Source organism: Oncorhynchus tshawytscha, linkage group LG23 (genome assembly GCF_018296145.1).
Source record: "Oncorhynchus tshawytscha isolate Ot180627B linkage group LG23, Otsh_v2.0, whole genome shotgun sequence".
Classification (NCBI taxonomy): Eukaryota; Metazoa; Chordata; class Actinopteri; order Salmoniformes; family Salmonidae; genus Oncorhynchus; species Oncorhynchus tshawytscha.
In genome coordinates, this window is record NC_056451.1 from 13846859 (window position 1) to 13917395 (window position 70537).

Sequence of the window (70537 nt, forward strand, 5' to 3'; positions counted from 1 at the left end):
CTTTACTGGATTGCTTCCAGTGAATGATACCAACTTAATTTTATCAGTAGTCCATTGACTGCATCAAGATTTCCATGGTAGGATGAAACATCAATATAACGAATTGGCCACAGGGATTTGCATAAATGAGAAACAGCCTTAAGGGGACAGAAGTAGCACAGAGGGTTGCTTGGGAACATAGAACCCAATGAATCCCTGGAATGCAACAGCTCTCTGCATCATTGAGACCAGCCAGAAAAAAGTGATGGGAGGACTTTCCCTTCTGTTAAGGGCAGAAGGGCTAGGGTAGCCTAGTCTGAAGAGGTCGTCATCAGGGTCTGGAACACACTGACTGTAATGATTCACAACAGGGAGAAAAATACATAATTTATCATAAATAAAACTACCCTGGGTGAACGACCTGGCCCTCTCTGTGACATTCTTTAAGGTGAAGCCTTACCTTCCTGCTTTTGAGGAATAAAACTTAAACGTATATAAACTGTTCAAAATGGCCCTTTTCTTTTCAACTCCACAACCTGGCATCTGGTCCAGATCAAAACAATCAACTGGAGGCAGAAATTCTCTGGTAAACTAAGCACTATGCTAATTACACACTTGCATCCTACTTTGGCTATAAATGGTTGTCAGGAGCAACAGTAACATATAATTTTGTGCTGGTAAAAAGCTATGTTGTGAATGTATACAGCCTGTTCCACAAATGACAGTGATAATTACATGTAAGTCATGTAAAAAGCTCTAGATTTTATTTAAATGTCATCATAATTCACAATGACATACACTACTGTTATTATGGTTGTGACATCTTTATTTAAGCTTTAAAAAGGAGAAAACACAGACCAACATGGCTACATGATTTATTACTGAAAATACTCAATATATCAGGGCATCAGTTCAGTCTCCAGTACTGTAGTTATTGCTTTACAATAATCTGTCTGTGGTCCTCAGCTGTCTAGTCTGCAACAGGGAATAACACAGGTGAACTGGTTTAGATGGCAGAGGCATGTTTTAGATCAGAATCCTTTTCTGGGGACTGCTGACGTCATAGATGGAAGAGTCTCTTGAAATCCACTGTTGTAGATAGGTCTACTTAGAAACCAACATACGAGAGCGGGACTTTGGAAAACCGGATGTTTAAACCTGGTATAAATTACAATAGGGCAAACGATAAGGTCCCACCATACAGGTCAATAGGTCTTCTTCCAGGAGCGAATATAAAGCTGGATGGGGATCAGTGGGTTTCTTTTCTGTAGGCTGGGATGGAACACATCAAAGTCTACCCGCCGCACCCTTTGAAGGTAGTCCTCCAGCACCACCTAGAACAGCAGCCAGAAAGAGGGAAACAGCATCAACACACTGTGTGTGTGTGTGTGTGTGTCAGTCCTTATTCTCTACATGTGGTAGCTAGCGTGAGCATTATCTGAGCTCAGGAAAGTGCTTCCTCTTTGCCCTAGACGCATTGTGACCATCCACCCTTCAAAACATAAAACACACGATGCGGGGCATTTGTCTACCTCAAATTCTTCACCTTGGCGTCATTCTCAAGGCTCTGGTTAATATGCTCTGCCCTTCCTTTATTGCCCTCTTTCATGCCCCTTCTCTGTGGGAATCAGACTGCTTTTGAGAGTGCCAGTGGTAAGAGCCCATAATGCAGTCCTTGGTGGTCTGTCTGGTGTGATTAAATTGGAGCATTAAAAAAGGTCTGTCTGGCAAACTGATGGGGAGCTTGCTGTGATGGGAGGGAGGGATAGGCTAGACAGCCATGTCAGGATATTGGGAGGTGGTTGAGGAGGAGAAAGGATCGTTCAACAGATGCTGCTCCTCCTTACCTAGGTTCAGATGAACCTGATTGGAGGATTAATGAAAAAAATAATAATCATCAAATGATAAGAGAACGAAGTGAAACTAACACACAGACCTGGTCTCTTCCCTGGTGCCAAGACTAAAGAAGCCCCATAGATCAGTTCACGAGTCTTGTCTTTGGTCAACGCTTTACAAAATGACCCTTTCCATGATGTTACGTCAGTCACAGTGACCACAACCTAACCCAATAAATGCTAATCATTCTTATAATAATAACAACCCACCGTTTGGAGGAAGGCAGGGAAAGCAGAAACTGGTATGTTCTTGCTGAATGATCTGGCCTGTGGAGACAAAAAGGTTCAAACTGAGTAAAATGACCAACACAGGCTAATAAAGCTATAATCTGTTTTATAACAGATTAAGGTCTGTAGACATGCAAAATCAATGACGCGCATATAAAACACCAGTAGCTACTTAATTTCGGACTGCTTCTCTTTTCAATCCCTTTTTTGTACAAACTCAAAAAAAAAAAAAAAAAACAAAGCTCACAATAAAACAAAGTTACAAGTGTCACCAACGTTAATTGATTAAGTACACTACCGTTCAAAAGTTTGGGGTCACTCAGAAATGTCCTTGTTTTCATGGAAAACAGACTTGAAATTAGTTGCAAAATGAATAGGAAATAGTCAAGACGTTGAGGTTATAAAGGTTGAGGATATAAAAAGGTATAAATAATGATTTTTAAATTTAAATAATAAATTGTGTCCTTCAAACTTTGCTTTCAACAAAGAATTCTCGATTGCAGCAATTACAGCTTTGCAGACCTTTGGCATACACAGCGTTGTACGAGATCTTCAGGTTCTTGGCAATTTCTCCCATGGAATAGCCTTCATTTCTCAGAACAAGAATAGACTGACTAGTTTCAGAAGAAAGTCCTTTGTTTCTGGCCATTTTGAGCCTGTAATTGAACCCACAAACGCTGATGATCCAGATACTCAACTAGTCTAAAGAAGGCCAGTTTTATTGCTTCTGTAATCAGAACAACAGTTTTCAGCTGTGCTAACAATTGCAAAAGGGTTTTCTAATGATCAATTAGCCTTTTAAAATGATAAACTTAGATTAGCTAACACAACGTGCCATTGGAACACAGGAGTGATGGTTGCTGATCATGGGCCTCTGTACACCTATGTAGATAGCCTATTAACAATGTCTACACTGTATTTCTGATCAATTTGATGTTCTTTCAAAATGGACCAAAAAATTAGCTTTTCTTCTAAAAACAAGGACATTTCTAAGTGACCCCAAACTTTTGAACGGTAGTGTGTGTGTCGTATGGGTAAAAAAAAAAAAACGTATTGTAGTAACCATTAGAGAAAACGACTGATCCCACATGAGAACACACTGTCAGAGCCCTCCATTTTTTTTTTTTTACCAGGACTGGATGAAAAATGTAATTCAATCAAATCTTATTGAAGACTGGGGTTTTTAAAGCAGTAAATCTGTTAAGCAAGAACAGCCCATCAAATAACATTGGAGGAACACTGTCCTAATTTCATAAGGGTACGTACGTGTTCTAGGTGTACATGGGCTTGGCTGGCAATGTCATAAACCACGTCTCTCACATTCTGTTCCCGGCTTCCTCGGATGAAGTCCTCCTGGGAGGCTCTGTGCTGGTGGTGACACACACCTTTGTTCACACCACTTATTCACACAGGAGAGATTTGTTCCTTCAAACCACTAATCTAGCCAAGCGAACCGATTGCTCATGCTGAGAGCATATGGCCTCTAAATGGGGCGAATAAAGTGAAGCTCCCGATAATGATCTTCATTATTCACGGCATGTATAGCGATTGTCAGATCTCAGTTCTTTCTCCTTTAAACTGTTGGCCTCAGGTCAGCCCCCTGATAGACAGAAGTTGTTTAGAAACTGAGTAGAAGTCGGATAATTTGACAGCAAAAAAAAAAATATATATATATAAAACGGGTAATCTGAATCTTATTACACAAATAAGGAGTTTAGTTTGATATAGTTTAACAATAATATGAGGACAAGGAGATTTGTATTGCCCAAAAACACAAGGCAGTCGGTGTCTGTAGACATGCTGCTACACATGTTAGCTTGACAAACTAAACAATCAAGTCAGGGAACTTCAATACAATGAAGCTTGGTATTGCAAGTTATTAGCTCGGCTAGAAGCTGTTGTCAAGCAATGGGAGCAACAACAAAACACAAACATACAGAGGGTCCAATGCCAAAGCCTGTATAAAATGTAACATCACCACAGACAGAGGCTGCAGTAGTTAAACCCCTGGACACCAACAGTCCCTTCTGCTTCTGACCAGAGCAATTAACTTATGACCGGATGAAAATAATTGGGAAATTTCAAAGCACTCACTGTCCCTTAATGACACAGAAAGTGGAGGAAACCCACCAGGCTTTAATGTGGGGGGGGTGAATCATAGATGGACTGTAGGGGGAAACTCTAGGGAGCTTCAATTGTGCTCAGACCTTTATGATGTTACAATAGCGCCCCCAGGTGCCAAAACAATAGTGATAGGCAAATGACCTGGAGGCCTCCACAAACCTGACGAGGTCACTAATGTCACACACACTGGACTAGTAGGGGTAAAAACATCTCCTGATGTCACATCATAAACCAGCTGCACACAGTCCCCTGTCACTCCAGCTGTGGCTCAGAGGCCTTGTTGACAGATGGATCAGACAAAGCTGTGAATTTGACTTGTAACTACAGCCAGTGCATTTGTCATGGGGTTTCATTATAACTGTGCCTCTGGCATACTTCATTTGGAGTAGTGACACACTCCCTCACTGTGTTGATAATGCCAAACCGGTCTAGCAGGAATATCATGTGACATAAAGGCCTGAGATAGATCAGGAATGGCATCCATCTGTACCAAACGTCATTAGCAGGAAAGTCATCATTTTGATACCTCTGCTGCAGATATGGTCACTCACCAGCATGCAGATGTCCATAGGTAGGTAGACTTTGCGTCTGCTGCTGTTGTAGGGCGTGGCTCTTAGGCACATCACGATCCCCTGGGCCTTACCAATATGGCTGGCAGCATGATCAGCATGGACATCTTTCACACCTGGACAAAAAACACCACACACAAAGGGAATCAGAGAAGACAGAAAATAACTAAAGTTAAAACATTGCACCCCTTTTTAAAACAAAAAAAAAAAAACTATTGTATTAAATACACTTTGTCTAGGTACAAGAAGAATTTGTCTTCTAGTTTACCTCAGAAACATAGTTACTGTTTTTGATTGACTAGGGCCATGCTAAAACCTTAAGCAGACACTGTTCTCTTGTATACATCATTTATCACAACAATGAAGTGCACACACTTTGATATTAATAACTGGGAAATGCTTTCATGCTGAATGCCCAGTACTTGAAACAGGTTGAGGCTTTGAGTCAGATGTCTCTTCTAGTCAATTAAACTGGAACAAGTGTGACAGGTTCCTTTGCAGAGGGGGACAAAATAATGACATTCCACAAAAGAACATGCAAATGATTGACAGAAACGCAGGTACTTGCGATGCAGAAATGCCACTTAATTAATCGCGCAAGTGAATACAGCTGGACCTGCTTCTAAGTCTCCCTCTCAAGTCATAAAACAATCTGCATAAGTAATCATTATTTTGTATTCAAGGCATTCAGGAAAGTATACAGACCCCTTGATTTGCCACATTTTGTTACGTTACAGCCTTATTCTAAAATTGATTAAATTGTTGTTTTTTCCTCAATCTACACACAATACCCCATACTGATAAAGCAAATAAAGGTTTTCAGAAATGTTTGATGTAAATGTAATATTTCATAAGTATTCAGACCCTTTACGTAGTACTTTGTTGAAGAACCTTTGGCAGCGATTACAGCCTCGAGTCTATTTGGGTATGACACTACAAGCTTGGCACACCTGTATTTGGGAAGTTTCTCCCATTCCTCTCTGCAGATCCTCTCAAGCTATGTCAGGTTGGATAGGGAGCATCGCTGCACAGCTCTTTTCAGGTCTCTCCAGAGATGTTCAATCGGGTTCAAGTCCAGGCTCTGGCCGAGCCACAAGGACATTCGGAGCCTTGTCCCGAAGCCACTCCTGCGTTGTCTTGGCTGTGTGCTTGGGGTCATTGTCCTGTTGGAAGGTGAACCGTCACCCCAGTCTAAGGTGCTGAGTACTCTGGAGCAGGTCTTCATCAAGGATCTCTGCACTTTGCTCCATTCATCTTCCCCTCGATCCTGACTAGTCTCCCAGTCCTTGACACAGAAAACCTCCCCGTAGGGATTTTGTCCAGGTTTCCTCCAGACGTGACGCTTGGCATTCATACCAAAGAGTTCAATCTTAGTTTCATCAGAACAGAGAATCTTGTTTATCATGGTCTGAGAGTCTTTAGGTGCCTTCTGGCAAACTCCAAGCGAGCTGTCATGTGCCTTCTGATGAGCGGCTTCCGTCTGGCCACTCTACCATAAAGGCCCGATTGGTGGAGTGCTGTAGAGATGGTTGTCCTTCTGAAAGGTTCTCCCATCTCCACAGATGAACTCTGGAGCTCTGTCAGAGTGACCATCGGGTTCTTGGTCACCTCCCTGACCAAGGCCCTTTTCCCTGATTGCTCAGTTTGGCCGGGCGGCCAGCTCTAGGAAGAGCCTTGGTGGTTCCAAACTTCTTCCATTTAAGAATGATGGAGGCCACTGTGTTCTTAGGGACTTTCAATGCTGCAGAAATGTTTGGTACCGTTCCCCATATCTGTGCCATGTCACAATCACGTGTCGGAGCTCTACGGACAATTTTGCTCTGACATGCATTGTCAACTGTGGGACCTTATATAGACAGGTGTCTGCCTTTCCAAATCATGTCCAATCAATTGAATTTACCGCAGGTGGACTCTAATCAAGTTGGAGAAACATCTCAAGGATGATCAATGGAAACAGGATGACCCTGAGCTCAATTTCATGTCTCATAGCAAAGAGTCTGAATACTTAGCTAAATAAGGTATTTCTGTTTATTTGTTTTTATAAATATGGACGTTTTCACTGTCATTATGTGTGTAGATCAAGGAGGAACATTTTTATTTAATGCATTTTAAAATAAGGCTGTAAAGTAACATGTGGAAAAGGTTAAGGGGTCTGAAAACTTTCCGAATGCACTGTACATCCACAATATAATGTGACTGTTCCTGTCAGGATTCTTCCAAATAGGGAAGGAGCAGAGTCGTAATGGGGCGGCAGGATAGCCTAGTGGTTAGAGTGTTGGACTAGTAACCGAAAGGCTGCAAGTTCAAATCCTCGAGCTGACAAGGTACAAATCTGTCGTTCTGCCCCTGAACAGGCAGTTACCCACTGTTCCTAGACCAGTTAACCCATTGTTCCTAGGCCGTCATTGAAAATAAGAATTTGTTCTTAACTGACTTGCCTAGTTAATAAAAGGTTTAAAACATTTTTTTAAATTAAAAATAATCAGTCATTCATTTCATGTAGAGGGGAAATTATGGGTAGTTTCTGTTGTCCAGCCTTTCAACAAATCTAATGGAGTTCAGTGGCTATATTGACACATTCTGATGGCATTTTCAAAGTGCAATTATGCATAGAGCGCTCTGTAACACCATGGCGGACATGGTATCATTAAACAAGGCACAATTAAAAGTTCCCGGCAATGTTCCAGTCGGTGGCTGCAATTCTCATCTTTCTCATTTTAGTCAATGTGCTGCATTGGCAAGCACGATCCTCATCATTTCTAAAAGAGGTACTTGAACACTGGGAAGTTAATTGTGAATATAAATTCGATGTCCCCCCGGGAACAGAACAATGCACATGCTGTACACTCGTCAGTCAGTGGAGTCAAGCACAAAACACACATACACCTGCTCACCTAAACTCTCCAGAAGAAGGTACAGTAGTGAGGACTGGGTATTGTCTGAATAGGCCTCCAACTCCTGGAGGTTTCTATAAGCTCTGTCTTCCATGTCCTTCTCCTGTTGGCAACAGTAGAGACAAATATCAAATAAATTAAACGGAACTAGAATTGAATCCACACAAATCCATGACCTAAAATGCAACATTTGCTTACTCTCTCAGAGATTATCCTAAGCATCCACCTCTTTGTCAGGTAGTGTTTCTTCACCGCCTGCAAAAGGAGATATTTGAAGATGTTTAAAACAGTACACATCAAATGCACTGGAAAAGCTATGTTTAATGCTATGCATCAAATACAATTTATTTATAAAGCCCTTCTTACATCAGCTGATATCTCAAAGTGCTCTACAGAAACCCAGCCTAAAACCCCAAACAGCAAGCAATGCAGGTGTAGAAGCACGGTGGCTAGGAAAAACTCCCTAGAAAGGCCAGAACCTAGGAAGAAACCAGGCTATATGCAAAGTCCAAACGATATACAGGCGACTGTAATAGCCGCAGTTGAAAATACAGCACTGAAAATTAAAACAGAAGATGTCTACTCCAGACAGACCCTCCATAGTTCTGCACTGACAGGCTGCACTGGGGGGTCATCCCTGTAGATCTCCTCCACTGTAGTCTTCCAGAACTGCATCCGCATCAGACCTATAGTCTTCTGGGAAACAGAGTCCTTCACCTTCGAGAGAAACAAAAAACGAGGGTTCTCAATCCCTTTCAGAAGACTTCATTGAATAAGTTTAAACTGTTAGGCATATAGAGTTGCACAAAAAATGTATTGCTCTACTAGACCCTTTCCTCACTGTTATCCATGTTCATATCTAGGTCTATAGGTTGATGTGTTATTCTTGCCATAACAGCATTATCTTCAATAGCAGGATGCCTGAACATCAACACGTAGCTCTGGACAAGTATTGGACATACAGTGGGGCAAAAAAGTATTTAGTCAGCCACCAATTGTGCAAGTTCTCCCACTTAAAAAGACGAGAGAGGCCTGTAATTTTCATCATAGGTACACTTCAACTATGACAGACAAAATGAGAAGAAAAAAAAATCCAGAAATTCACATTGTAGGATTTTTAATGAATTTATTTGCAAATTATGGTGGAAAATAAGTATTTGGTCAATAACAAAAGTTTGTTACATACCCTTTGTTGGCAATGACAGAGGTCAAACGTTTTTCTGTAAGTCTTCACAAGGTTTTCACACACTGTTGCTGGTATTTTGGCCCATTCCTCCATGCAGATCTCCTCTAGAGCAGTGATGTTTTGGGGCTGTTGCTGGGCAACACGGACTTTCAACTCCCTTCAAAGATTTTCTATGGGGTTGAGATCTGGAGACTGGCTAGGCCACTCCAGGACCTTGAAATGCTTCTTACAAAGCCACTCCTTCGTTGCCCGGGCGGTGTGTTTGGGATCATTGTCATGCTGAAAGACCCAGCCACGTTTCATCTTCAATGCCCTTGCTGATGGAAGGAGGTTTTCACTCAAAATCTCACGATACATGGCCTCATTTATTCTTTCCTTTACACGGATCAGTCGTCCTGGTCCCTTTGCAGAAAAACAGCCCCAAAGCATGATGTTTCCACCCCCATGCTTCACAGTAGGTATGGTGTTTTTTGGTTGCAACTCAGCACTCTTTGTCCTCCAAACACGACGAGTTGAGTCTATTTTTGTTTCATCGGACCATATGACATTCTACCAATCTTCTTCTGGATCATCCAAATGCTCTTTAGCAAACTTCAGACGGGCCTGGACATGTACTGGCTTAAGCAGGATTTGAGTCCCTGGCGGCGTAGTGTGTTACTGATGGTAGGCTTTGTTAATTTGGTCCCAGCTCTCTGCAGGTCATTCACTAGGTCCCCCCGTGTGGTTCTGGGATTTTTGCTCACCGTTCTTGTGATCATTTTGACCCCACGGGGTGAGATCTTGTGTGGAGCCCCAGATCGAGGGAGATTATCAGTGGTCTTGTATGTCTTCCATTTCCTAATAATTGCTCCCACAGTTGATTTCTTCAAACCAAGCTGCTTACCTACTGCAGATTCAGTCTTCCCAGCCTGGTGCAGGTCTACAATTTTGTTTCTGGTGTCCTTTGACAGCTCTTTGGTCTTGGCCATAGTGGACTGTGACTGTTTGAGGTTGTGGACAGGTGTCTTTTATACTGATAACAAGTTCAAACAGGTGCCATTAATACAGGTAACGAGTGGAGGACAGAGGAGCCTCTTAAAGAAGAAGTTACAGGTCTGTGAGAGCCAGAAATCTTGCTTGTTTGTAGGTGACCAAATTCTTATTTTCCACCATAATTTGCAAATAAATTCATAAAAAATCCAACAATGTGATTTTCTGGATTCTTTTTCTCATTTTGTCTGTCATAGTTGAAGTGTACCTATGATGAAAATTACAGGCCTCTCTCATCTTTTTAAGTGGGAGAACTTGCACAATTGGTGGCTGACTAAATACTTTTTTGCCCCACTGTAAGACCACCCCATTGAGGATTATAGTATCATCATTTCCAATATATGCATATACAGTGGGGAGAACAAGTATTTTATACACTGCTGATTTAGCAGGTTTTCCTACTTACAAAGCATGCAGAGGTCTGTCATTTTTATCATCGGTACACTTCAACTGTGAGAGACGGAATCTAAAACAAAATCCAGAAAATCACATTTGTTTGATTTTTAAGTAATTAATTTGCATTTTATTGCATGACACAAGTATTTGATCACCTACCAACCAGTAAGAATTCCGGCTCTCACAGACCTGTTAGTTTTTCTTTAAGAAGCCCTCCTGTTCTCCACTCATTACCTGTATTAACTGCACCTGTTTGAACTCGTTACCTGTATAAAAGACACCTGTCCACACACTCAATCAAACAGACTCCAACTTCTCCACAATGGCCAAGACCAGAGAGCTATGTAAGGACATCAGGGATACAATTGTAGACCTGCACAAGGCTGGGATGGGCTACAGGACAATAGGCAAGCAGTTTGGTGAGAAGGCAACAACTGTTGGCGCAATTATTAGAAAATGGAAGAAGTTCAAGATGACGGTCAATCATCCTCGGTCTGGGGCTCCATGCAAGATCTCACCTCGTGGGGCATCAATGATCACGAGGAAGGTGAGGGATCAGCCCAGAACTACACGGCAGGACCTGGTCAATGACCTGAAGAGAGCTGGGACCACAGTCTCAAAGAAAACCATTAGTAACACACTACACCGTCATGGATTAAAATCCTGCAGTTCACGCAAGGTCCCCCTGCTCAAGCCAGCGCATGTCCAGCCCCGTCTGAAGTTTGCCAATGACCATCTGGATGATCCAGAGGAGGAATGGGAGAAGGTCATGTGGTCTGATGAGACAAAAATAGAGCTTTTTGGTCTAAACTCCACTCGCTGTGTTTGGAGGAAGAAGAAGGATGAGTACAACCCCAAGAACACCATCCAACCGTGAAGCATGGAGGTGGAAACAATTCTTTGGGGATGCTTTTCTGCAAAGGGGACAGGACGACTGCACCGTATTGAGGGGAGGATGGATGGGGCCATGTATCCCGATATCTTGGCCAACAACCTCCTTCCTTCAGTAAGAGCATTGAAGATGGGTCGTGGCTGGGTCTTCCAGCATGACAACAACCCGAAACACACAGCCAGGGCAACTAAGGATTGGCTCCATAAGAAGCATTTCAAGGTCCTGGAGTGGCCTCGCCAGTCTCCAGACCTGAACCAAATAGAAAATCTTTGGAGGGAGCTGAAAGTCCGTATTGCCCAGCGACAGCCCCGAAACCTGAAGGATCTGGAGAAGGTCTGTATGGAGGAGTGGGCCAAAATCCCTGCTGCAGTGTGTGCAAACCTGGTCATGAACTACAGGAAACGTATGATCTCTGTAATTGCAAACAAAGGTTTCTGTAACAAATATTAAGTTCTGCTTTTCTGATGTATCAAATACTTATGTCATGCAATAAAATGCAAATTAATTACTTAAAAATCATACAAATGTGATTTTCTGGATTTTTGTTTTAGATTCCGTCTCTCACAGTTGAAGTGTACTACCTATGCTAAAAAATGCTTTGTAAGTAGGAAACACTGCTGATTTTGCAGGTTATCAAATACTTGTTCGCCCCACTGTATATTCATACAGCGCCTTCAGAAAGTATTCACACCCCTCAACTCTTTACATATTTTGTTACAGCTTGAATTTAAAATGGATTAAATTGAGATTTTTTGGGTCACTGGCCTACACACAATACCCCATAATGTCAAAGTGGAATTGTTTTTTCTAAATGTTTACAAAATAAAAACCTGAAATATATTGAGTCAATAAGCATTCAAGCCAAAATAAGTTCAGGGTTAAAAATGTATTAAACAAGTCACAAGTTGCATGGACTCACTGTGTGCCATAAGTGTTTCACATGATTTTTGAATGACTACCTCATCTCTGTACCACACACACATACAGATAATTGTAAGGTTCCTTAGTCAAGCAGTGAATTTCAAACACAGATTCAACCACAAAGACCGGGGAGGTTTCACAATGCCTCGCAAAGAAGGGCACCTATTGGTAGATGGCTAAAATTTAAAAAAAGCAGACATTGAAAATCCTTTTGAGCATGGTGAAGTTATTAATTACACTTTGGATGGTGTATCAATACACCCAGTCACTAGAAAGATACAGGTGTCCTTCCTAACTCAGTTGCCGGAGAGGACGTAAACCGCTCAGGGATTTCACCATGAGGCCAATGGTGACTAAAACCATTAGAGTTTAATGGCTGTGATAGGAGAAAATGGAGGATGGCTCAACAACATTGTAGTTACTCCACAATACTAACCTAATTGACAAGAGTGAAACAAAGGAAGCCTGTACAGAATAAATATATTCCAAAACAGGCATCCTGTTTGCAATAAGGCACTAAAGTAAAACTGCAAAAAATGTGGCAAAGAAATTACCCTTATGTCCTGAATAAAAAGTTATATTTGGGGCATATTTAACAACACGTCACAGAGATCCACTCTTCATATTTGCAAGCATGGTGGTGGCTGCGTCCAGGTGTCCAAAGCTCTTAGAGACTTACCCAGAAAGACTGGGTTGTAATCGCTGCCAAAGGTGCTTCTACAAAGTATTGACTCAGGGGTGTGAATACTTATGTAAACAAGATATTTCTGTATTTAATTTTAAATGCATTTGAAAAAATCTTTTCACTTTGTCATTATGAAGTATTGTGTTAAGATGAGTGATATTTAAATATTTAAAAAATATTCTCTGTGGGCTGGAAGCCTGCTAATATTCAATTTTGAATTCAGGCTGTAACACAAAATGTGGAACAAGTCAAGGGTACTCAGTACTGAGCTTGCTGGAATACCTGCCTGAGCCAGCTCGACATTGAAGGCCCTCAGGGCCAGTGAGGAGCGTCGGGCATCCTCCGGGAGAAGCAGGGAGGACACAAAACCGTCATAGTCCCGAGACCTGGGGAAACAAGGCAGTGAACACAGGCAAGTTAATCAAAACAAGTCAAGTGTAATGCTAGTGGTGGACTAACTTCTTCACAATGAAAACATTGGATGCAGTAACACACGTAACAAAAACAAACAACTAGCCACGGTTGGGGTCAATTCCATTTCAATTCAGTATATACACTGAAAGTCCAATTCTCTTCAAAGCATTTCATTGAGGAACATTTGGACAATGTAGCCAGTCACAGAGGGCCCATGCAATTTGTGCATAGAAGGATGCTTGCAAGTCATACCATTTAGAGCCATATTTAACTAACTAGCAAGTTGGCTTGCTTACCTCACAATATCGATACAGTATTTTTCGTTGTGCTGCGACTCTATAGTCGAGTTTGTTGAAGCTCGTAGACATTTCACTTCTGTAGGTCGTTGAATGCAAATAGCGTGTGGCAATATCTTTCTTTGTAGTGAGTGAAACACCGAACATTTTGTGGTTAATAATCCATGCTTTGCACTAATGCCAGATGCCATGTTGACAACATACCCTTCAACTTTCACCCTTACCTTGTGTCGCAACAAAAGTCTTCCTCCCTATTTAATTTGTGTTCCGCTTTCTGTTGTATTTTTAAATACAGAACACTCGTTTTAGGTAAAGTATTTGTCTCAAGTTAGTTAATTATTGGTTAACTTTGCTAATTTAGCGAACAATATGTAACAGCTACAACTGTGCATTTCAGTGTCATTTATATTGGACGTTTTCAGCAGGCAAAGTAAACAGAACATCATGTGCTCTTCTTGTCTTGGACAAGTCATATGACTTCCCTCGCGTTGATTATGGTAGCTAAAAAGTAGAGTGAGGCAGGCGCACACTTTCAATGTCTATGCTATCATATGGCAACACTTTCAGTGAATGGTCATTTTGCGTTGCTTCTGATATGGATTGGTATTTGGCTTTCGGAGTGCAACAATATTGGGTAAGGGCCGTCGTTTCTAGCTCGCTAGCAAAACTTTCACAATCAGACTCAGAAGTTAACAAGCGCTAGCCTGCTCGCTCGCTAGCTAGCTAGGTTGGTTGTGCTTGTGCTGCTGTCTAAAAGAGGCAGACAATAATCCTGTTAGGACAGCCTGTGAGGAGCACTTATCTGACTTCGTAGTCCCGTGTAGTTAAGTTAGTAGAGCATGGCTCATGCAGTTCCAGATTTGTGGGTTCTATTCCCAAGGAAAATGTATGGACTAAAATGTTAAATGTATGAGGGTAAATTAGTATTCCCTACCTATGTTCTGGGATTATAAACTAACCAACTAATGCATTCATAATTTGGTCAGTTATAGCCAGCCAGTTGCTTGATTATAATGTTTATCTATTGCAGTGGCAGCAGTAAAGTGCAAAGTCATTCTTGTCTCTGACAGTAGAGATAACGGTATGCTGTCCATTTGTGAATATAGTCAAGTGACGAAGTCTTTGGCACACACACTTTGCTTCACTGCAAGCTGAGGACCCATCTGAAATACACTGTGTGTGTTTATTATAACTGACCAAATTATGAATGCATTAGTTGGTTAGTTTATAATCCCAGAACATAGGTAGGGAATACTAATTTACCCTCATACATTTGACATTTTAGTCCATACATTTTCATATTCGTATTTTTTTGTACGTTGCTAATGTTAAATATGAGCTTTTTTTTAATGCATGAAATAACTCCTCCCCTATTCTTGACAAAATTATATTGTTATTTAAAGTACAAATCTGAAGTCCACGTTAAAGTACACGTCATTGCATTGAGGCAGAGATGTTTCTTTGGTCACCACCCATCTTGAAGTTTCCGGGTAGTTTGATATAATCAACGCTAGAGAGCAGTATTGTATAGTGCTGTGCTTGTATCTCAAATTATATAAATCAATTCCTAGTAATCAATTCTCAAGTTTGTCTGTTTTTTACAGACCCTGTCTTTACTTTGTTACAACAACCTCTCCAGCATTTCTCTCATCCTATCAACTAGCATAAGCTGTCATATGTTGTCTAATGTCATAGAATACCCATTTGAAGGTCTCAAGTTAAAGCTGCAAAAATGCAACTTTTTGGGCGACCCCACAAAATTCACATAGAAATGGGAGTTATAGAGCTCATTGAAAGCATGTCTATGAAGCGGGAGATCTGTTATGTGCCCTATTTCTATGCTTTCTGTTTTAAAGTTACATTTTTGCGTCTTTTACTATTGTTTTTGTACGACCAGCTTCAAACTGCTAAAAATACTATATTTTTGGTTATGGAATATATATTTCACAGTGGTTTAGATGGTACAATGATTCTCTACACTATATTTGCCTGTTTTGTTACTTTAACTGAAATCAGGTGTGATTTCTGCATATTGTATCTTGCATAGTGCATCTTTATTAACCCTTACCGTAGCCATTTCAACTTCAATTTGGTGACATAAGCATTGAGACGTACTAAGGATCCCGGATAGCAAAGAACTTGGTCTGAAGTGGGCCAAGGCTTTTTCTTCTGGAAAACATTTAGTCACATGACCAACACTCTTTTGACACATTGACGCACTGATAATAAGTCAATTGTTTGAGAGTGTTTTTGGACTCAACTCAATAAATGTGTCACAAGTACTTTTACTTTAAAGAAAACATTTATAAACATTTTCACTGCTGATCTTGATTTCTTTGAATGCAGTTTGTCTATTTTGCATCAGGTTTAATGCAATATGGACTCAGGAGAAGTGTATCATCATGAGTAAATAAAGTTGAAACAACTGGATATTTGTTCTCCACAGTCCCTCATTGGACGATGACCTCCTATCGCCGTACCCCTACGGCCATAGCCATGGACCCTCGCACTCCCACCGTCATGTCCGAGACTGCCAGTCCGTTGTCCATGGCAACGTCACCCACCAGACCTGGCCTGCCAGCAACCACACTGGGGTGCCCGTGGCTGAGTCGAAAGTCTTCATCTCTGACGTCCCTGGCACAACCCGATGGGTCACAGGTCAGTGGAGGAAATGTTATTTTGAAAATACCCCTAAAAATCATTATGGCTAAATGTTATTTTCTTTGTTTCCATAGCTATTCAGCAGTTTAAAAACCACACCCTTACAATATTAGGCTTTTGCCAAGTGAGATTCTTTTCCAATTTTTTGTTGTTGTGTATATAAACTCTAAAATTAAGAAATTATTTCCTCCCTGCCACAGGTCACATTACAGTGGTCCACGACCCCCTGAGGACGGTGTCTGTGCTGGAGCCTGGAGGGCCGGGAGGGTGTGGGATGAACCAGAGGGAGGCGGTGGAGGAAACTGCTAGAGCCGGCAGGTGTCTCTATGCCCAGAATGGAGGTTTCTTTGATACTAGGACCGGGGAGTGTTTGGGGAATCTAGTGAGTGATGGGGTGCAAGTGAGGGACAGCAAAGGGTTGCAGAATGCCCAGTTTGGCATCCGGAGGGACGGGACGCTGGTGTTTGGGTAAGAGCTGCCGGTCTCGTTGAATTTCCTTCTCAATATCTCTCTGTACCTCAACTTGAGCTCCATTTGTGGTTGTAATGTGTATAATTTCTAACAGAAACTTGGACTTCATAACTTTTTCTAGACATGCTGTCAAGGCTTGTAGTTGAGATTGTGGAACACTGATCCTGTTATCATAAAATACAAAGATCTTATGTTTATTTGCTCAAACACAAAGGCCTTTATTACATGCTACGATTATTACTCATTCTAAATTAGCGCAAGTCTTATCTCATCTCCCTAACAGCAATTATTATTATTGTTTCTCCATATGAAACTTTAATGAACTTCCGCTAGCCAAACCTCCATGCCCAAATTAAGCCACCCAACGAAAACACACGCACATGCCACAATAACCCTATCGCGTAAATGACGTCTACTTTGGAACATAACCAGTTAGATTAGGACGGTACTCCCTGTTCCCTGGTGAAGTGTGTTGTGTTGACCGGTCAGTCATTCCGTGTAGAGTATTGGCTCTACCTTGGAATTTTCCTGTTTCCCAGATAATGGTGTTTACGTTCAGGTACGTTTGATGGGGAAAAATAAGAGCAGTGAAAAAAGCAGTGGTACCTAAACCGATAAAACCAGCCGCTTGGTTCTTGTGTAGTGGCTGATGTAATATTGTAATGGCAGAATCACCAAACCATTCACTGTGTCCAATGTGCCCCCCACATCTCATTCCCCCCATAGATTTCTCGTAGGTTAGAGTCCAAGGGCTTTGAACACTAAGCTATTTAACTGAAGTACAAACATTTTATTGTGGGGCCAACAAAGCTAGCCAGGTGAAAACACTGTGTACAGAGATTCAGGATGCACTTGAGCTTTTTGGCTGACTAAGCCAACATGTTTTATCTCACTAGATTGCTGAATGTACCCTTTTTAACATGAGTATCAAAGCATGTGATCTCATGAGTACCTTGTTCCACAGTTGGTTATTCCTTTCTTGAGATATGACTGACTGGTGTTATTTGATGCTGTTTGGGGGTAACTTGACTTTTTCCTAATCTTTGTCCCTGATTTACCCTCTCTACATCCTGTTTCTCTACTTCTTTTTGTCTCAAGTTATCTCTCTGAGGAGGACGTTCAGGATGAAGCCAACCCCTTTGTGCAGTTGGTCAGTGGGGTGGTGTGGCTGCTCCGAAACAGCCAGGTCTACATTAACCAGAGCATAGAGGCTGAGTGTGACACGACACAGGAGACAGGTAGCTACTGCAGGATACTGAGGATGTCTTCAACTTAGGCATACTTACTTAAAATGCTAGAGATATATGTAGTTAGTATTGACATATTTTAATATTACTTTAGGTAAAAGTCTACATTAAATGCAGGTCTAGCATCGGCTTACTCAAATCTGTTTTTGGCTTCACGTCACTCATATAACATGGCCATTTAAAACATCAGGGAGTTGTCAAAATACATCATAAAAAATACATTTAGAAATATGAAGAGAAATTGCATTGGGCACAATTGACAAATGCATATGGTGAAACCCTGTTTGCCCATTCTGATTATGTAGAATACATCATTGTTGTTTTTATCAAATTCAGCCAGTATGCTTCAATTCAATTTTCATGCATTTGATTCCGCAGGGAATTTCCGCCATTTTGTGGACGTAGTGTCAGCCAGGACAGCGGTTGGTCACGATCAGGAGGGGAAACTAATCCTGTTCCACATAGATGGACAGACTGACCGCAGAGGGTAAGAATGGACAAGAGATGAGGAGTTGAGAAAAGGGAGGGAGAAGAGGGTAAGGAGATAGAAAGGGTGGAAAATAATACAGGTGTAATTGGATGAGGGTGAAAAAGTGGAGAGTATTGTGGGAGTCAGGAGAGGGAATACAGTGGGGGGGGGGGAGAAATTGGTTGGTCAAAGTGATGGAGAGTGAAAGGAATGTGAGACAATGCAGGTTTGATTGGAGGCAGAAGTGGGGCCATTTAGGCATATGAAGGGAGATGGGGCTAAGTAAAAAGGCTCTAATCAATTCTATTGATCTGGCTTTCTCTGCACCAGTGCAATGAACAAATTACCTCGTTAACCTAGAGTTTCATGAGTTTAAGACATTGCTTTGGAAAGACCACAAGGGGACATGTCTGTTCATGTCCATGGCCTCTCCACTCTATCAGGCCATATAAAGTCAATAAATCTTATCTAGTAAGCGCAGTCTCTCGGTGCAAATCAGACCAACCATTGACCTTCTCCAATGAATTGACCTTATTTGTCACACAATTAACATTGCTTCAGACGTCCTTATGGATTTGTTTTGCTTTAAATGCAAGCACCTTCCTCCTATATGGCCCTATGGTACAGTACTGTACTAGTGGTTTTGTACCAATTGTTCTCTCCTCTCTCTAGTATGAATCTTTGGGAGGTGGCAGATTTTCTGAAAGGTCAGGGGGTCATCAATGCCATCAACCTGGATGGGGGTGGTTCCTCCACTTATGTGGCAAACGGCTCATTGGCCAGCTACCCCTCGGACCACTGGTAAGCCAATCAGAAAGCTCACGTCACATATTCATTGCAATGACATTACAAGGTTTATTCATTTATTATTATTTTAGTCATATGTTGTTGCTGTTTGACACACTGTAAATTATAATATTCATGATATTCATTCTCTCACCTGCTCTTTGTCTCCATGCTCCTCTATTCCTTCCTTCAGTCTCTCAAACCCCATGTGGCGCTGCCCTCGGCGGGTCTCCACCATCCTGTGCGTCCACCAGCCCCAGTGTCAGCCTGAGGACTGCAGCGGGCACGGGACGTGTATCAATGGGCACTGCCAATGCCAGGAGGGTTGGAGTGGGACTGGCTGTGACACCCTGGTGTGCCAACCTCCCGCCTGTGGTGCCCACGGTGTCTGTACACAGGGTGAGTGAGGAATGGGTACAGTTTTTCTCTCCTCTCGAGGTCTGAACCAGCTCTCTGAGGTTACAATGAAATGCCTCTCCTATTTCTCTATTCTCTTTCTCTCATCTCATCCCTCTCTCCTGGTGCAGATGGCTGTGCGTGTGACGCTGGATGGAGAGGAAAGAACTGCAGCCAAGGTAATCAGCCTCTCTCTGTCTCTCTCTCTGGCTTGGTTTGTTTACACAACAAGTCTGTCATTTCTCCTGGTGTGAAACATGTTGCTTGTCCCCAGGACCCTATGATTTGTGAAGAATGTGCTCTGTCGAGCTTTGGCAATTACGGTTGGTAGTTATAACTTTCACATTCCAGGGCAGTACTTTAACACCTCCTAGACCTCACATTTTCTTTCACTCACTGCACCTTCTCCCAACCCAATGGCCCTATAATACACTCTTTACCTTCCTGACCAAACCTGTGTCCTACATAACTGTATACAATGACATATTGTCCTCATGTCTTGTAATACTCCCTCCAAAATCTACAGTATCTGACCGTCTACCTATCACAGCTTACTAGTGTATTTTAACTTATTTTCTCTGTCTCGCTCAGTGTGTGATTTGGGTTTCTATGGAGACAGCTGCAACCAGACATGCAACTGCACTAACGGGGGCTTATGTGACACTGTTCACGGTGACTGCAGCTGCCCCATTGGTTTCCGTGGCGACTCCTGTGAACAAGGTGTGTTGCTAGTAGTGCAGCAGGATAAGTGTGTAACCCTGATTGATTGGTGTACACCTAAAACAACCTTTACAACCCTCCAAAGCAAATTCGTAATCCCCTATCAATTCCTAATTTCTCTTTCACATTCCCAGACTTTCCCTCACCTGTTTTAGCTATATCACCTTGGAGTGCTTCCAATGTTATGCCTTATTCCCAGTCTCACAGGGATAACGGTGAGCAACAAAAGCTTTCCCAGTGGTCTGGCTAGAACATTCTCCCCCTCTGTACGACTTCTGCCAATAGTCTTGCTCCAAATCTCTGAATGAGAACTGCTGGAACACATTAGCCCTAATATGCTAAGCCTTCGTTATATCACTTCCTTGGCACTCTGATGCCCAAATCCTGGACTGAATACCTGTGGCGTTGGAGATTAAATTAAGCTATTGTTGATGTCTTATTGTCTTGTCAGAGCTGTTAAACTCTTCATGTTCATCAATGCTGTAGTTCCCATGTATTATGGAATAGCTTATGTGTGACAATTACATATTGTGAACATTATCTTAAAATCCCTAAGAAGGTCTAGGAAACTAAAACATTGGTACGAACCCCGGATGTTGCAAGCTAAAGCAGTAGTTTTCAGCAGGGAAGTTTCTTTACATTAAAGCTTTATTGTATTTTCCAGTGACATCTCACCCTGTTTCCCTGGTGTCTCGCATCACTTCCTGTGTTCCCCTCAGAGTGTCCTCTGGGTTTGTACGGGCTGGACTGTGGGCAGGAGTGCCAGTGCCAGGACATGTGCCCATGTGACCCGGTCACAGGAAGCTGCAATGCCCTGTTCCAGGGAGAGAAGAACCAGAGCATACACAGAGGTATGGAACCACCTGTTACTCCCCCACCTACTCAGAGCACTAGTAGTTGCAGTAACTAAATGGATCACAACATACTGCATAAAGAGGTTACAAGCCTCTATTCATGATTTCTGCACCTCAGTCTCTAAAAAGTACTAATAGTTTCATAGTTGTCGTCCTGTAAAGTGTCTTGTACAGTATGTGGACCACTTCATTCTAAGCCTGCTAGCATAGGTTTTCTCCCAAACATGACTTGTCTGTTTTTATTGGTTACCCATCATTACATGGTACAGACATTCAGGATTTGTTTCAGTTGGCTGTATGTAGTCTAGGGCTGTCCCCAACTAAAAAGATCTTGGTCGACTGAAGTCTGTTCTTTCGCCAAATCGATTGGTTGACATTTTTAAATGTGTATTTCTCCATATAGACACATCCTATGTAGTTTGTTAAAATCAACTATATGCATTGAGCTTGTCTGATGCTTTTAGCTCACTGTTTGAAATAAGACACATGACTCAAGAGGGAGCCAGAGATCTAGATAACCAGAAGAAAAATCTTAACCTGACCCAACCATCCTCTTCCCTCTCCTGATGGCTTTTGCAGATTCTGCCATTACTCTCCCGAAGTTGCTGGTAATTGGCTACACGAGGAGTCGGCAACCTTTTTTCATGTGGCATGCCAATTTATCTTACCATTTCTACCGATCTGTGTGCCAGTTATGGTTTTCATATGCACATTTATAAAAAAAGTCTTCATATCTCAATCATTGTCATGTGGTTACTCAAAATTATATCTAAATTAAAATGATACAAACCTAAAAAGTAACTTCTATTGCTGTTGGCCAACTAAAAATAGCCTACATAAAGCCAACAAATAAAAACATTGCAGCCTGCTGATATAAAATATCCTATAAATCACACTGGTTATGCATGGCCTGTCTGCAATGAACTTGAAACATTTCTATCAACTATTAACTTGAGTCTGGTCTGAAGCTTGCTCTAGCAAACTTGCAGCATTGTATAAAATATTCTGGGCCCTCAGGTTCCTGCTCCAGTGAGCATGGGACAGACACCGCTGTAGGCTATTTGCGCAAGTGATAAGAAGCCGTGCTTGACTTGGGCAGGAGCACACCGGTGCGGAGTACCGACACCTCAAATGTCCTACTGCTTGAGCTCCTGTACCTCTTATAGAATATTAGCTAAAAACTATTGTGGAGCTCATGCACCTAAATATAAACAGTACCAGCACCCAAAATGGGGCCGGGGCCTATTTCAGTCTAAGTCAACCACTGATGAGAAGTGATCAGGCAGGCCTATTTAGTGACATTTCCACTGGATCAGAGCATGACATTTTTCCATTCACACTGAGTGGTCTTTGAAAGGGAGAGCGCTGGAAAGATTTTTCAAATACATTTAAGGTACTACTGTCATTCTCAATGGATGTTAAAACAGACTTTTTTTGCTTGCTGTTTGAGGTGAAGAAAACAACTTTGAGAAGCTCCACAGCTCATTAGTCGTGATGCGTTAAGACAATCAGAAATACTATCAGATCCCCAAATGGGCACATTTTATATGCTTACATTTGTGAGCAGGCCAGGTAGCCTATAGGCCTACTTCTAAGTTGATAGTATTTCTGATAGTAATCAGAAATACTATCAACATTGTCTTTTGTCTGGAGCACTCCTGTCAATGACTAAATTGAATTGGCAAAATTCAAAATGAGAACGGTAAAAGGAATAATATATTGAATGCATTAACAGAAATGACCATAGCTGAACAAACATTGTAGATTAAGAATTAACTGTAAATGTACTACTGGTGATATCTTTAATGAACTGATAGACGCTAACAATCAAACGCAAAAAAATCACACAATGAAGTTCTGAAACAATGAATGTGCACAAATTGGTGGGAGAAAGTGCATTCTGGAGAGAAGTGCATTGTGCATCTGGGCGAGTCATGGTCAATCCGACGTCTGCATTGGCCATACAGCATTTATGGTGAATCGGCCTCTGCAGAAGTCATGGCATTCACGCTTCGCAGCGCAGTGCAGAGCTGTTGTAAAGGAAGTAGTACAGCTCCCATCTACCGTCAACCAATAATGTCAATGCGGAGCTATACAGGGCCCTCCGCATTGGTTCATTTGGGAGGTGCATGGCTGCTGCATGCCTCTGGAGGCACCGTAATTGTGTTACACCCTCCATACGGCGCCTCCGACCACATCTCGGATCTAGCATAAATTGGCTTTTTGTCTAGGCCTTCGCAATAGATTAGTTCACTGAGATGGCCGTGTGTGATACACGCATGCTACTGGTCGACAAAAAAAAAAATCTTGGTTTACCAACAGCCTGTCAACTAATTGGGGGGGCACCCTAATGTAGTCGCCCCGTGTGTCTAGTGTTCTCATTGTAGTACAAATCAGGAAGGTTTATCTCTGAGATGATCTCAGCTGTCCCAGCACACCCAGACTCATTTCCCTTCCATGTATTACCTCATTTTCTCTTCCCCTCTCTTTTGTTCCTGTCTGTCATTTTACATCCCTCCTTGTTCGTTACTTGTTGGCTATATGCAGTGTTGTAACGAAGTCCAAAAGGGGAAATAATCATTTAAAATGGTGTTTGTTCTTCACTGGTTGCCATTTTCTTGTGGCAACAGGTCATAAATCTTGCTGCTGTGATGGCACACGGTGGTATTTCACCCAATATATTTGAGTTTAATTTGAGTTTTCTAGTTCTTTGCTGGTCTGTAATCTGAGGGAAATATGTGTCTCTATTGTCATACATTTGGCAGGAGGTTAGGAAGTGCAGCTCAGTTTCCACTTAATTTTGTGGGCAGTGTGCACATAGCGTGTGTTCTCTTGAGAGCCTGGTCTGCCAAGGCGGCCTTTCTCAGTAGCAAGGCTATGTTCACATAGTCAAAGCTTTCCTTCATTTTGGGTCAGTCAGTGGTCCGGTATTCTGCCGCTCTGTATTCTGTTTAGACACATTGGAAATAATTATTTTAGTTCTCATGATTTGGTTGGGTCTAATTGTGTTGGACCAGCTGGCTTAGGGGACTCTTCTCCATGTTAATGTCTGTGTAGGGGATAACTTTGTTATGGAAGGTTTGGTAATCACTCGCTCTCTGTCTGCATCTCCCCCTCCCTTATTCTGCTGGTTGTGTCCATATGTAGGGCATAGGAGGGATGTGTTCCTGAGCTCTCCTAAACTATGACAGGCCCGTGCAGACTCTAATCTCACCACTTTGTTTTACTTTAGTTATCTCTGTGGGATCCACCACCTCTATTTACTCTAGTTCTATGTTGGTGGCGTTTTTATGTGTGGGGGTTGTAACATCAACGCCACACTACACTGACTCGTTCCCTCTCATTCTAGTGTGTTCTCACTCACCCCCTCCCGCAGTCCTTCATCCCATGTCCTCCAAGGTTGATCGCCCTCTCTGAGCATAGCCCAGGACAGTGCTCTTTATCAGGATGATGGGCTGACTGGCCCTCACCACAGTCTACTGACTGCCTACTGGCTGCCACTTACAACACACGTGTAGGAGTTTAAAATATGAATACCCTTGTAAAAGAGAGGAGGGTTAAGGGGGGCTTAATCAAGCTGTGTTGGGATGTATGTCACAAACTAGAGTAACCCTAATAAATCCCCAGTCCTTTACATATGTACAGTTGAAGTCGGAAGTTTACATACACTTAGGTTGGAGTCATTAAAATTTGTTTTTCAACCACTCCACAAATTTCTTGTTAACAAACTATAGTTTTGGCTAGTCGGTTTGGACATCTACTTTGTACATGACACAAGTCATTTTTCCAACAATTGTTTACAGACAGATTATTTCACTTAAAGTTCACGATCACAATTCCTGTGGGTCAGACGTTTACCTACACTAAGTTGACTGTGCCTTTTTAAACAGCTTGGAAAATTCCAGAAAATAATGTCATGGCTTTAGAAGCTTCTGATAGGCTAATTGACATAATTTGAATCAATTGGAGGTGTACCTGTGGATGTATTTCAAGGCCTACCTTCAAACTCAGTGCCTCATTGCTTGACATTATGGGGAAAACAAAAGAAATCAGCCAAGACCTCAGAAAAAAGATTGTAGACCTCCACAAATCTGGTTCATCCTTGGGCACAATTTCCAATAGCCTGAAGGTACCAGGTTCATCTGTAAAAACAATAGTACGCAAGTATAAACACCATGGGACCATGCAGCCGTCATTCCGCTCAGGAAGGAGACTCGTTCTGTCCCCTAGAGATGAACGCATTTTGGTGCGACAAATGCAAATCAATCCCAGAACAGCAGCAAAGGACCCTGTGAAAATGCTGAAGGAAACAGGTACAAAAGTATCTATGGCCACAGTAAAACAAGTCCTATATCGACATAACCTGAAAGGCAGCTCAGCAAGGAAGAAGCCACTGCTCCAAAAGTAATTTAAAAAGCCAGACTACAGTTTGCAACTGCACATGGGGACAAAGATTCTACTTTTTGAAGAAATGTCCTCTAGTGTGATGAAACAAAAATGGAACTGCTTGGCCATAATGACCATCGTTGTGTTTGGAGGAAAAAGGGGGATGTTCGCAAGCCGACGAACACCATCGCAGCCGTGAAGCACGGGGGTGGCAGCATCATGTTGTGGGGGTGCTTTGCTGCAGGAGGGTCTGGTGCACTTCACAAAATAGATGGCATCATGAGGTAGGAAAATGATGTGGGTATATTGAAGCAACATCAAGACATCAGTCAGGAAGTTAAAACTTTGTCGCAAATGGGTCTTCCAAATGGACAATGAATCCAAACATACTTCCAAATTTGTGGCAAAATGGCTTAAGGACCAAGTCGAGGTATTGGAGTGGCCACCACAAAGCCCTGACCTCAATCCCATTGTAAATTTGTGGGCAGAACTGAAAAGGTGTGTGTGAGCAAGGAGGCCTACAAACCTGGCTCAGTTACACCAGCTCTGTCAGGAGGAATGGGCCAAAATTCACCCAAGTTTATTGTGGGAAGCTTGTGGAAGGCTACCCACAATGTTTGACCCAAGTTACACAATTTAAAGGCAATGCTACCAAATACTAATTGAGTGTATGTAGACTTCTGACCCACTGGGAATGTGATGAAAGAAATAAAAGCTGAAATAAATAATTCTCTCTCTTATTATTCTGACATTTCACATTCTTAAAATAGTGGTGATCCTAACTGACCTAAAACAGGGAATTATTACTAGGATTAAACGTCACAAACTGAAACTGAGTTTCAATGTATTTAGCTAAGGTGTATGTATACTTCCGACTTCAACTGCACATATCAAGTTTCATTTCTTAATAGCTTGTTTGGAATGTTCCTTGTGTTTACGCTAGTATGTAAATGTAGAGTGCCTTCAGGAGGTTTTCATACCCCTTGACTTATTCCACATTTTGTTACAGCCTGAATTTAAACCGGCTTGATACTTTTTTTTTTTGTCAAACATCTACACACAATATCCCATAATGGCAAAGTGAAAACCATATTTTTTTGACATTTCTGGAAATGTACTGACAATTAAATACAGAAATCTAATTTACATAAGTATTCACACCCCTGAGTCAATACTTTGTAGACACATATTTGGCAGTGATTACAGCTGTGAGACTAACCCAGACCCAGGGCTTTCCACACGTGGGTTGTGCAGTATTTGCCCATTTATTCTTTTCAGAAGTCTTCAAGCGCTGCCAAATTTGTTGTAGGTCATTGCCAGACAATTTTCAGGTATTGCCTTTTATATTTAATTGAAAAACTGTAACTCGGCCACTTAGGAACATTCACTGTCTTCTTGGTAAGCAACTCCAGTGCTTTAGGTCCTGCTGAAAGGGAAATTAATCTACCAGTGTCTGGTGGAAAGCAGACTGAACCAGAGTTTCCTCTAGGATTTTGCCTGTTCTAAGCTCATTCCGTTTATTTTTTTATCCTGAGAAGGTCCCCCAGTCCTTAACTATTACAAGTATACTCATAAGCTGATGCAGCCATGACTGTTTGAAAATGGAGAGTGGTACTCAGTAATGTATTGGATTTGCCCCAAACATAACACTTTGTGTTCAATACAAAAAGTTAATTGCTTTGCCACATTCTTTGCAGTATTACTTTAGTGCCTTGTTGCTAAAAGGATGCATGTTTTGGAATATTTTTTTCTTTACAGGCTTCCTTTTCACTCTGTTAATTAGGTTAATATTGTGGAGAATCTACAATGGTGAACACTGAGGATGGATCAACAACAATCACAGCCATTAAACTCCAACTGTTTTGTTGGCCTCATGGTGAAATCCCTGAGCCGTTTCCTTCCTCTCTGGTAACTTAGTTAGGATGGATACCTGTGTATTTGTAGTGACTGTGTGTATTGATACACCATCCAAAGTGTAATTAATAACTTCACCATGCTCAAAGGGATATTCAATCTGTACCTTATATAAACGTAGCAAAAAAAAGTCAAGTCCCTTTTTCAGGACCCTGTCTTAAAAAGAGAATTTGTAAAAATCAAAATAACTTCACAGATCTTCATTGTAAAGGGTTTAAATGCTGTTTCCCATGCTTGTTCAATGAACCATAAACAAACAATTAATAAACATGCACCTGTGGAATGGTCATTAAGACATGAACACCTTACAGACGGGAGGCATGAGGACTACAAATGTGGCCAGGGCAATACATTGCAATGTCTGTACTGTGAGATGCCTAAGACATCACTACAGGGAGACAGGACAGACCGCTGATCGTCCTCGCAGTGGCAGACCACGTGTAACACCTGCACAGGATCAATACATCCGAACATCACTCCTGCGGGACAGGTACAGGATGGCAACTACAACAGCCGAGTTACACCAGGAACGCACAATCCCTCCATCAGTGCTCAGACTGTCAGCAATAGGCTGAGAGAGGCTGGACTGAGGGCTTGTAAGCCTGTTGTAATGCAGGTCCTCACCAGACATAACTGGCAACAACCCCGCCTATGGGCACAAACCCACCGTCGCTGGACCAGACAGGACTGGCAAAAAGTGCTCTTCACTGACGAGTCGCGGTTTTGTCTCACCAGGGGTGATGGTCGGATTCGTGTTTATCGTCGCAGGAATGAGCGTCACACCGAGGCCTGTACTCTGGAGCGGGATTGATTTTGGAGGTGGAGGGTCCGTCATGGTCTGGGGCGGTGTGTCACAGCATCATCGGACTGAGCTTGTTGTCATTGCAGGCGATCTCAACACTGTTACAGGGAAGACATCCTCCTCCCTCATGTGGTACCCTTCCTGCAGGCTCATCCTGATATGACCCTCCAGCATGGCAATGCCACCAGCTATACTGCTCATTCTGTGCGTGATTTCCTGCAAGACAGGAATGTCAGTTCTGTTGCCTAATCTGTTGCCCATGAGGTGATGCGCTGCAGTACTTAATGCAGCTGGTGGCCACACCAGATACTGACTGTTACTTTTGACCCCCCCTCCTTTGTTCAGACACATTATTCCATTTATGTTAGTCACGTCTGTGGAACTTGTTAAGTTTATGTCTGTTGTTGAATCTTATGTTCATACAAATATTTACACATGTTAAGTTTGCTGAAAATAAACACAGTTGACAGTGAGAGGATTTCTTTTTTTTGCTGAGTTTGTGTTTTGCCATCTCCCAATAGTTGCCCTTTGTGAGGCATTGGATAACCTCCCTAGTCTTTGTGGGGGAATCTGTTTTTAAAATTCACTGCTCAACTGAGACCTTACAATTATATGTATGTGTGGTGTACAGAGATGAAGTAGACATTAAAAAATCTTGTGAAACACTATTTCATACAGTGAGTCCATGTATCTTATGTGAGTTAAGATAATTAGTTGTTACTCCTGAACTAATTTAAGCTTGCCATAAAAAAAGGGGGGTTGAATATTTCTTGACTCAAGACATTTCAGCATTTTCAATTTTAAATGTGTGTAGGCCAGTGACAATCTATAGGTAATCCATTTTAAATTCAGGCTGTAACAAAATGTGTAAGTCACGTGTTGCTTGAATACTTTCTGAAGGCACTATTTGCTTGAGGCAATGTTGAGGAATAACAAATTGTTGTTTGTACTTTGATTCCTGTTTTTATGGAGAGAGATTGTCACCGCTAGTGCAGTCAAACAAGGATGCCTAAGCGACCATCTATAGTTGGTATGATATTGTGTGTGTGGATGAGACTTTAGACATGAGTGGTTTCTGTAATTGCTGTTTCCACTGTTTCCACAGCTGGCCATTGCCTGGCCAATCAGATGTTTGCAACATGGAGCGAGGAGGAGGCACACAAATCCAAGCCTTATCTCTCCGAGTAAGTGCCAAAGGTCATTTCAGCTGAAACCCCTCCCTGCTGTTAACCACCTACAAATCAATCTAACCGCCCTCCTCGCATGCACAGCCACTCTCCCTCCTTTGTATCCCTCCGTCACTCTCCTATTGTCAATTAATGCAGATGAACATTGTGCAAAACACAGCCTTTCTATTTTTTCGCAGCTTTGCTCAGACAGAGAAATTCATCACTTAATCCCCTCGTGTGACTAGAACAGCATGTCCACTGCTATGTTTGGTGATGTGCTAATATTTGCATGGACCAACAGTGGTCTAGACCTGTATTTAGCGGGCTTGACCCCTCCATACTTGTAAACACGTCACAGACTGCAGGAGCCATATGCATTTATTAACCCCCTTACCCTTCACATGCTAGTGATGGATTGTTTTGAGTTGCTATGGTTTCATCCACAGATGGAGTGAGAGGTTGAAATTGATTTATTCATTGAACATCTTTCTCTCCTGTTCTCAATTCCTCCTCACATTTTTACTCATTGTCCTACATATGTTCCTTTTTGGGGCCCATACTAATATCAATGAATCCTCTTCTGATAAAAATGGGTTTGATTTGGATTGGATATGTACATTTTCCAAGCGCTCTACACACCGCAAATATACCTTTTTCACTTCCGATGCCTAGTACCTGATGTCTTCCATTTATCTCCCCTGTTCTCTCTTCTCATCCCTCCATCTCTCCTCAGGCAGTGCTGGCTCATCGTCACTGGCCTGTTGACCTCTCTGCTGTTGTCCAGCCTGGTGGGTCACCTGATCATGTGTTGGCGGTCCCCGGCTCACCACCCCGGCCGTGTGGACTACTCCTACGTGCCACTGACAGAGATTGGTGGTGCGTGCAGTTCAGGGGACCGAGGGAAAGGGTCGCAACCCAGCAGAGGCGTATTCGAGATGGACTCAGACTCCCAGGATGAACTGTGGTCGGGTCCGCGCTGAGGGAGGGTGATGGGGAAGGTTGGGAGTGATCCTACCCTGTTAGGACCGTCTGGCGGAGCTATCTCTAACATATTGTAAAGAGGGGAGTAAGGTTTATATAGAGAATGGGTTGCAATCAATGAAGGAGAGGAAGAGATGGAGCCAGGGATAGAGAAGAGCATAAAGAGGTCAGAGCTGGAGGGAGTGCAGTGCAGAGAGAGGGATCCAAGAGAAGGAGGGGGGGTGTGATGACGAGGCCACCGGATGTTTCAAACTCTATCCCCTATTTGAAGAGGGCTATTTGTATTTTCCCTCCGGCTCATCAACCACCATCTCGTTATCCAGAGTGGGTGTAAAGAGGAAAAACAGACTGAAAAGAAAGAGGCATATAAGTAAGAGGAACAAAATAACTTCTCACCCTTTGTACTTTTAAACTAAATGACTATTTTATTGTCCTCCACTCTAGATTTTTCTAAGTGACAAAGAAGAAACAATATGCCAAAATATTTAATCGTGACTAATATCAACCGTAGACTGTATGTTTCCATATAAGAATAGCTATTTTAAGGGGACATAAACAGAGAAGGCCTTTGTTTGCCATCCTGTTCCACAAGCATGGGATGGATTTCTCCACTTGTTGCCATGAGAACAGACAAGGTAAGAACTTTGAACCCTAGCCAGGAAATCCCCAATGCTCCAACCCACTGAACCTTGTATTTATGGAGTCCACTTTATCAAATGATTCAATGTGAATGCACCCAGGTTCACTGGGATTAATATTTCCAAACTATTTTCTTTCTGCGAAGTCATGTTTCCACCAGCCCTGTGAAGCACCCATTTTTGTAACTGTTCAGACGAACTGTTGAAATCATGTTTAAAGGTTGTCTGGGTGCCAAGTGTGCTTCTGGTTCAGCCAAAAATTTCTAAGGCAGCAGTAGGGATTTGAATGCAGAAATAAGCATGTACCCAAACTAGTTTGACAGGACCTGAGTGAGTATATTTTTTTTGTCTGACAGATTGTTTGTTGACCGCTCCTTGACCCCAATCTCAATTATTTAACAGAAAGTTAATTCTAGTTATTTTTCAGTTGAGGCTTCTCAGAGACTAGATAATCCTTTCTCTTTTCCATATTATGAGAATTGTGTGGAGGGGGAGGGGGGGGTAATTATGTTGGGAGAGTGGGGATGTAAAGAAGGATATTGTTCAATTTTAATCAAACTGTTATCTATATCTCTCAGACTAAGGATAGGATTCACTTTGAGAAATACCAGGGGTTGTTATATTACAAGGCTGTGGGAGAACACATGATGGGAAATGTGTTTTGTTGTTGATCTTACATGTGTATTTAACATGCAGTTTACCAGATTGTGGTCTATATGGAGGCTGTTAGGGAGTTGGATTGTCCCACTGAGACTACTAATGACTTGTGCTCAAAAACAGTGAAAGGACTTTATACAGTGACAATGACTCACTGTGTGCTAGCGATGCTGTTGTGTTTGTATAGTTACCTATCTTGACTCGCACTTCCTTGAACTGGTGAAGAAAATGGAGGAATTTAATTTGCGCTCTCACTTCAGGCAAGGCAAAATGCAAATCAGGGTGATTGCTTGAGTAGATGTTTGTTTCAATACATTTGCCTGTTGTAGAGTTGCGAGACTGGTTTTGTTTGGTAAATTGTAGATGTTTTATTATGCAGCTTCTATGAGCTAGCTGGACAACTAGAGGTGCCAGGCCTCACTACCCTGGGACATATATGTGGCAGGTTAGCCTTACGGCTAGAGCATTGGGCCAGTAACCGAAAGGTTGCTAGTTCCTTGCTAGCCATCAAGGTGAAAAATCTCTGTGCCCTTGAGTTAGGCACTTAACCCGAATTGCTCCAGGGTCACACTGGCTGTGACCCCACTCTCTGAAGGGTGTCTTGGGAAGAGTTGGGATATGCAAAAAATGAATTTCCAAATCACACACGCGTATTAATAGGACAAATATAAGCACCCACCAAATGATTTTTATTACATACTGTACGCTTGCAATTAATGGGTCTGTTGCTTGAATGTTTTATTTTTTTTCACCCTTTTGCTGTAATAGTCTTGGCATATTATAAAAAAGTATTTAATTGTTTTTATATTGTTCAGTTGTAGCCCAGCATGGGTTGTTATTGTCTGTGTTAACAACAAACCAGCCCTAGCCAGAGTACGAGCCAGGCTGCGGTACACACCGGTATAGTTTGCGGGAGAGTGCCGGACATAATTTGCAAACCAATTCTACATGTAGAATCTGTTCGGTTTGTATTTATTTTGAAAGGCGCATTGTGTAAGCTAGCTGTGCTTTGTAGTGACCACTGACTTGAGGGCCCTCTGAATTTCAGCCAGCCGGAGGAAGAATGACTGAGCGATGAAAAAGGGAGCTCCTTTACATAAACAGGAAGTGCACCTAGCCTAATGCCAAATGATTGGGGGTTGATTTAATATAGATTTGTTAAAAATTGGACTTCCTCTGTGTTTTACTCAGGCAAGGACATAATTATGTTTAGTCCCCTTCCAATAAGGGTCAGGAATTGATACTTCAATATTTATAAGTTTGATAATGTGTTAATATTTGTCAAGGAACATATTTGATGCACTATAGTCATGTATAGTGTTTAATCACAAACTAAAGTCAATGAAGTGAAACTGGTGTAAAAGTTTCCCATGATTGTGCTTCCTTTACTGTCATTGTGGTGAATGACAACTCGCATACCTTGTCTACTTGAAACTTCTTGCTGTTAATATGCAAATGTCAAGAATTGAGAAACTGCATTTTGTTGAAGGTGGTTGGCATGTCACTGCTGAGTTTTAGTAAAGATTATTTTTCACCAATAAAGCTCTTTTTTTCAGTATCAATGTATTCTCTGGGCTAGGTTGGAACTATTTAGGACTTCATTCATATACCTCATTCACAAGTGGTTTATTTTGGTGGACAAAGGAAGTAGCCTAGTCTGTAAGCTGCCTCCCCAACCGCAATTAACTCATTTGATTGATTTTTATAATCTCATGCGTCCATTACATGTTGGTGTTCAACAGTCAACAAGGTTAATTTCCATGGGAGTGACTGACTGGATGGCCCACCCGATCACTTGCTGACTCACCCATGTCTGCCCCGCCTTCTCTGTCCTGTTCAGCTGATGCAATTCTTAAGAGGGATGTCACTCTCCCTCTCTGCATCTCTTTGCTCCTTATCCTGCTTGTTCCCTGTCCACCTCTTTTCCTCTCTCTGTTGTCCTATCATGTTCTTACTCCCGCTTATCTCCATTCATGACATACCTTACCCACATTACCTAGAGTGTTTGTGACTACTTCAAAACAATAACTTAAGCATTCATTGTAAATATTGAGTTTCTGTGTGCCTTCGCTTGAGTGTTTGTGTTTTTCTTTTAAAAGTAGACTGGCAGGAAAGGTTGCCCTCCCACGGTTTCTTTGTTGGTTAGAATTCACTTGTTTGCCTGTGAACTGTCACACCATGGGTCAATTTTAATCAATCAGAACCAGACCCAAATTCTGTTTCACCTAATCATCGATCCTATCGCAGGTTATTTTGGGTGTCAAACATACTGCAGGCTATGTGTGTCTTTGTCTTTTGATGTACATGTTTGTCCATTCCTAAGGGACTGGAGAGAAAAAAACGATGAACCTATTTCACATTGATTTCATTTTTTTTTTTTTTTACCCATAGTTACATATTAATCTTTCCTAGTGCTTTGACTTGACATAAGTTGTTGAGGGATGGAAATGTCACCCTTTGCCTATCAATAGACAGTGTCAATCCAACCACAGAATGTGGCTGAATGAAATAGCCTGTAGCCTACCACACTTAAATGAGACCTCCCTTAACTTTGCATGCCCCTATGTTTTCACAGCCTTGTCTTTACCCCACAACTTGAATACACAGCTCTGTTTTCTGTCCCAAATTCCCAACACACCAAAACTCTTTCACATGGCCTTCGACATAGGTTTCCTTTTCTTTACCCCCCACCCCCTCTATTTACAAACTGTCCTCTCCCTCAAGGAATAGCTGTCCCTAAGTATATATTTTAAATGGACTACTCTGAGAAGATTCTGTAATGTTCTTTTCTGTCAAATGCATGGTTTAAATTCACCATGTTAAATATCAGAGAAAATGCAAATTAGTCTGTTTTTGTTCTGTAATAAAATGTACGTTATTGATTATTAAACTGCTGAAATTATGACGACAAGTCATCAATGAACTGTGTCCCCTTGTAGCTATTGCAAAAAGGATTGCCCACTTTGAAACAAACATTAGCAACATTATGTAAGGATGTGGTTTCTTCACGTGAAAGGGAACATGTGTTGTCTTTTTTATACAATGACGATGGTCCATTTAAATGACACAATGAATGTTTAAAAATATATATTTTTTAAGTGCACTCAATATATTGACAAAGAGAGGCTGTGGTATCTGAGAGTCTACATTATGTTAGGCAGATTGACATTACTTACACCTGATGGTAATTTAACATTTTATCAATATAATCCATATTTGTTTCTGAAAAACATGTTCTTAATAGAATAGAAACCCAATAGTATGTTTTAATTTGTTTATCCAAGTAAACTTTGACCTCAAGTTCTGTAGGTCAAGAACACTCGGGTTGATTTTGAGTGATGTAACACTGTTGTGAAAAAAAAGGAAACGGAGTTGTGCTGAACGCTGCATCTTATCAGTTATGCAATAGTAGCCAACTAAAACAGCACAGGTGTGGCTGTTTTTGGGCCTGGAAATTTGCCGAAAGAGCTGGTTAGATTTTGAAAAAACATTTACATGGACACGTACAGTTGAATTCGGAAGTTTACATACACCTAAGCCAAATACATTTAAACTCAGTTTCACAATTCCTGACATTTAATCCTAGTAAAAAATCCCTGTTTTAGGTCAGTTAGGATCACCACTTCACTATTATTGACATTTCACATTCTTAAAATAGTTAATCCAGCTTTTATTTCATCACATTCCCAGTGGGTCAGAAGTTGACATGCACTCAATTAGTATTTGGTAGCATTTCCTTTTAAATTGTGTAACTTGGGTCAAACGTTTCAGGTAGCCTTCCACAAGCTTCCTACAATAAGTTGGGTGAATTTTGGCCCAATCCTCCTGACAGATATGGTGTAACTGAGTCAGGTTTGTAGGTCTCCTTGCTCTCACATGCTTTTTCAGTTCTGCCTACAAATGTTCCAGAGGATTGAGGTCAGGGCTTTGTTATGGCCACTCCAATACCTTGACTTTGTTTTCCTCAGGCCATTTTGCCACAAATTTGGAAGCATGCTTGGGGTCATTGTCCATTTGGAAGACCCATTTGCGACCAAGTTTTAACTTCTTGACTGATGTCTTGATGTAGCAAAGCTGCAGCAAAGCACCCCCACAACATGATGCTGCCACGCCCGTGCTTCACTGTTAAGATGATGTTCTTCAGCTTGCAAGCCTCCCCCTTTTTCCTCCAAACATAACGATGGTCATTATGACCAAACAGTTCTATTTTGTTTCATCAAACCAGAGGACATTTCTCCAAAAAGTACCATCTTTGTCCCCATGTGCAGTTAAATACCGTAGTCTGGTGTTTTTATGGCGTTTTTGGAGCAATGGCTTCCATGCTGAGCGGCCTTTCAGGTTATGTCGATATAGGACTCGTTTTACTGTGGATATAGATACTTTTGTACCCGTTTCCTCCAGCATCTTCACAAGGTCTTTGCTGTTCTGGGATTGATTTGCACTTGTCACACCAAAGTAAGTTCATCTCTAGGAGGCGGAATGCGTCTCTTTCCTGAGCAGTATGACGGCTGCGTGGTCCCATGGTGTTTATACTTGCGTACTATTGTTTGTACAGATGAACATGGTACCTTCAGGCGTTTGGAAATTGCGCCCAAAGATGAACTAGACTTGTGGAGGTCTACAATTTTTGGTTAATTTCTTTAGATTTTTCCCATGATGTCAAGCAAAGAGGCACTGCGTTTGAAGGTAGGCCTTGAAATACATCCACAGGTACACCTCCAATTGACTCAAATTATGTCAATTAACCTATCAGAAGCTTCTAAAGCCATTACATTATTTTCTGGAATTTTCCAAGTTGTTTAAAGGCACAGTCAACTTAGTGTATTTAAACTTCTGACCCACAGGAATTGTGATACAGTGAAATAATCTGTATGTAAACAATTGTTGGAAAAATTACTTGTGTCATGCATAAAGTAGATGTCCTAACCGACTTGCCCAAACAATAGTTTGTTAACAAGACATTTGTGGAGCGGTTGAAACACTTAGGTTGGAGTCATTAAAACTTGTTTATGTAAACTTCCGACTTCAATTGTATGACTGATTCACACTTAGATAACCTCACCTCTGAAAGATGGGGTGATGGGAAAATATTTGCCTTCCAGGAAGAGTTTCTTGGTGCTCACATAAACACCAACTGTGCCCTATGGTCCAGTGTAGAGAAACCAGACTGCCCTAAAGGGAGAGGGCAGGGTGGCTGTGCCCTATGGTCCAGTGTAGAGAAACCAGACTGCCCTAAAGGGAGAGGGCAGGGTAGCTGTGCCCTATGGTCCAGTGTAGACAAACCAGACTGCCCTAAAGGGAGAGGGCAGAGTGGCTGTGGCATAAGACAACACATACTCAGTTTATGGTCTCTACATTTTTTATGATGGCCTCATCCTACTCAGCCCTTTGACAAGAGACTTCCTCATTTCAACATGGATCTTTGTTTTGGGGGTTAGGGTATATTTAGAAACACTATTTCAATCTACATACTTTTCATGTAGATATTCTTCTAGCCGCCTCAAACTATTTGTTATTTATTACATATTAGTTGTGTATGGCTTACTTAGACCAGTGTCTTTTTACTTCCTATGTCAGTCTATATGCCCACTGAAATGCAGTTCCATTTTCACCACAATGGAATACTTGGATTAGCAGTCCAGGGGCAGATTGCACCAGTTGGGTGTTAAAAAAATAATTGGTGTTAAATGGTTGGCTAGGTTGCACCTGTTGCACCAACCAAAAATAAGATTAGTCATAGCTATATCCGGCTTAAGCAATGTGACTTCATGAGATTTTGATGTTTCATAATTATGGTTGGTAGGCCATGGCAGTTCTAAACAATGATTTATATAAAGCCTGGATTGCTGATGCTATATATTGGCCATTGAGAGGCTTCGAAGCCCCTGGTCTGCCATATTGGCGCTCTGGATTAGGAGCAGTCCTCCATAGGAATGAGTGGAATTCTACAGTATTTCAATTAAGTTTTTCAAGGACAAAATTCCATGTATTTAACAAACAAAAATGTGTAGTGGGGAAAGTAACATTAGTACTCGCAGCAACAAAAATACTTTTAAGGAAAATCTTTTAGCTCACATAATTTAAAAGTATGCATTAAGGTGTCTATTATAGAAAACGAATGAATGCATTTCTATAGCTTCCAAAATGTTTTACAATTGAGGAGTGCCATGATGGCTGTGCGCAGGGTTCAATACAACGGCCCCGGTTAGTCATTGAGGGTTTAAACACCTAATTGGTTCTAAACTTTGCAGGGCATGTCCGTCCCATCACTTCACAAAGCTCATCACTATGCATGCACATTTTCTTAACCACAATGGGATGGATTAATCAATAATTACTCTGGGAATGAATATCACTGAATGACGGGAATATTGGAGTAAAGTAGACTAATGCCATTGAAGACATTTATCATATTGTTACAGAAACTCCCAGTCGTCCAACTGTTTTAAATGGCGTCTGTGTGTGGGGGGTCAGCAATAATTTCAGCGTTATTGTGCTGCTTTAATACAAACGTGGGGACTCGTCTTGATAAAACAGTAATTTTTTGGGGTTTTCACGGAATGTCCGTTTGAATAGTCTATAAGGCTCGGAAAATGTTAGCCAAATTGAGGTGTGTTTTCTAGCCTCAATAACGATTTGCTATTGGTATTTATTTTATATTAGTTGTGTTTGGCTTACTTATTAGGCAATAAAGACACTTATATGTCTGTCTATATACCCACTGTGAATTTCAGTCTTACTTTCACCCTAATGGAATACTGGGCCAGAAATCCAGAACATTTTACATCGGACGAAGAGTTACGACCAACTGGTGCAACCAGCCCCAGGAGGTCCTTTGTACAAACTGTCCTTAATCCGGTTTATGTATGGGGGTTGGTGTGCCATGTCTTGGGTCAGGTCCCTTTTCCCAATTTGCACCGCTTGTGGGAATGGGGTGCGTTGTTGTACCCCTCACTGGTGACCTACATACTATTTATTGAGTGCACTGTCATATTTTTATCCCCTATTCCTTTGTCTGGATCCTTTTTGTTTGTGAAGCCAATGGCCCATTCTGTCCCAACAGAGAAGACATCCGTCCATCTAATTTTAGTGATTGCAACAACAAAAAACTTGGTATAAGGTTCAAATCTATATATTTTCATTATTGAATGTATCCTTTTAGGGAGGGTGCAGAGCTGTCATTGCTTTGTAACATGGTCCCACACTATTAAATGTGCTTTTATTCTTATGCATGTAAAGAAGGATTTTAGTCACCTCAGGATGAAATTTTGTGTTTTGGTAATTTTGATAATTTCACCTTCCCATTAATAGAGCATTTGACTGTCACTGGACTACCAGGAGATGTTTATTGAGCGAAGGAAATGTTACAGGATGGCTTCATTGACCCTTTATAGACAGTTATATAACATAGGGTTATAAGCATTGTATTAACATGGTATAAGTATATTACAATATTCTTAATTTATAGCCTGCTGTCCATAAAGCTTGATTAATTAAGCTGGGAAATGGTAAAAAGAAAAAAAGGAAACACATGGGCGATATTTTACACATCACAGGAAGTAAGGGTGCCTAGTCAAATATTTTGACAAGTTTGAAGACACTTTTTGAAAAGCACTCCCAAAAACGTGTGGGCTGGGTCTAGCCCAGTCTTGTCTTTCTCTGGGGTGGGTCACGTGCGTTGGTGACAGTCTGTCAGAGTCAACGGCGGCGTATGATTGGCTTACAGATGTAATACAGGGCCCTCCCATAGGCTGCCCGAAAATACGTCACTCCGATCAGCTGTTAGTTCGCCTCAACAATAACAAAGGGAACAGTGGGACCTCGGAAAGGCTCGGAAAAGTAACGAACTGTGTTGTTCCGAAAACAAAGGTCCATGTACTAAATTTCTTCCGCGAAGAAAACTTTTTTTATATTCTCGAAAAGATACAATCTACCTCAAAGTCTTAAGGATTTTATCACTAAATTATCCGTCCTTTGCTTGTTCACATTTTTTCTTGCCGCAGGTGAGTTTTTGGGGGGTCTCTTTGTTGTCTGTTGTTGAAAGAACACAGAGTTCTCTTTTGCATTTTAATTGTAGGCCATTGTTGACATTACTTTATTTACACAAGTACGGTTTAGCATAAATACATAGCCTATTTCCACTGTTTTTATGCACCAACAGTGTTTTGTGTAGCAAAAATAAGATTCTCGGCCCATTTTTGCCAAATAAGAGTCAGACCGCAGTCTAATGAAAAGTTATTAAAATGGCAAGGTCTAGATGTCTACCTATCTATTGAGGGAGGAGCTAATTATATGCACAAAACAGAATTGTACTTTTTAAGTTCAACTTTGCTGGCAGTTGAACATTGTAGGAGCTGCGACCCGCCTAAGAGGTGTAGGGTTACGCTATACACCCTCCACTTGTATGCTAGTCAACAAATCATCCCGCAAGCAGACAGCCTACCACAGACACTAACTGAACATTTAATTCACATTTTCAGGGATTTATGTGTTTTATTACAGAGACAATTTCAGGCATTTTGCTCTGGGTGTAACACTCATGGAGAATATCCATAAGACGTAATCGTTACGGCTCCTAACGTTCTCTATTCCAAGGTGTCCGACGACAGGCCTCCAACCAACCATCCAAATACATACGACAAGAAAATATTATCCAGTGAGCTCTCACATTAACCTACCGTTTCATTCCGTAAATAATAATATTCTGCCTTTTTAATGTTGCCAATATCACGACGCTTTCATCCCCCCTCGGTGTTTGCTATCTGAATAGAGCCACCGTTCTGGGAAGAAAATGCTTGCAAGCGATATTTTGTTGAGGACGAACAGGTGCAGGAGATTATAACCCGGTTGCGTATTGGACATACTGTAGATAATGTCCCATAGAAAAGCCCTCAGTCCCTCAACCTCATAGCACAGCTGCTCACTTTATTTGTCGTTGAATCTAACAAATAAGAGGACATTGACTCAAAGAACGACTTGTTTGCAATCGCTTGCATCCTACACATCTTCTAACGAATATGTCTGATGTTATGTAATATATGACAAACCTGTAATTCTGGCATAACGTGTGTTTGCCTGTAGCCTATCTGGCAGACCAGGTTTCAGTTTTTGTGTCAGGTCTACCAAACAACTATCTTGTCATTTTTGAACATTATCAAAAAGAAGCTACTGTAGTTCTCTCAGCTTTTCAGATCTTACAAACCCACAGATCTCTAATTATTGCCTGCACAGCTCTGTATTTGTTTACCATACATGTGTACATGCATACAACTCATAGTTTACAATTCCACAGCAGGAATTCAATGTTGTCTGGCAGAATATTGGTTGTTGTGTATCACTGGTCTTGCTTCAGGTCAGGGGTCATAATGTATGACCTGAAAACAGTGTCACTGCTTCGCTGTATCCCTGGTGTGTCAGTGTGGGGGCAGTAGTTAACTTTATCAGCAGACAAATGCTGTCTGGCTTTTAACATTCTAGTCAGTGGGACTGGAGGTCTAATTGCAAAGAAAGGTCAGGCCAATACCACCAATACTGGACTGTAGGCCACAGAGAGTTGACCCCTAGGTGAAGATACAGCATAATCAGCACTATAGTGTGTGTTCTATAAAGGACCACCCTATCAGTGAACAAGCTGCTAGGTTACAGACCTATTAGGGCCACACATATTTGGCCAGTATGTCTATGTCAGTTGGCAGCTAGTTGATGATGGGTCTATTTCCATAATTGCCTGTATGAGGGATGTCTGGTAGATAGGCAAATAATACCCACACCTGTAAACATTTATGACCACATACAGTGCCTCTTTGAAGTTTGTGACAGTTGTGAATGATCTGGCTACCCTTTTATATGTTTTATTATCGTGTATTAGAGATATCGAAAACCTATTTATTGGCAGAGAGTGTTTATATTGGAGTGTACTCTAAAACTAGTAAGCCAGAACGAAACATGGATGTCCTTCCAGTTCAGTCTGAACCATGTTTTCCTCCTGCAAATTGCCCAAAAGTTAAAGGATATTTGTATGCATCTCCCCCTCCCTTTTCACACAGGTCTTTATAAGCTCATGTATATGGTCTCAAATGTGTCACTCAAGATCACAACAACGTATTATCTCTCTTTCTCCCCCTCCCCTTTTGTCTCTCAGGTCCTTTGTAATTTTGCACACGTCGAGGTGAGCTATGACCAGACTTTACACAGCTCCCCTCAGATGATAGACATCCGTACCTTATTGAAGCACTTTAGCTCCTGCAGCTGATGACCAAAACGCCTGTTCCCCGTCCTCGCACCGCTCAGCCCCCCCCTTGGTCCCTCTGTGCCCCCCCAAGGAGTTCCAGTATGTTCCAGAGGCTCACCAGTGTCCTGTTCGGGGACAATGTGGAGGAGGTGAGCGGGGGAGGCCCTGGAGAACAGGGCTTTGGTCAGAAGGAGGAGGATGAAGAGTGGATCCTGGTGGACTATCTGGGTGAGCTTCAGAACATACACAGACACACACAGATGAAACATACACAGACATAAACACTAAAATACACAAACAAAAATGCAAATACATACTCTAAACACAATCAACCCCTCACACACCATAACCTCCTGGTATACATGTACAAAACAGGTCAGATGGGTTCAACAGTGAGCATCATTTCCATACAGTCACATGGTGGGAACTTCACTACCTTTTAAAAGTCAACTGATCAAATCAAATAGTATTTGTCACATGCGTCAAATACAACAAGTATAGATAGACCTTACAGTGAAATGCTTACTTACAAGCCCTTAATCAACAATGCTGTTTTAAGAAAATACCTTTAAAAAAGTAAGAGATAAGAATAACAAATAATTAGAGGAGCAGTAAATAACAATAGCGTGGCTATATACAGGGGCTACCGGTACAGAGTCAATGTGCGGGGGCACCGGTGTCGAAGGTAATTGAGGTAATATGTACATGTAGGTAGAGTTAGATAATAACAGAGTAGCAGCAGTGTAGAAGGGCGGGGGGGGGGCAATGCAAATTGTCTGGATAGCCATTTGACGCTGTTCAGAAGCCTCTTGGACCTGGCGCTCCGGTACCACTTGCCGTGCAGTAGCAGAGAGAACAATCTATGACTAGGGTGGCTGGAGTCTTTGACAATTTTTAGGGCCTTCCTCTGACACCGCCTGGTATAGAGGTCTTGGATGGCAGGAAGCTTGGCACTGGTGATGTACTGGGCCGTACGCACTACCCTCTGTAGTGCCTTGCGTCAGAGGCTGAGCAGTTGCCATACCAGGAAGAGATGCAACACGTCAGGATGGTCTCAATGGTGCATCTGTAAAACTATTTGAGGATCTGTGGATCCATGCCAAATCTTTTCAGTCTCCTGAGGGGGAATAGGTTTTGTCGTACCCTCTTCACGGCTGTCTTCGTGTGCTTGAACCATGTTCGTTTGTTGGTGATGTGGACGCCAAGGAACTTGAAGCTCTCAACCTGCTCCACTACAGCCCTGTCGATGAGAATAGGGGTGTGCTCGGTCCTCCTTTTCCTGTAGTCCACAATCCTCTCCTTTGTCTTGATCACATTGAGTGAGAGATTGTTGTCCTTGCACCACACGGTCAGGTCTCTGACCTCCTCCCTATAGGCTGTCTCATCATTGTCTGTGATCAGGCCTACCACTGTTGTGTCATCAGCAAACTTAAGGATGGTGTTGGAGTCGTGCCTGGCCGTGCCGTCATAAGTGAACAGGGAGTACAGGAAGGGACTGAGCACGCACCCCTGAGGGGCCCTCGTGTTGAGGATCAGCGTGGCGGATGTGTTGTTACCTACCCTTACCAACTGGGGGCGACCCGTCAGGAAGTCCACGATCCAGTTACAGAGGGAGGTGTTTAGTCCCAGGGTCCTTAGCTTTGAGGGCACAATGGTGTTGAATACTGAGCTGTAGTCATTGAATAGCATTCTCACATAGGTGTGAAAGTGCAGTGTGGAGTGCAATAGAGATGACAATCTGTGATATGTTGGTGCTGAATGCAAATTGGAGTGGGTCTTGGGTTTCTGGGATAATGGTGTTGATGTGAGCCATGACCAGCCTTTCAAAGCGTTTCATGGCTACAGACATGAGTGTTACGGGTTGGAAGTAATTTAGGTAGGTTACCTTAGTGTTCTTGGGCACAGGGACTATGGTGATCTGCTTGAAACATGTTGGTATTACAGACTCTGACAGGGAGAGGTTGAAAATGTTAGTGAAGACACTTGCCAGTTGGTCAGCGCATGCTCAGAGTACACGTCCTGGTAATCCATCTGGCCCTCCAGCCTTGTGAATGTTGACCTGTTTAAAGGTCTTACTCACATCGGCTGCGGAGAGTGTGATCAAACAGTCATCCGGAACAACTGATGCTCTCATGCATGTTTCAGTGTTACTTGCCTAAAAGCGAGCATAGAAGTTATTTAGCTCGTGTCACTTGGCAGCTCTCGGCTGTGCTTCCCTTTGTTGTCTGTAATAGTTTGCAAGCCCTGCCACATCTGACGAGTGTCGGAGCCGTTATAGTATGATTATATGCCACTGCAGCGTTTGTTTTTCCATGTGAGCATATTATCAGATATTACATCTCATAAACATCTATGAAATGACCTTATCCAACTGCTTGGCTATGCAGTCCTTAGGTGCCTTATAGTCTCTATAAACCGATGCAACCTAGGTTCACCTGTATTCACAAATGCAGACACAAGGATGCTACTCTAAGCCCTGGCAAGGTTCCCAATATCCATACACACAAAAACAAATACACGTGTGCCCATACATGCATGGTTCTATACATATACAGTATATAAATGCTGCTCAATAACACACACACTTGTTCTTTGGGGGAAGGGAGTGCATCCAGCCCGTCTGTCTCTGATAGAACTCATATTCCACAAGTGTGTGAATATTCAAGGTGTGAGAGACTGAATCCTGCTGGCCCACTTCTGTATGGGGGAGGGGAGGGTGGTGGAAGGGATATGGGGCAGTATATGGGCAATATGTCTGTAATCGGGTCAAACAAAAGCATGTGGGGCTAAGGGGAGGAAGATAAAAATAGGCCCAGTGGAGTTGCCCTTCTGGGCTCTGAGGAGTGAGAAGTGTGGCAGACAGCCCAGCAGAATTCCCCTCCAGAACTGTCCCTAGTCAGTAACACGGTCTATGACCCAAACCACCTGGGATTAATGCATTCATAGCGTCGTCTATCACGCCATAATTCGTTATTGGACTTGTCTTACATATGTAGCTCATGGCCTCTTACGACAACCTTTGGGAAATGCATTATGGCTGACAATGTGTTCATAAACCATGTGACACATCATTCATTACAGGTGTTCCATGTAAATGCTTGAATACCTATAAAAGCGTTCATAATGCTTTACAAACAGGTGGTTGATATATTACCCTACAGTCCAAGCACTCTGTAGCCTTACCCAAACTGTTATGTGATCATAGAACAGTATGATATAATAATGATTCATCTGATCACAGTGAATCTCTAATATCTGATGATACATGGTATCATAAACCCTTTATTACGTGTCTGTTTTATAGAACTGTTAGAGTGAATGCAGTAAGCAGACACTTGAGGTCAGATGTTTTGTCTCTGAAAGCATTGAAACATTCTTTCTTGCACAGACTGCAGTACCGTGACCTATTTTACAGTAGGGATTGATTCCACACACTTAAAGTGTGTACTACTTAGTGTGTACGAGCTGTATTCCTGGCACACTTCAACACCTCAAGTTGCACTAGTCTCCTACTTCTTCTAAACTGCTAATCTATTATATCAATAGCGTGGACAGCTTTCCTTCCCCCTTCCTGCGTGTGCACACACATACAGTACACACACACACAAACAAACACAAGGTGGATGGTGAGAGGATTACAGGTCCCAATTAGCCTTACAGAGGCAGTGATGATGAATGTAAGCCGTTTTAGGGTTCTGCTGTGTTGCTTAGCAGCTAAACTAAGGGTGTGTGTCAGCACAGATGAGATTTACTATTTTTATTTTTTGGAGTAAACAAGGTGGCTGCACTGCAGCTGACATGCATGACAGAGAAAGATGAGGATGGGAACTGGTGTCCTTTGGAAGTGGGTGTATTTATATCACACATATATACACCATAACACACTCAGAAATTAACACACTCTGAGGAACACAACACATCTATGCACACATCATCTGAAAAGGAAAGAGAGGAAAACTTTCATGATCATGCACACAAGGGAACACATCCAATACACACACAGAACACTGTTATGCGCAGAGAACACTGTTATGCACAGAGAACACTGTTATGCACAGAGAACACTTAATACACAAAGAACACTGTTAATACACAAAGAACACAGAGGAAAACATCTACACACACATGTACATGCACACACTCAGCTGTTTATCAGAGATTCTGTCCAAAAAAAGACAGACAGTCAGGTTTAAACTTTGGCCAGGAATTAAGTTTTGGCCAGACGTCCGTGCAGGCTATTTTTAGTATAATGGGAAACCAAACCGCAATCTGCTGGCTTTGATTCCCATCTGGTATCAAGTTGCTTTTTCCATCATACTTCCCATATGGCAGTGTATTATTCTGACTTTAGTGCACTATTTACAGTAACACCACCAAGTCTCAAAGTAAGACATGCTGTATTGCCCAGGGATGCAGTGAATGCAACTTCTCGCTCCAGCCAAACCACCTCATTTAACTTGATTAGATTTATTCTATTGAAACTTAGTTTCTCTCCTATCCTTTTGAGATAGTTAGCTAGTGGAGAAAAAAAGTGTTTTGGTGCATTCTAGAGTTGGGAAAGACTGGAAAGCATTTGGCAGTAGTTTGGTAGAGGGAGTTGCTGAAGCTGCTTGATCCTATGAGTGACAGCTTTTGCGCACACACACTAGTATCTTGGGTCAGGCATGTTATTCTGACAGACAGAACACTGCGCTGTGCCTGTAGGGCTTTGACACCTATGCATCAGGGGAAAAGATGGTTTTTGTTTTGATTGCTAAAGCCATTTTCTCTGTGCCGCATTGCCCCCTAAAGTCATGTTAGGGTATTGCATGTGAGTTGTTATCCCACCCAGGTTGAGCTCAAGACCATCATATTGTATTTTTATATTTTGCTACGGGGAGTTTTTTTAAATCTCCAATTATAAAACTCAATGGTTGTATAACACATTTTCACACATTTACCCTACATGCTTTGGCAAACAGAAACTTTCCATTTCTTATTTAAATGTTAATTGTGCTAATGTATCCTTAACCAATCCCTGCCTTTCTCCCCAGCCGAGGCCTGCTCTAGCCCCTGTGGTGATGGCCTGTCTGAGGTGGACCTGACTTCAGAGGAGGAGGAGGACCTTGTGGTCGTCCCCTCTCCCATCGCCAGCTCCCCCATCCGCTATGCCTCCTGCTCCTCCCTGGACTCCACCGCCGACATCGAGGATGGGGGTCCCGAGGAGGAAGAGGGGGGTTTCCAGTGCCTGGAGGCCTGTTCTCTAGAGGAGAGCTGGTTCGTCACTCCCCCACCCTGCTTCAGTGGGGGGAGGAGGGGCAAGCCTATGGTGCTAGAGACCAGTCCCCTGGAGAACCTGCTGATAGAACACCCCAGCATGTCTGTGTACACCACCCACTGTCCCCCACGAATCTCCCTCAACCTCCCCCTCTCCCTCAACCTCAATCTCTGCCTCCCCCTTGTTGACGTACCTGCCGCCGTAGTCAAGGAGCCGGGTCGACGTTCGCTTGACACCCCCTGCCACAGGTAGGACTTGTTGCTGCAAAAATTCTGGCAGTAGTGTTTCATCACCTACATTTAGTGAATTTATGCTTAACCTCTACGGGATCGGTGTCCCTATTCCAGGACGGTTGAGCTAACGTGCACTAATGTGATTAGCATGACATTGTAAGTAACAAGAACCTTTCCCAGGACATAGACATATCTTATATGGGCAGAAAACTTACATTCTTGTTAATCTAACTGCACTGTCCAATTTACAGTAGCTATTACAGTGAAAAAATACCATGCTATTGTTTGAGGAGAGTGCACAACATCAACAACCTTTTATCACGGCAACTGGTTTGATACATTCACCTCTGAAGGTAAATAATGTACTTACATTCAGTAATCTTGCTCTGATTTGTCATCCTGAGGGTCCCAGATGTGTGAAAGTTAGTGTGTAAGCTAATGATCCATCATGTATGACATTCCTGGGAGTGTGTAAACAAAAACAATGTATGTTCTCTATAGTTATGTACTTCAAAATGTATCAATTAACCAATTTGGCACATTTGGGAAGACTTGATGCAAAATATTGTCCAGTATTGCAATGCTTCACTGGGTCAATCTGAAACGTTGCACACACACTGCTAATTGCACACACACAACCCTATTTGCGCCTAAACTGCAATATTATATGATGGCCTTTCTTTTGCATTTCAATGATGGAGAAAGAAAATTATTATCTTTATCTGTATTATCTTTTACCAGATCTAAGGTGTTATATTTTTTAGATGTTAGATCTAATGTGTTATATAATATATTTTTGGGGCGGCAGGTAGCCTAGTGGTTTGAGCATTGGGCCAGTAACTGAAAGGTTGCTGGATCGAATCCACGAGCTGACAAGGGAAAAATCTGTAATTCTGCCCCTGAACAAGGCAGTTAACCCACTGTTCCCTGGTAGGCCGTCATTGTAAATAAGAATTTGTTCTTAACGGACTTGCCTAGTTATTAAATAAAGGTTAAATGAAAAAATGTGAATGTAAAAAATATTCTCCTACATTAATTTCACATTTAAAAGTGTTTCCTTTTAAAATTGTATCAAGAATATGCATATCCTTGCTTCTGGTCCTGACAGGTAGTCAGATTTGTCATTTTAGGCAGAAATTGAAGACGAAGAAAAACATGGATTAACCAGTCCAGCCCCCTTCCTGTCTCCCCCTATAGGCCAGAGATGGTAGTGCAGCGCAGAGCCGGTCTCCATGCTGGCTGCTATACAGCAGCCATCTCAGCCCGGGCCTCAGACCTCCTAGACCAGGTCCAGCAGCACGGACGCCTGGCCCAAAGAGTACGTGGCGCCGCCCAGCACCAGCTCCTCTCCCGCAACGCCCTACGCCGCCTCAACCTGCTGCGTACTAGAGGGGCCAAGCAGGCCAAGAGCACCACCACCTATCTACACCAGCCTGGCCAGAGGCACCTCAACTACTGAGGTCCTGGCCCTATCCCTTACCCTCCATCCATCAATTCATCCATCTGTCTCAACCTGGATCCACGAAAAGAGTTCATCCTGCAACATGCTCTCCATCTTCCCTCCATCCACCGATCCTCCACTCTGGAATGAAGAGACGTGATGAGGACTCCTTTAAAATCAATGCCATAGGTCACTTTACTCCGCTGCAGGTTCCCACCACCACATGGTAACTGGGAGAGACTGGTTCAATCAGATATTACACCTGTAGTGACACTCTCCGCTTTCACCCACACTGCAATGTTTGTGTGATGTCATAGTGTGGCTGTATGCTGCCATAGAATGGTTGTGTGATGTCATTGATTGATATCATGGAGTTGCTTGTATGCTGTCGTAGTGACATTGTAAGTGATGTCATTGAGTTGTTGTATGCTGTCATAGAGTGGTTGTGTGCTATCAGAAGAGGGTTTGTGTCTTAATAGAATGACTGTGATGTCTTTAGAGTAGGAGTAGGCATTTAGAAAAGGAGCATGTCTTTCACTTGTAATTAGGACAGTTTATTAACAAAGTTGTTTCTAATGAAACAATGAAATTGCTCCTCCAATGAAATTGCTTCCTCTATCACTTCATGACAAACTAATATAATTTGTCATTCTGATGGCCACAACTTACTTTTCAAAATCATCACCCCCCTCTCTTGATTAAGGGTGAACCTGCCTTGAACTTAGTAATTCAGTACTTTCACAATATTGATTGAGGAAATGTTGGTCAAATACTGGGTTAAATATCACTTAACGCCTTGTTATAAAAGTAGAATTTAAGATGAAAAATAAATGTAAAATGTATTATTAAAAAAACTTCCAAAATATTTTTAAAAAGAAAAAAACGTATTACATATCAGTATGAAGTTAGTATGAGCGTTTATCTACATAGGTATGTTTGTAAGCAGTGGTGTGACTATGTTAGTGTGTGATTTGTTGCATGGTTGTATAGCGCTAGAAAACAGAAAAAAAAATGTTTTTGTATCTTATCTCTCATTGTTTGTTCTAAATCTGCAGTCCACTTCTCAGGGTCATAGCCAATCACCTTTACACTTTACTACAATGCAGATTACTTGACGGATGTTAATTGTCTTTGTACATACTGGAGACCTTCCAAATTTGCTTTGCCTTGTGGTAATGTTTGTGATCAATGATTGACCTTTTAAAAGAATCGTGTGCGTCTGGAGAAAATAGAATTTGAACGTTTGCTTGTCCAAGGACTGTGAAAATGAACTCCTACTCTCTCAATCGACTGTTATAACCCCAAGATGGAGTGAAACTGTCTTTTTTTCATTTTTGTTTATATATTTTTTCTGTGTACTTTCCATTGTTTTGAGTTAGATATTTACCCTGTTCTTTATTTGCTTAGTTACATAACTTAGTAATATTATGTTAAAATGTCAACCAAAAAAGTAGCGGCAAACTCTAACCTTGCAATAGTTTATATTACTATTGTTTTTGCTTTTACAGTATATTCTTCTTTACTTTAACAATGTTTGCAAATTGAAGACTTTGTTCTGAAATGGTCAAGTTTGTGACAACATGAATCTGTACGCTCTTGTGGTAAGAAAGCACAGAGAGACACAATTCAAACACCTAAGTAGCCTATTTTAAGTTTCACAGAACCTCTAAAAGTCAAGTATCCAGGGCAAACTCAATCATTTACATGACCTAATATTATTATGACCTTATGTTATGACCTAATATCACCTGTTTCTTTGTACTTATTGGGGGAAATACACAATACATACATACTCAGATGTATTTAGCATGGTAGCATTAAGAAGCACTAAAGTGGTTTTGTTTGGTTTTGTCTATATAGTTGTAAACTGATTATAGTGAAGTGATTTAAGCCTAGTCATTGTATTTGTGTATCTTTTTTATTTTCAGATGTGTCAGATTGCAAAACTTGCATCATTTGACGCGTCAATTTTTGTACTGCATTGTTGTGACACGGGCAACAGGACGAAGGGAATGGAGGAGATGGCTAAGTCCTCATTTTTGATGTGTGAAGCTGGAAGGAGACATTTTGTTTTGTCCTCAGCTGTCTGTATGAGCTCTTGATGATAATAACAGGGATTTGTATTTTGTTTTATGCCTTGAAATTGTTGTGGATCACGTGCCTTCCAGGTTAAACAGTATAATGACAATGCATTAATGAAGAACTTGAACTGTTGTCCCAAAAGGACAACACATACAAAAGAAAATCAACTATGCACACAGGAGGTAGCTTCTCTTCGTGAACCACCCAGCCCATGTACAGCTTTTATACACAAATGTAGCAAACCTGTTTTCTCCTGTGTGAAGAATATTTGGTGGCATTTTTTTTAGACTTTTGCTTTGATTTAGTTTACTGGAATAATACAGCACTTTGCCAAAAAAAGTGTAGGAATTTGAGCGTTAACTGTTATTTATCTACTTAACTGATCGCATTATTTTATTTTGGATGTATGAGAGATCAATTCACTCTGTTTTTATGGTCAGCAAAATTTTGCAAATGAGGATGTGGTAGTCTGTTCTAAAACTGTAATACATTATCTGTTGTCATGATGTAAGCCACAGTCTACAATAAATGTTTTCATACACATACTCTTCCGTTTCTGTCCATTTGATCCATTTAACATTTTCTACCAGGTTTATTAAACTATGATGAAATCTCTTTTGCAAGAAAGACCCACCAGCCAGCCTAGACTTTATTTCCAAAACAAGCCTTTTATAGCACTGAGCTGAGACAGCTATGATGTTACTTTCAGTATGACATTCTCATGAGTTCTGAATAAAGAGCACATAACCGCTTTGCACAGCAATATTAAAGCCTATTAAAATGTTTAAAAGATGGACTTCATCAAACAATTGAGAACAAGTTATCACAAATGTTTGACCAATCACAACAGAGCAAAGTAGTTGGCAGGAAGATCTTCAATAACTAAACTCAGCAAAAAAAGAAACGTCCCTTTTTCAGGACCCTGTCTTTCAAAGATAATTATTAAACATTCAAATAACTTCACAGATCTTCATTGTAAATGGTTTATAAACACTGTTTCCCATGCTTGTTCAATGAACTATAAGCAATTAATGAACATGCACCTGTGGAACGGTCATTAAGACACTAACAGCTTACAGACAGTAGGCAATTAAGGTCACAGTTATGAAAACTTAGGACACTAAAGAGGCCTTTCTACTGACTCTGAAAAACACCAAAAGAATTATGCCCAGGGTCCTTGCTCATCTGCTTGAACGTGCCTTAGCCATGCTGCAAGGAGGCATGAGGACTGAAGATGTGGCCAGGGCAATAAATTGCAATGTCCGTACTGTGAGACGCCTAATACAGAGCTACAGGGAGACAGGACGGACAGCTGATGATCCTCTTAGTGGCATACCACGTGTAACAACACCTGCACAGGATCAGTAGATCTGAATCTCACACCTGCGGGGCAGGCACAGGATGGCAACAACAACTGCCCGAGTTACACCAGGAACGCACAATCCCTCCATCAGTGCTGACTGTCCGCAATAGGCTGAGAGAGGCTGGACTGAGGGCTTGTAAGGCAGGTCCTCACCAGACATCACCGGCAACAACGCTGCCTATGGGCACAAACCCACCGTCGCTGGACCAGACAGGACTGTCAAAAAGTGCTCTTCACTGACGAGTTGAGGTTTTGTCTCACCAGGGGTGATGTTCGGATTTGCGTATATCGTCGAAGGAATGAGCATCACACCAAGGCCTCTTACTCTGGAGCGGGATCGATTTGGAGGTGCAGGGCCCATCATGGTCTGGGGTGGTGTGTCACAGCATCATCGGACTGAGCTTGTTGACATTGCAGGCAATCTCAACGCTGTGCATTACAGGAAAGACACCCTCCTCCCTCATGTGGTACCCTTCCTGCAGGCTCATCCTGACATGACCCTCCAGCATGACAATGCCACCAGCCATACTGCTCGTTCTGTGCATGATTTCCTGCAAGACAGGAATGTCAGTGTTCTGCCATGGCCAGCGAAGAGCCCGGTTCTCAATCCCATTGAGCACATCTGGGACCTGTTGGATCGGAGGGCTAGGTCCATTCCCCCCAGAAATGTCTGGGAACTTGCAGGTGACTTGGTGGAAGAGTGGGGTAACATCTCACAGCAAGAACTGGCAAATCTGGTGTTGTCCATGAGGAGGAGATGCACTTAATGCAGTACTTAATGCAGCTGGGGGCCACAATAGATACTGACTGTTACTTTTTATTTTGACCCCCCCTCCCCCTCCTCCTTTGTTCAGGGACACATTGTTCCACTATTTATTAGTCACATGTCTGTATAACTTGTTCAGTTTATGTCTCAGTTGTTGAATCTGGCTTTGTTCATACAAATATTTACACGTTAGGTAAAAAAATAAACACAGTTGACAGTGAGAGGACATTTCTTTTTTTTGCTGAGTTTATTACAGACAAACAACCGATTCAACACTTTAGGAAATAAAGTGACCCAGAAAATAATAACTCTGATAAAATAATCCTATACACTTGTTTTAAAGGCTATAAAATGAAATAATGACTAATGTTTATTGTGAGTTGAAATCTGAGGGGTATTGTACGAAGTGGGATCAATCAGCTGGCCAGCTAGGCAACCAGAAATAACTGTTGATTTTCTGATTCATTAAAAAGGCTTAACTTTATGCTTTTGGTTGTTGAGTCAATTAGACAATGCCCATTTCAAGCATAACTTTTAAAAAATTAAATACGTTATTTCAGAATATTTCGGCATATAACTCCTTGATCCTGCTTTACGGTATAGGCAAACATTGTTTAGTAAGAAACTGTGGTATAGGTATACATGGGGGTCGATGTCACTATTTGGACGGGTCCAGCAGTCTTATCTTGGTATGACAAATAATGCATTAGCTAGAAGAGGAGTGAAAAAAAGAAAGCTTCAACCTAGCTCAATCTATGTACAATAACAATAAGCATATAATCTCTGCGTTGAAACGTGTAAAAATATTCCTGTTTCAATATGACAGCGCTCCACACTATCTTAATATCGGGTTGTTTACATTTTGAAGGAAGACCACGTTGTTTCTCCTGACCCTCCTCTGATTGGCTAAGCGAGTTTGAAACCCCTCCCATAGGTGGACCTGTTATACGGAAGTGTTTTTCTTGCAGCGAAAAAATAAGAAAATAGAGCATAAACGTTTTTTTATATATACTTGACCAAGTGTAAAGGCTAACTCAGCGCCTACTGCGTCATTTAAGGTTAACCGGGAAATAAGGAATGCGTCCTTTTTTCCTAAAAATATAAATTAAACCCCTCTTGTGCAAAGTAGATCCACCATCCATACAAAGTCGATGAGTGCTACTCTCTAATAATGATCGCAAACACGTGATCAAATGTATTAACTCCCGGGAAATAAAACAGAATGTTCGCTTTCTTATTTGCAATAAATGGAATTCAGATTTGAACATTTAGCGCGTTTAAATGAACCGGGAACACACATGCGCACTCGCCATGGAATGGTCAGATATATAAAGATTGGCGCCGGCGCGACAGCTGATCATTATTCGTTCATTCATTTCTGAGGGTAAGGAGCTGGAGAGTGATTGTTTGCTTATTTAACTAGCTATATATCTCAGGAGTTTATTCTGAAATTGCGTGGTAAAGCTATTATGTCGATGAGTAACATTTAGTTTATTGGGTTATTTTATTTTTTTGTCAAAAAATATTGAAAAGGAACCAAATAGCAAGAGAGACCGGTAACGTTAGCAAACAAGTTGGTTGCAAACTAATGTTATCTGGCTAACATTAGTTGGTGTATTTGATAAGACAATACAATCTGTTTCTTCACATTGTTTTTACGCTGTTCTTTTATCAAATTGGATTGATATTTAACTTTTAACTTAGAAGCAACCACTGCTTTTCAGGGACGTGGCATAAAGATACTGAGCAAGTAACTTTGCTAGCCAGCAAACTACATCCTCATGCAAATTATACCTACCAATGTTGAATTATTGCTGCGGCAATACATTCTTTAAGTATCATATCCTTTATCTAAACTTTTTTAATGTTGCTGTATTAGAGTTAAAGTTTGCTCAGTTGGTTAGTTGGTGAGCTACTGTAGCTAGCCATAGTGACTGTCCAAATCCTCCCGCTTCGAGAAATTGGCGCGTAGTTGGGTTTCACAAACCATCAAATAATTATCGTATGGTTACTTTTGTTAACAATAACCATGTAAGTTACTACCAGGGCTTCTGACATAACACTGGGACTACGCATAAAGTTGATCTTTATGCAATTTGTGGTAGATTTCTTTATGAAAATGACGGTACTCCCAAGCTCAACCCATTTGGCATGCCATTTTACCGCCGGAAAAAACTGCCTTTTATTATCCAATCGTGTTTTCAACTTGTAAAGATAAGTATCTTTGCCATTTTAACAATTTTTTTCGCCCTGTCTCCGTTTCAGTGGATCATTTTCGGTGGAACTCTGAAGCCTTCAATTGACAGAATGGCTAACGTTAGACGCAGGTATGGGATAAAGCCATGTTATCAACAAGCATGATTGCAAGCTAGCTATAACATTGCTTATTTGTACATGTTTGTAACAATTGGTATGGTGACTGCTTTATGTCGCTAAAAAATCTGTCCTTTCAGTGGTCGCATCACATTGAAAGCAAGAGATGAGAACGCACCAGAAGAGAATGTCAAGATCAGACGAAAAAGAAAATCTGAGGTTTGTTCAATTAGCTAGCTGTGTTATTTTTAACTGTTAGTGTAGCGGTATTGTTTTTATTGGTTTGTCGTCAAATAAGAACTATAATCTTAACTAACTGTATTGTCCACTTTTCAGCCATCCAAAAAGATTCCACCCGCAGTGAAGAAACAAAGCTATGAAATTCAGGTTGGTTGCTTGTTTATTCAATTAACTTTACCAAGTTGTGCCAGTGATTGATGACTGTAAATCATGTGGGAGAATTTAGGAGTGAACTATGGTCAAATTCGCATTGATGTCGAAGTAATTATTGATGAGACTAAACTAGTCGCGTTAACTGTGTCAGTGGGTTAGACTGCGCAATAACCCCGCGTTTTGTCTGCCCCTTCCTTTCTCCTCTACCCGCCTAATCTAAATCACATCGCATGCTTTGTTTTGTATACACTGGAACCTCTCATAAATACCTGTTTCTGTCGAAATCATTATTTTCTTTTCTGTTAAGTTCATATGTATACCTTAGCTTTGAGCAGTTTGGAAGTTTTCACTGTGCTGGTAGCGTGCTGTGACCTCTATTTGTAAATGAGGGCTCTTGGCTATATGGAATTATCACTTGGTAAATGCATGCCGATTTATATCTGCATTTGCTGCTTGTGACTGCTGATGAAGAGAGTGAACTTGGTTCCTTTTCTCTCTAGAAACGGTGGTCAGAAGAAGGGGCAAGTCAGTGTGTCCTCGTAGAAACGCCACACAAGGAGCTGGAGATGACAAGAGACCGGTCTGGCTTCAAGCAGTTCAGATTCAAGAACATCTTCATCAAGACCTCACCGCTGCCCTTCCTCAGGTACAGTGTGTTGAAGGGGCTTAGTCCAAATGCCCTTTACACCTCAATAGAGTGGAAATTGCTCCCCCTCTCATGCAGATGCCAAATGTCTTTGTTCCTAAAGTGTACCCCCAACGCTACTTAAGAACTCTGAATATGTAATGTTTTAGTGGGACTCTACTCACGTTAGCCACTTGGCTAATGTGTGTCAATGCAACGCTTACATTAGTCAGGGTGGCAGTAGACCTGCAACTAGAAACACTTCAGCTACTCTGAACTGTTTGCGTTTTCTCCTGTTTGTTACTATTGATGACAAACCAATTAAGTGTCTGGTGTTGGGCCCTCAGTCCATGCGATTGCACACTGGATGTCCTGTTAAGACTGGTGTGTGTTTCCCCTTGGCAGCTGGGCCAGCTCAGATGACGTGTGGATTAAGATGCTGAACAAGGAGCTGAAGTATGTCCATGACAAGGGCTTCCTACAGCAGCACCCCAAACTAAAGCCCAAGATGAGGGCCATTCTCCTGGACTGGCTTCTAGAGGTACGTGTGTCATTGAAATGACTTGCAGTACTCTATGCAATCTTGTACCTATTACTTGTACCCATCTATAAGCCTTGTTTACACCCGCGCTTGGATTTGTAATGACTGGATATGAATGAGCCAAAGGTCTGATACGCCACCTCCATAGTTATTATCTCAGGGGTTCTACATCTCCAATACTTAGATTTGTACAGACCTGACTGATGTCTAACCCATCCCTGTTTTGTCCTGTGTTGTAGGTGAGTGAGGTGTACACTCTGCATCGACAGACTGCTTATCTGGCTCAGGACTTCTTTGACCGCTTCATGCTGACACAGGACGATATGGAGAAGGACCGACTGCAGCTCATAGGCATCACAGCCCTCTTCATCGCGTCTAAGATGGAGGTAGGCGTAATGCCCTCCGTTTTCATGTTCTTCTGGATGGCGACCACTGCTTTAGTTTATACTGTGTCATAACAAAATGGCATTTGTGATGTATTTTTCTCAAGTCTAATCGTTCCCCCTCCTTATGCCCCTCAGGAAATCTACCCTCCAAAGCTCCATGAGTTTGCCTACGTTACTGACGGAGCCTGTGAGGAAGAAGCGATCCTGGAGATGGAACTTGTCATGTTGAAGGTAAGAAGCCCCCTGTGCCCAACCCGGCACTGTACTAATTCAGTTGTCACATTACTTAATGGCTTCTCTCCTCCATCAGGCGCTGAACTGGAACCTGTGTCCAGAGACAGTGATCACATGGCTGAAGCTCTATGCTCAGGTGGAGTCCCTAAAGGATGGCGTCAACTTCCTGGTACCTCAGTTCTCTCAGGACACCTACATCCAGATCACACAGGTGAGTCCACTAGCCCCACCCCCGCAGCTTCTCATGACACTTGACTGTTGTGGAAGGTTTTCAGCTTCCCTTCAACTGTTTTAATGGTTGTCCTGGTCTCTTTATGTTACAGCTTTTAGACCTGGCCATCCTGGACATCAACTGTCTGGACTACCAGTATGGGATACTGGCTGCTGCTGCCTTCTGCCATTTTTTCTCATTTGATGTTGTCCACAAAGTATCAGGTAAGCATTGATTTGGCATCGCGTACATGGGTTGGCCCCATTCTAGAGCCCCACAGCCCTTGTGTTATTACATAGTTACTAATGCCTGTTTCTGTGCAGGTCTCACGTGGGATAGTATTGCTCCCTGTGTCCGGTGGATGACCCCCTTCATGCACACGGTCAGCGCCTGTCCCAGAGCAGAGCTCAAAGACTTTAAGAAAGTGACGTCTGACGACAGACACAACATCCAGACCCACGTAGACTACCTGTCCATGCTGGTGAGTGCGCACACATTTCAGGGGTTGGAATGAGTACAATATTCAAAACGGTGTTTAGGAGGCGCAAGTCGCCTCCACCCAGAAATGTATTGCAGCCATCTTGATGCATGGGCAGCCATTTTGTGCTACCAAGTAATGTTTTTCAAGTGAAAGAATAGAACTGCTCATACAAATGTTTGTTCTTAATGAAGTGTCTGGTCTGTTGCAGAGCGACGCTCACCAGAGGCAACCGGACAGCCAAGACAGTCTGTCGCCTGCTGCCATAGGAGGGATATTGACTCCACCAAAAAGCACAGAGAAACCAGCCAATCACTGAGCCCCAGGGTCTCCTCGTGTTGATCTTCTAGCCAACCCGATGACGGGAGAATTCCCTAGACGTCACGCCTGACCAGCCGGAGGCTGGGAAACTTAACTTTGGAACCTCATCCTCACGTGACCAATCAAATTTGCCTTTTGGTAATAACTCACCTTTGTGTAGCATGTTAAGAGGAGTTATTTTACTTTATATACCAAGCTGGATATCAGAGTATATATGCAGTATAACCATGGAAATTAGCTCATGGTTACTATATTGACTTATTTAGTCAAATGATAGCAACAAAAACCCTGTTCTCATAATCTTAATCCCCAGAATTAGAATTTTACATGGAGCTCATTTGAGGTGACTCAAATCTTTCTCCATAGGAAAACATGTGTGCTGCTCCTTTTACTTGAAGCTGAACATCTCAAGACATGGGATGTTTTGATAGCTAAAAAGCAAATATTTTATTTGGTACATAATACACAGTTGAGTTGCTCAACTCAGTCTCCTAACATTGTGGTATTGTATGTGTTTAGTCTAAATCTGGGTACTCCTGGGAAAGCTCAGCTGTACAATAACACCGAAACAAGTATTGATGTTGGCTGTGGTTACGTTGGACCATTTGAGCCGTTTGAAAGGGTAGTGCAGGGTTAACTCTTTTCTATGACGACTTAAGCACCATTTTTGAACGTATGTATTCTCTCCACTGTGAATGACTCATTTCCATGTGCCTGTTGCATTCTGCCACAACACATTCCTGGAACACTTGACTTCAGTAGTTTGATTTAGGCCTCTTGGACCAATTCACAACCATGTCATTTTAACATTGTATTTATTTGTTCATTTAAGCCTTACAATGTTTTTATCTCCATATACATTCTTCATAGGGCTATGAATCCAGTTCTTTAACCATGCCAAAGGAAGGCAACTTATTTAAGTCACGGGATGCATGTTATTTATGAGTTAGACATCTGTTATTGGGTGGGTATAATGCAGTTACATATGAAATGTTGCGTAGTTCTGCGCTAGCTTGTCCGTGGTGGTTTAGTTGAACTAGTATGGTGCTGTAAAGACTTGAGAACCCAGAGGCTCCAGTGGAGGGCTCTAACCCAGTCTGTCCAGCAAACCTGTGACTGTCAACTGAACCCTTCAGTGTTGTGCAGATGCCTGCAGCGGTATACAAAGAACCATGTTTAAACTGTAAATACTCATGTGTATATGTTATGTACATAAACTGAATGTTCTGTTTTCTAATGGAAACCTGAACTGTATTGAATGAATACATTTTGCCTGCTTTTATGGTTGACTTTGGAATGGCAGCATTTGCCTTGTACTTCGAACATGGTTTGTTAAATTCTTGTGACTTGGCGAGGGCGTGCCATTTAAAACCAGTCTAACTTGAATGCATCAAGCCACAAGATCTGTATACAATACTACCTATTACATGGACATAAGAGTCTGGAGGAGTCCTGTATATCTGACATGCTGAGGGGAGATGGAAAGTGAAGGGAGAAATGGGATGCACATCGCCTGGCCTCCAACCAGAGTGCGGTGTGAGCCTCACGCCTCCTACATGAAAAAAGTACCTTTTCACAGAATGGTGGGGTGTTATAAAGATGAGGCCTACACTTTTAACATGTGCTTTGCATTATTAACGCATCCTCCTTAGGACTTGAGTATGGTCTTGGCCTGGCTTTTTAGTTCATGTTTACACATGCTGTGGGAGTATCTTCTGAGGGGGAGGAGAAAGCTTCACTCGCATGACAGGCGGCGTGGAGAAGAAGCCTTTACCATGACTCAGACGGAGTAACAATGACGTGCTCAACATTCTAAGTAATCATTCAGGTATTGAAGGGTGTTATGTTGAACCCAGAGGGACAACACTCATCTTATGAATAAAAGGTTATATAAGGTGGGTCAAAGCAGCTGTAGGAGACTCTAATATGTGATTGTGTTAAAGGTCCAAGGCAGCCATTTGTATCAAGTTATTTCAGGGTAACGATTAACTTATTGTGATTGTTTTCAATTCAGAGGGTCAAAAATAATTAGATTCTTAGCTAACTGCAATTTCTCAAGCAACAATTATGCTAGGACTGTCTGGGAGTGGTCTGAGTGGGGAAAACTGAAAACGATCTGTTATTGGCAGAGGTTTTGAACTTTCTTTTTGATTTTACTTATCCACCGCCTCTGTCACCAGACGGCAAAACTCCATCCCACCAAAACAGGCTGAAATGGCAGTCCGTATTTTCGAACACTAAAAGGGCATTATCATTTTCATAATTGCACAGTATTATTCCAACCTCATAGTGTGGAAATATACTGTACTCTATATTAAACACAGGAAAATTACATTTTTGACTGCACTGGGCCTTTAAGAAAATTGCCCAAGTCCTATCTCTAGTCCCTCTAATGTCCCCCACCCTGAAAGGACTGAACAGTGACTGATCCCTGGTCAGTCAGCTCCGCTTGGGGGTCTGTGTGTGATGATGCATGTCTCTCCATGAGGCCTGTGTGTGTGTGTGTTTGAGGGGGTAGTCTAGGAGGCAGACAGTGGGACAGCAAGGCAGCCATGGGCCGCTCTCTCTCCCACCTCCCCCTTCCCAAGTCTGGGTTATTGAGAGGTTATTGTGTTGGCCTGGGAACGCATAGCCCCCACCTCTACATGCCAGCGTTATCATAAACCCCCACCCATCCCTCTTAAACCAACCCTGACAAAGAGACCCTCACCCCCCACCCCTAACTCAACTGCATAATGAGTCCTTCACTTTTATGACAAGTTTTTTCATTTTTCAACTTATTGTACATGTGCTACCATCTCCACGTACAAATAGCCCATATTATCTATGACACATCTACAGTAAAAATATTTTTTTAAATCCTTGAGAGAAACTATAACAATATCATTTGACCAAATACATTATTTTTCATGTATTTCATGTAAAGATCTGAAACTCACCACCAGAGGGCAGTATGTCCCTATGTTAAGAATAATCATGGCCGTATTTCTCATCCCCTGTTGTTGAACCTTCTCTCATACAGTGCTATGTCCTGATAAAGCCTGTGCCATGGTTCATTAACGGTGTCCATATAATAGAGATGGAGTTACAGCCATCCATACATTGAACAAATAAAGTTACAAAACCAATTGCAGTGCCTTGAAGAAAAGTCATTTTTATTAAAAGTAATATACAAAAGGAATATCTGACGTTAGGTTGCTATAAAACGTAGATATGTACATTATATATACACATAATAACATGGGGGCAAGGACCTCGAGTCCTGAATACAGTAAGTAGGGACGCTGGTATGCGAGGAGTGAAGCCTTACTGGGTTTGTGAGTTCTGGAGTCCATGGGTGTCCTGATCAAAATCACTGAACGGCTGCAACCACATTTATCCATTGTATCTATAGTTTTAGGCTAATATATGCAAACATAGCAACTGCAGTTAAGTTATATGGGGGAAAAATGTAAGGATGCAGTCGATAATTGGACCCAACACCAGCGTACAAAAGGCACCCCCAGTAATTTGAAATGTGGAGACAATTTGGAGACAATAGCCAGAAGGGATTTTATCAGTGTGTTTGTTAGTGAGGTGATCCTGGTTCTCACTTTGTCCCCACTGTGCATCACAGTACCTCTACAGCCATGGAAAAAAATGGACGTTTATACAGCTATATATAAGAGTTATCAAGAACAAAATCTTAAAGTGAAGACATTTTGGAGAGCTAGTTTTGTGGAGTTTTTGTCTACCTACGGCAACAAAAATAGAACCATTTCAATCAGATCAATTATAAAATAATTGTCGGCAATGGAGTTTCTGTGATTGTACTGTTTGATTTTTCTTTGACTACTCACAACTATTCCTCCGCAGCCAACCCCTCCCTGTATTTCCTGTCTCCTTTAGCACAAAACATTCATCAGACGTTGTCAGGACACTGTGGGTTCATCCTGCCCTCTTGTTTCCAAGACGATAGGACAGGAAGTTTCAGACATGATTGGCATCACACAACACCATCTCTGAACCGACATAGAGCTAGAAACAGAAGAAAGGAGCACGTCCTTGTAAGACACATCAACACAGTGCACCACGAGGGCTGGGTTCATCATGTCTATATTGGAGTATAAAAATATTTCCTATCTGAAACCCATCACTATATTCTATAATACACATAATTGATGCCAAGTGAAGGTTTCTCACCGGGCATATCAACAATGCTTTTACCATTCTAAGCATTTTAAGGTTTGTACTTGTTTTTTGGCAAATGGATTCTGCAATCAAGACTGAGAATCATCCACTAGTGCAATTAGACCGTGATTGAAAGGGAAAGTCTTTGACAATAGTCTAGAGGCTCTAGAATCTCTTGCATATGAGAACGGATAACTTACACATATCAAGGAACAAGCAACACGATTGACAGCTTTCTTCGTCTAATCAATTTTCCTTTAGTTACAGTGCCTTGCGAAAGTATTCGGCCCCCTTGAACTTTGCGACCTTTTGCCACATTTCAGGCTTCAAACATAAAGATATAAAACTGTATTTTTTTGTGAAGAATCAACAACAAGTGGGACACAATCATGAAGTGGAACGACATTTATTGGATATTTCAAACTTTTTTAACAAATCAAAAACTGAAAAATTGGGCGTGCAAAATTATTCAGCCCCTTTACTTTCAGTGCAGCAAACTCTCCAGAAGTTCAGTGAGGATCTCTGAATGATCCAATGTTGACCTAAATGACTAATGATGATAAATACAATCCACCTGTGTGTAATCAAGTCTCCGTATAAATGCACCTGCACTGTGATAGTCTCAGAGGTCCGTTAAAAGCGCAGAGAGCATCATGAAGAACAAGGAACACACCAGGCAGGTCCGAGATACTGTTGTGAAGAAGTTTAAAGCCGGATTTGGATACAAAAAGATTTCCCAAGCTTTAAACATCCCAAGGAGCACTGTGCAAGCGATAATATTGAAATGGAAGGAGTATCAGACCACTGCAAATCTACCAACACCTGGCCGTCCCTCTAAACTTTCAGCTCATACAAGGAGAAGACTGATCAGAGATGCAGCCAAGAGGCCCATGATCACTCTGGATAAACTGCAGAGATCTACAGCTGAGGTGGGAGACTCTGTCCATAGGACAACAATCAGTCGTATATTGCACAAATCTGGCCTTTATGGAAGAGTGGCAAGAAGAAAGCCATTTCTTAAAGATATCCATAAAAAGTGTTGTTTAAAGTTTGCCACAAGCCACCTGGGAGACACACCAAACATGTGGAAGAAGGTGCTCTGGTCAGATGAAACCAAAATTGAACTTTTTGGCAACAATGCAAAACGTTATGTTAGGCGTAAAAGCAACACAGCTCATCACCCTGAACACCCTATCCCCACTGTCAAACATGGTGGTGGCAGCATCATGGTTTGGGCCTGCTTTTCTTCAGCAGGGACAGGGAAGATGGTTAAAATTGATGGGAAGATGGATGGAGCCAAATACAGGACAATTCTGGAAGAAAACCTGATGGAGTCTGCAAAAGACCTGAGACTGGGACGGAGATTTGTCTTCCAACAAGACAATGATCCAAAACATAAAGCAAAATCTACAATGGAATGGTTCAAAAATGTTTTGCAAGGAGGAATGGGATGTGCAAAACTGATAGAGACATACTCCAAGCGACTTACAGCTGTAATCGCAGCAAAAGGTGGCGCTACAAAGTATTAACTTAAGGGGGCTGAATAATTTTGCACGCCCAATTTTTCAGTTTTTGATTTGTTAAAAAAGTTTGAAATATCCAATAAATGTCGTTCCACTTCATGATTGTGTCCCACTTGTTGTTGATTCTTCTAAAAAAAAATACAGTTTTGTATCTTTGTTTGAAGCCTGAAATGTGGCAAAAGGTCGCAAAGTTCAAGGGGGCCGAATACTTTCGCAAGGCACTGTATATAAGGTTCCTCCTAGAGATCATATCTACCTCCTGCTGAACTGAAGAAGGGGAACTCCCCCTGTGTAGGGCAAAAATGCTGTTAATATATATTCTCACAGGATAGAATGTGGTAAAGGAACACATCAGAGCTTCTCCGTTTGCCCGTTTCCCTGGCATGACTGTCTTTATCCAATAGGATGTCTGAAACAAAAACGTTAGAATACAAAATAAATGGTACCGGTAACATATACATTTGACACATTAAGTTCAAAGTCCTTATAATGTAGAAGAACAACATTGTCCCTGTTGGTTCAACATCATTTCAGAGCAAAAATAAATAGAGTTACAACACATCACCGAGAGAAATAAAACAGAATAAATTAATTAATCTCACTAAGACTTGTAATCCCTCTTCCACCACATAAAGCTTCAACAAACCTGTCAACATGAAGAAAAAAATAACAGGAGCCAATTCTCTGTGTGCTTTGTTTCCCTTACTACCAACCAGCATTGACACACCAGACACAATCACTAGCAGGAACTAAGTCAGTCAATGTTGCAGTGTATGATGGGTTGTGGTTTATGAGTACCCTAAAAAGGGTGTGGCAGGTTGTCCTGACTATGGCTCCTCTGACTCTGGCTGTAACTCAAAGCTTCCCTGTATGTCAGCGCCAGCGCCGGTCGCTCGTACATTTCACTTAGAGCCTCAAACTTGTCCCCCCAGTGGGATAGCCGGTCAGAGCTGAAGGCTGCTCCCTCCTCTTCCTCTGCTTTATCGTGGGAGATAGCAGAACCCAGCGAGCTGAGGCTACCGACCGGGGACCCGGCGCCCTCGATGCTCCAGACATGATAGCTGTCCTGCGGGAACTCCTGACTGTCATTGTCGGCCTCCCAGATGATGCGCGCTACGTAGCTCTTGAAGTCCATGGGGCAGTGGCCCAGGGAGATAGCATGAGCATCATTACTATCATTAGTATAGCTAGCATTGCTAGCGTGGTGATGATGATGGCGGTGGTGGTGGTGGGGGATGTGGAGGTAGGGGGTCCCTGAGCTGCAGGCTGAGCCAGCGGGGTGCACCTCCTCCTGGGAGCCCTGGGAGGACTTGATGAGAGGGGCCGTGGTGCAGGATGAGGACTGGGACAGGCTGGAACACAGGGGCCTCTTCAGTTCTGTGATGTCATAGGCATTCTGGAGGGATGAAATGGCATCAAATTAAAAACATAAGTATGAAAAATAAGTAAATGATGCCATCTAGTGGTCAATTTAGAAATCAATCTCAATGAACAGCGACGTAGGTCATTTCGCTGTGCTGCAATGTCTGACCTGTGCGTGTGTGTGTGTGTGTACCTGGTCCTGCTCTCCTCCTCCCTCCTCGTTGTAGTTGAGGATGTTCTCTCTGATGTCCTCCCAGCTCTGGTGTTCTGCAGGGAGGTGGTACCTGCCCCTCTTCTGGAACTTACTACGACTGCCCTTCTGGTTCCACACTGTCACAGCTACCAGCACAGCTACAGGACACAGAGAAAGGAAACAGTTCAGTCATTAGACTGGATGGAAGAGATGGAGAGATAACACTACTGTACTCTACATGCATCTGAGTGTTGAAGGGAAAGAGATGAAGCAAAACCTATCCTTTTCACGTTCACCTCTTGTCTTCTGTCGGCCATCTACCGTCCCTCAGGCAATCCTACACTCTTTTCCCCTCTCCCTTCATGCCATCTCTCTCAACTTCCCCTCACTCTCCCTGCAAGTCTAACCATCACTGATTTTTAGACATTCACCACTGTAGCTACTTCACCCTTTTCCTCATCTCGCTTGACATTTCTAGTTTTAGCACTCAGATGTTTATGTTCGCCTTCTCCACTTCTCATCCCCCTCTCCTTTCCCTGGCATGGGGCTATGATCTCGCTGCGTCGTGTATCAGGGCCGTCAGCGTTGACAGAGGGGTCCTCGGGGGCACTGCTAGTCTGACATCACAGAGCCGTACCCGTCAGAGGCTCATACAAACCTCGCTACCTGTCACGTGTCACTGTTATTGAACAGGCCCTCTAGTCTCTAGTCTATTTCCCCTGCTCTCCCTTCTACATACATCTAACTACACATCTATCTGTATGGTGTTTATCAATGCTGCTAATGGACAGCATTATAATGGCTACTCTATTGATGTCTTTAAGCACGCTTAATGTTCCGTAAAAACAGCTCACTATACGAAGGGTAAAAGGTCATGTGAAGAGAGGGTTTTAGTCACCCATATTTACCGAAGAAGACGAGCAGACACATGCTGATGACCAGGATGGAGCCCGGGCTGAGGGCGGCCATACGGTGGGCTTTCATCTGGCCCACCTCACAACGCTGACCTCTGAACCCCTCGGGGCAACGGCACTGCCAGCTGTCAGGGGTCAGGGCGTGGCAGGTGCCCCTGTTACGGCAGGCCGAGGGTCCACAGGGGGAGGGCACACAGCGGTGGTGGCCTGATGTCTCGTCTGTCACCGTCACCTGGCCACCTGGACACCTGGGAGAGGGCGGAGAACAGGTTTGTTCTTTTAACTATGTCTGTGTGTCCTTGGCATGTGTAAGATTGTGTGTGTGTGAGATAGTGCTTGTATGTGTTTAAATGTGTGTGTAGTCAGCCTCACACACCTGCACTGGTGTTTCCTCCACAGGTCCACACAGTAGAGGGGGCTGCGGCAGGGCTTGGCACTGCAGGCGTCTGAGTCACAACCTGAAGTCACCCCCCTCCGCTCCAACACCGTGCTGAACTCGGTACTCTGACCATCCAGAAGGAGGGAGTGGTCGTTCAGCCTCACATCCCGCAGGCAGCCTGCGAAAGAGAAAGGGAGACTTAATGACAGACCAATACTAATGGGATAAAAGATCATCAGAGATGATTGTTTTCTGTGATTGCTACTTCTAAGAAATGTATTTGCCTTGGTAAAGTCAAATAGAGGGACAAAAGGGAAAGATTTTGTAAAAAATATGGAACAAAATGACAGAAAGATCAGCCACTCCTTGACATGGACCTGTGGCTTTTTGACCCAGCCAAAGATACACACACTGAGAGCTAGAAGGCAGACACAAGGAGAGAGGAGACCATTACAATGGAGAGGAGGGGAGGAGTAGAGACAGGATGAGGTGACATGATGAGAAGAGAGGATGAAAGGAGGCAGGAAAACAGGAGAATAGATTGAGACAAAGAGGAGACAGAGGAGAAAGAAGAGAGAACCAGCAGAGAAAACATGGAAAGGACAGAAGAGGAGACCGTCTTACCCTGGAAGTCAGCAGATTGTCCCGGGGTGGGTCCATTCCCCAGCAGCACACTGGAGGGGTGCACCACAATCTCCCGCCTGTTCCCCATCCAGGCCCTGGCCTCCCGCGAGCCACCGCCCTGCTCCAGGCGCAGCGTGAAGAGGTTGTCATGACGATGCAAGCTGGCGAGGACCCACTGGCCCCCGTCGACCCGCTGGCTGGCCAGGCGAAGGGAGTGGGCACCGTCACCCAGATTGGCACGCACCGACAGGTGGCTGTCTACGATCTGAGAGAGTGGAGAGAGGACGTCAGCAAATGTAGCCACTTTTCACTTTCCAATTGACTAAATTGGGTCCTGTGAGTGATGTGACAGCAGGGCACTGACCTCCAGGATGATGTACTCGTTGGCACCGTGGGACGTCATGGAGAGCAGGGTGCCAGAGGAGGAGCGCGTGCGGAGCAGGAGCTGGATGTGTGTACGACGGGGGCTACCCCCCCCCCTCAGCTGGTAGCGTAGCATACTGTCCCTGGCGAAGGACCACTCTGGTAGAGCTACAGGGGGGAGAGGCGATATGGTTAATAATCTCTCACACACATTCACACACCAAAATACTGCTGTGAAGAAGAACCAGTCCACCAGCAAAGTCACCTACCTTTGTCACACTTGTGCCCGCTGTACCCGGGGTGACAGTCACAGCTGAAGGAGCCCCACTCGCCCAGGCAGGTCCCGTGGACGCCACAGGAGGGTCCACTTGCTGTCACACACACCCCGTCTGTCAGGCCACAGCCTGGGGAACTATCCAAGCTCTCCCCCGGAATTCCCAGGTCATACACCTCCAGAGAGAGATGTACATTATAGGTGAAATATCAGCTTAGAGAAGCATAAAGAGAGCCCTCAGAGTCAGTTATCAACATTTGAGCTCAAATGGATGCTGTTGCTGTCCTGTGATCCTCTCCTTTCCCACCCCATGTCAAATAGGGCTTTATATGGTCAACTTCTTGAGCCAAAATGGCTACTACTGTTGCTGTACATAATCGACTGTCTGATCCAAAATGGTCATCACTCATGCTGTCCTGCTGTGCTCCTCTCCCCTAATTATTCATGTCAAACAGGACTGTATATGGTCAACTGTCAACCATTTGAGCCAAAATGGCCACCACTTCAGTCCCATTTTCCCTCCCTTCAATATTTCCCAGCAGTGACGCAAAACCACACAAGCTAATCTGCTTTCAGGAATAGTTTATGGAGGAGATGTTCTTTTAATTTATGTCTTATTTGGACTTTGAAATCGTTTTTTTGTCCTCATTTCATAAGCTGTGCTCAAACGACCGTCTGTCTAACTCTCTCAGCCAGTGCCAACAGAAGACACACACAAAGAGGTTGACACACGCGCGGGCGTGCGCACTCACACACACACACACACACACACACACACACACACACACACACACACACACACACACACACACACACACACACACACACACACACACACACACACACACACACACACACACACACACACACACACACACACACGTTGCAGAGAGAAGTCGCAAAAGAGACAGAGAAGCTAACACTCTCCCAACTGGAAGACACATACACTGCCTCTCAAAACACTGTAGGAAAAATCCACTCACAAACAAATGAATATTGACAACCCCATAGAGTAAACAGACTTAAAGCATCTCTTCTTCCCAGGTATATTAATACAGCTGCCAGTCTCCGCCTCCTCTCAGCTCTGTTCATAAACCTGTCACTATCAGTCTGATGGATAGACAGCTCTGTCACTCTGATGGGGAGCATGAAAACACTGTGACAGTGAGGAAAGGATAGAACTACTAGAGAAGTGGGGAATAAAAGGTGGTGGAGGAAGAGGAGGAGGTGTGACTTTAATGCAGAGGGAGAGAAAGAAAGAGAAAGCAAGGGAGGGGGGAAGAGAGAGGTTAGGGTAGAGAGGTTACCTTGCTATCGACCACCAGGTTCCTGAGGCAGCCAGTGAAAGCTTTGTAGCGTCTGTGTGTGGAGGTCACCTTCACCCCACCCAGCTGGAGAGGCTGGTTCACATTCAGGAACCTGGGAGATGGGGAGGAGAGGGAGAGAAGAGTAAGAAGAATAAGAGTCAGTAACCAGGTTTCCATCCAACCTGTTTATGCAAGCAAAGACCATGTCGGATCAGAAATATCATGACAGGCCTGACAGAAACAGAATCTTTTTCGGGAAACTTTCCAAATGTCGACAAAACAAAATACGCTACGCTATCTTTTTGTGTTGGTAAAATTAATTATGCGAGAAACATCGAAATATGAACCATTATATCGAAGTAAACTTGGAGTCACGCGATGACATGTTGTGTAGTCCTCCCACTATGACTCGTCAGGAAAGCATGCCATTTATTAGGCTACAGATGAAATAGGATATGATGAACTTCACAGGGTGATTAAAGCGCACGTTGATGAGCTTGATGCTCCTTTCCAATAAATATCGAGGGTCTTACTCTGGTGACATGATAATCGATGCTAGGCGGCTGTTTAACAAATGAAAAGAATATCTCTTTTGTCCATAATAATAACCTCATCATGTCGGCTACATGTGCGCTCTAGTGAACATCTTTCAGATAGCGCTATTGGCTAGAGAGCACGTGCCAATACCAGAGTGGGCACACTCGCTACATAACAACAAAAAACATTTTGCGAGAAAACCATCAGTATAGTTTAAAATACGATTGAAACGCATTTAACTTGTATTTTTGTGTTTGGGAAAATTTGGGACATTTTGGGGAATTTGACCGCAAAAGGTATCTTTATGTGCACTACGTCATCACGCACAGACTTTTATCTGCAACAGGTCAGTTTGAT

At 42.4% G+C, this 70537-nt stretch overlaps 5 protein-coding genes across 8 annotated transcripts in view; 3 read left to right on the forward strand and 2 right to left on the reverse strand.

Moving 5' to 3' along the window:
* Nucleotides 1-838: 838 nt before the first annotated feature.
* ndufaf6 (NADH:ubiquinone oxidoreductase complex assembly factor 6) lies at nucleotides 839-13771 on the reverse strand. Of its 3 annotated transcripts, none has more exons than XM_024385258.2 (9): nucleotides 13509-13771; nucleotides 13085-13184; nucleotides 8284-8406; nucleotides 7888-7944; nucleotides 7690-7792; nucleotides 4778-4911; nucleotides 3369-3470; nucleotides 2085-2141; nucleotides 839-1313 (listed from the first exon to the last, which is right to left on the reverse strand). In XM_024385258.2, exons 1-9 carry the CDS (start codon nucleotides 13697-13699, stop codon nucleotides 1185-1187), a joined length of 996 nt encoding a protein of 331 aa, XP_024241026.2. In that variant the 5' UTR covers nucleotides 13700-13771; the 3' UTR covers nucleotides 839-1184. The 3 variants fall into 3 exon arrangements, with proteins under 3 accessions (XP_024241026.2, XP_042160583.1, XP_042160581.1); XM_042304649.1 differs by having other exon boundaries at nucleotides 13081-13184; nucleotides 13509-13651; XM_042304647.1 differs by lacking the exon at nucleotides 3369-3470.
* A 139-nt stretch (nucleotides 13772-13910) lies between these two features.
* On the forward strand, nucleotides 13911-34564 carry nagpa (N-acetylglucosamine-1-phosphodiester alpha-N-acetylglucosaminidase). Of its 2 annotated transcripts, XM_024385728.2 has the most exons (12): nucleotides 13911-14142; nucleotides 15955-16166; nucleotides 16370-16637; nucleotides 17739-17878; nucleotides 18266-18374; nucleotides 19029-19157; nucleotides 19336-19541; nucleotides 19670-19717; nucleotides 20130-20258; nucleotides 20978-21109; nucleotides 29320-29398; nucleotides 30117-34564. In XM_024385728.2, the coding sequence occupies exons 1-12, from the start codon at nucleotides 14060-14062 to the stop codon at nucleotides 30361-30363; spliced, it is 1782 nt and encodes a 593-aa protein (XP_024241496.1). In that variant the 5' UTR covers nucleotides 13911-14059; the 3' UTR covers nucleotides 30364-34564. The 2 variants fall into 2 exon arrangements, with proteins under 2 accessions (XP_024241496.1, XP_024241497.1); XM_024385729.2 differs by lacking the exons at nucleotides 29320-29398; nucleotides 30117-34564 and adding an exon at nucleotides 21692-21846.
* Nucleotides 34565-39445: 4881 nt separating this feature from the next.
* On the forward strand, nucleotides 39446-51448 carry LOC112222883 (tumor protein p53-inducible nuclear protein 1). The gene is made up of 4 exons (XM_024385735.2): nucleotides 39446-39662; nucleotides 41801-42118; nucleotides 46924-47395; nucleotides 48578-51448. Exons 2-4 carry the CDS (start codon nucleotides 41911-41913, stop codon nucleotides 48837-48839), a joined length of 942 nt encoding a protein of 313 aa, XP_024241503.1. The 5' UTR covers nucleotides 39446-39662; nucleotides 41801-41910; the 3' UTR covers nucleotides 48840-51448.
* A 2926-nt stretch (nucleotides 51449-54374) lies between these two features.
* Nucleotides 54375-60118, forward strand: LOC112222880 (G1/S-specific cyclin-E2-like). Its single transcript, XM_042304650.1, has 12 exons — nucleotides 54375-54416; nucleotides 55298-55359; nucleotides 55486-55564; nucleotides 55682-55732; nucleotides 56239-56384; nucleotides 56769-56904; nucleotides 57144-57290; nucleotides 57426-57521; nucleotides 57601-57735; nucleotides 57848-57959; nucleotides 58059-58216; nucleotides 58425-60118. Exons 2-12 carry the CDS (start codon nucleotides 55340-55342, stop codon nucleotides 58530-58532), a joined length of 1188 nt encoding a protein of 395 aa, XP_042160584.1. The 5' UTR covers nucleotides 54375-54416; nucleotides 55298-55339; the 3' UTR covers nucleotides 58533-60118.
* A 4270-nt stretch (nucleotides 60119-64388) lies between these two features.
* The window catches only part of LOC121840589 (neural-cadherin-like), a 119937-nt gene continuing 113788 nt past the window's right edge, over nucleotides 64389-70537 (reverse strand). The window contains exons 27-34 of the mRNA XM_042304651.1: nucleotides 69644-69755; nucleotides 68332-68512; nucleotides 68064-68230; nucleotides 67700-67964; nucleotides 67073-67253; nucleotides 66691-66944; nucleotides 65783-65940; nucleotides 64389-65623 (exon numbers count right to left, since the gene is read on the reverse strand). Coding sequence (XP_042160585.1) covers nucleotides 65027-65623; nucleotides 65783-65940; nucleotides 66691-66944; nucleotides 67073-67253; nucleotides 67700-67964; nucleotides 68064-68230; nucleotides 68332-68512; nucleotides 69644-69755 — 1915 coding nt within the window. The 3' untranslated portion in view covers nucleotides 64389-65026. The remainder of the gene's footprint in view (nucleotides 65624-65782; nucleotides 65941-66690; nucleotides 66945-67072; nucleotides 67254-67699; nucleotides 67965-68063; nucleotides 68231-68331; nucleotides 68513-69643; nucleotides 69756-70537) is intronic.

Bases quoted from the DNA above. Each gene is read 5' to 3' on its own strand.
- ndufaf6 (XM_024385258.2), bottom strand. From the start codon at position 13,699: ATGGCATCTGGCATTAGTGCAAAGCATGGATTATTAACCACAAAATGT. The intron at 8,407-13,084 runs GCAGGTATTCCA...TTTCTCTCGAAG, and splicing joins TCAATGTCGAGCTGGCTCAG to GTGAAGGACTCTGTTTCCCA. The intron at 1,314-2,084 runs GTGGGTTGTTAT...CTGCTGTTCTAG, and splicing joins TCCCTGCCTTCCTCCAAACG to GTGGTGCTGGAGGACTACCT.
- nagpa (XM_024385728.2), top strand. From the start codon at position 14,060: ATGGCAACACTTTCAGTGAATGGTCATTTTGCGTTGCTTCTGATATGG. The intron at 14,143-15,954 runs GTAAGGGCCGTC...TGTTCTCCACAG, and splicing joins TCGGAGTGCAACAATATTGG to TCCCTCATTGGACGATGACC. The intron at 29,399-30,116 runs GTAAGTGCCAAA...ATCTCTCCTCAG, and splicing joins TCCAAGCCTTATCTCTCCGA to GCAGTGCTGGCTCATCGTCA.
- LOC112222883 (XM_024385735.2), top strand. From the start codon at position 41,911: ATGACCAAAACGCCTGTTCCCCGTCCTCGCACCGCTCAGCCCCCCCCT. The intron at 42,119-46,923 runs GTGAGCTTCAGA...CTTTCTCCCCAG, and splicing joins GATCCTGGTGGACTATCTGG to CCGAGGCCTGCTCTAGCCCC. The intron at 47,396-48,577 runs GTAGGACTTGTT...CTCCCCCTATAG, and splicing joins CTTGACACCCCCTGCCACAG to GCCAGAGATGGTAGTGCAGC.
- LOC112222880 (XM_042304650.1), top strand. From the start codon at position 55,340: ATGGCTAACGTTAGACGCAG. The intron at 56,385-56,768 runs GTACAGTGTGTT...TCCCCTTGGCAG, and splicing joins TCACCGCTGCCCTTCCTCAG to CTGGGCCAGCTCAGATGACG. The intron at 57,736-57,847 runs GTGAGTCCACTA...TTTATGTTACAG, and splicing joins CCTACATCCAGATCACACAG to CTTTTAGACCTGGCCATCCT.